Source organism: Lotus japonicus, chromosome 3, assembly GCF_012489685.1.
Source record: "Lotus japonicus ecotype B-129 chromosome 3, LjGifu_v1.2".
NCBI lineage: Eukaryota > Viridiplantae > Streptophyta > Magnoliopsida > Fabales > Fabaceae > Lotus > Lotus japonicus.
Genome location: NC_080043.1, coordinates 9613683 through 9683796, shown reverse-complemented (window position 1 = coordinate 9683796; position 70114 = coordinate 9613683). Strand labels below are relative to the sequence as shown.

Sequence of the window (70114 nt, the reverse complement as noted above, 5' to 3'; positions counted from 1 at the left end):
AAAGCGTTGGGTTGATTGTAATAGTAAAATAAGTCCCACATCGTCAAATATGTTAAATGAAGAATGAGGAAAAAATAATTGGAGAAGTCCACATACCTAACGTTGTGAATTGAAGCAAGAGGGAGACTAATGTTATATATTAGACTCAAGTCATTTATATAGATTTAGATGGGTTCGTAGCACTTTAAACTTATATTTATTTCTTTTGGTTCTTTGGCCACCAGTCTCTACCGGAGAAAGGGATCTTACGTGACTAATCTAGCTCATAATTTGGTAGTGATGTCCATAACCACAAAGGTACTTTAAACTGATATCTAACTTAATTAGTTTAATTACTTATTTTGTGAGAGTGTGGATTTACCGGCAATTGTGAAGAGATTAAAAGAAGTCAATATGTTGTAAATTTTTGACAAGTTTGCAAACCTTCTTGATAAAAGACTTTGAGTAACTACTCTTGTCAAAATTTATTATGACACCATCCATATTCTTCTAGCTTGTTTTGACTTTTTCCTTCACTAACCTCATCTATCCTCCATATTCACATACTTCACATACATGGACGTTTGTCATGAGTTTGGATCAAAAGCTAAAGCTACACTACCCGCTAAATGGGTATGCGGTTGGGCACAGGTAAATATCCATAACAAATAGTGAATATGAGTGTGGGTATGAGTACTATAGTACTAATTCGTCCCAAACTCACACACACATATTACACACATAATTAATAGTATATTAATAAACTAGATGTATTGAATTAACTAAAATCAAATGTAATATAAGCTTCAACTCGTGCGATGCATGAAGAAGCGATTCTACAATTTGTTATTAGAATTTAAGCAATTTATAAATGGATTCTATAAAAGGAATTAAACTATTTATGTATCGTACTCATTTCAATCGTTATCTTTATCTATATATAAGTGTAGAATAATTATTTTGGGTTGAAGCTAACTCGCAGAGTTGCTAAGAACAGTTTAGTCTAATCTAAGATAACGGTACACATGTGTTGTAGTGGACGACGCTAATGTCCTGAATTAGAGTCAGTTGCATGTAGAGACCGACTCTAAACGTTACGTTGTATGTCAGCTATGACTAGCATTAGAAAATAATTGTAAAATATGAAACACCCGCACAACATAATGAAAAACTGATGAATTGAAAAACTTAAAATTATCTAAATGGATGAAAATAGGGAAAAGGCTCTCAAAATAGTCTTATCTTTGAAGGAAACACAAAACTTGGTAAAGCCTGAATAAAAGATTCATGTATGTTTGTGATTGGGTGGCCGACGACTACTAGGTGATGGACAACGACGTAATCAATACTATACCTTTGGAGAAGTTATAGTGGTGTTGTTCGATGAGGGGGATGCATCGATGTGATTGATAGATCTTAGTAGACAGTGTTTAAGGTATACCAGTCGGATGATTGGGATACGAAAAGACGCTGCTGGGAACCAGATCGGCTGCGTGCCCGACCAAGAGATGTTGCGTTGGCACTTACCCCTGAGTGCTACCTTTGTGAAGCAGGTTACTTCGTCTTCAACTTTGGAATTAGTGACAGAGTCTACTAGTGACCGCAGAGTCAGAGATGGTATCAATGCTATTGATTGTGGAACCAATCAATCCACATGTTTAGTCTGGTGAAGTGCACATGTGACCCTGTTCATGGGATTGGCTACATGTTTGCTGATATATCAAACCCTGTTGTAGATCTTTTCGGAGATCAAATTTATTTTCGACTGACAAGGAGAGCTCATCGGAAAAGGAGTAGCGTTTTGGGTAAGGATTGAGCCTTTTCTATATAGATCTTATCCTTAATTGTTGGTTGAAGCATCTAAGATGATCATATATGTATGTATTATCTTGGGTTCAAGGGAATGGTAGGTTTCGATGTTTTGTTCTTATGTGGTCTCCCCTAAGTGGGGATTACATGGAGCTCATCGGATACAAGTGGTCTTTAGATATATCTTTTTGAAGACTCAGTTGGTACGTATATTGATGAATATACAATTACTTATACCTTGAGTATTTATTATGCATTTTTAGAGCATGTTTTGAAAAAGATATTTAAAAAAAACATATACTTGCATTTCTATGGCTTTCCAAATATCATTATCATGTTTAATTAGTGTAAAGGAAATCGGGGCGTTAAACCCTGCTTTGAGTTTCTTAGATGAGAAGATGCTAAAAATTGTAAACAAACCAGAAGAAGACTTCTTCTGCTATCACTTCCATAGTGACTCTTCTCTTTGCTAAGCAATTTTATTTAATTGCATCTAAAATGTCGATACCTTATTTTCACTAACATTCCGTTCTTGTGTTTCTTAAAAAATTCCTTTCGTATAATATACAAGGATAGTAGCTCGTTTTCCGTGCGATGCACGGATGAGCGATTCTACAATTTGACATATTTAACTCTGTAATCTATTAAGATGAATAAATTAATTCACATACTAACAATTTGTAATCTTTTCAAATATATAAAGTGGATAAAATTGATTATTAACTTTAATGTGTATAATAACAAAGTTGCATTTTGCATTTTTTCAGTTTCATTTAATTTATTCATATGCCACCAATTCAATCAAACAATTTTTTTTATAAGAGGAAGACAATTCAATCAAACATTTAGATTAAAAAAAGGTGTTAACAGTCAAATTAGTCCACGAGTTTGTAAGCGAGTTTGATTTTAATCCATCTGAGGAAAAATGACGTTTAGTGGCGGTCATTTTTACGATTCCTTGCAAGTCACTTGCTAAACTAACATCAAAGTATGAAACACAAAGTTATGATGATAAAAAATAGGTGCCAAGAAACACAAAAAATAGAGTAAGTTATCTTACAAAAAGTAGAGTAAGTTATCGTACAAGAAAGATAGACCGCTTACATCTCTATAATATTAGACTTCAGGTTCTTCTTTCATGAGTTATAAGCTCTGTTACCACCATTTTATAGTTCAACGTATTGATAATAATATTTCCATAAATATATTTCTCACGAGTCTTGTTGCTTATTGATTGAGAAGCAAGGAAGTTAACTTTAATAGCGTTGATTTGCTCCTTAAGCTGGATAAAACTTATATCAAGTTTCTTATATCCATTCCATCAAGTTCTCCGATCATATTGTGACATGTGTTTAGTTTTTTTTAAATTAACAATTAAGTCTTGATAAATATCATTTAATTTTAGAAATAAAGTTCATTTGTCATTATTTCAATGGTGAACTTGACAAAATGGAGATAAGTAACTTGATGTAAGTTTTTTCCTTTTCCTATACCTTAATACAGCCCTTTCAGGCAGTTCTTTTTTTCTTCTGCTTTGCATCAGTTGCACTTCTAGCAGCAATTCTTTTCAATTACCACAAAACATAACCCATTTTATATTTTGGAACCTCATTTGATCCACATACCGGATATAAGTGACCAGTTCTAAAAATATTAGTAAAATAAATATGGATAAGCTGCTTACATAAGCATAGATGGAAGAAATTCAACATCATGTAATACTCCATTCCAAGATAGCATAATTGCAGTAAAAAAAACAAACAATATCACTGATTCACTGTGAAGAAAAACGTGAATTTACCAAAGCTGGGAAATACATGGGTACCAGGCTTCAATCCTTAGTAGAGCTTTATGAACTACAAATCGTAAATTACCAGCAGCGACCCCTCATGTTCTTGATATCCTCCTCGAGCTCCCTCTCTAATGGCTTCATAGTTCCCTTGAAGATCATGTGCTAGAAGAAGTGCCCTTCCGGCATTGGAGGTCTCCATGGCAGCACCGAGACCTTAAACAAAGCACCTATGAACCCATTACCGTGCTTCCCGTCCCATCCATATATATTCACTTACTCATTCTACAGATGAGATATAGGCATAAATTACTTTGGAGGAAAACAAAACAAACTCAAAAGGTTTATAGAAGTGGAAACATGATTGAGTTAATATATAGTAATATTCACTTACTCATTCTACACACGAGCTATAGGCATAAATTACTTTGGAGGAAAATATATAAAACAAATTCAAAAGGTTGATAGTAGTGGAACCATAATTGAGTTAATATATAGTATAGATTTGAAGATAAAATTACATGAGAAAATGTCAATATCTTATACCTGAAGCAGCAAGAAACATCCTATAAATTTAAGCACCAAAAATGGGCATATAAAGAAAATTAACTCAACAATATTCTGCAAAGAAACCAAAATAGAAACAAAAACAGGAAAGAACACACAAGCAGATGAAGTGATCCAACAAATACCAATTCACAAACTAAACAAACCCAAATTTAGAATTAACATGAGAAATAATGAACAAAGGCGCTGGAAGATAGCAACAAAAAAAACTCACATGACAGAAGAAGCAGGGTCATGGAAAACTCAATAACAACAGTGGCATATAGCTAGTTCATTAGGGGGAAATTAAATAATAGTCAACAATAAGATACAAATATGACTATTTCCTTATTGACAGAGAAAGCTTCAATTTAGTTGGCTGAACGCCTGAAGCAGGTTTGTCAAAATTCAAACTTGACCACTCATATAGCCAAAATCTAGAATATTATTTTCTCTCATTCATTAAACTACCCATATAGCCAAAATACCTATCATCCGTTAGCTCCAAAATAATCACCCTGAACACTTTAGCACCCTTCACAAGTCGCTTCTCCGTAGAGACTACAGTTACCAAACCGATCAAATCTTAAAAAAATGTATAAACAGAATGAAGGAGATACAACCACATCAATGACACATAACATGTACACCACCACTTGCAATGATGTAACCATTAAAGAGTTACAACAACTCACCGATCAGAAAGTCGCATGCTCCCATTGTCAATTCAAACTCAGCTGAGTTTTTAAGAGACAATTCATTCATTGGAATTAACTCAGATTCATCACGTAACCACCCTTGTCCTCACATTGAAAATAATCTAAAATTCATGAGAAGATGCACAGTATGAACCAATAGTTAGGATAAGAGAGAATTATATAATCTTATACACCTTACCCTCAGCAACTTCACCCCAGAATTAGATGATCATTGTTTTTCAAATACTTGTCTCAATCTTCTGCCCTTGCAAACAATAAAAAAACGGGTTAGAAATAACGGTAATCATAATTTGGAAACAATCAGATATGTTACAAATGCTATCACTATGCTACCTCAGCATCAATAAGATTTAATTGAAGTGCAAATGGGTTGGATGATTCCCCAATTGGACACATGTAACCATATTCATCAATAAAGGCAAAATCAAGCTTCACCAGGTAATCAGAGTAAAATGCATCTTATATTTGCCTATGGGAATGCAAACACAAACCAGAATAACATCATAAAGTTCTACAAAAATTGACAATTGAATTTATAGTATTAGAGAAAACACCAGGAGATCCATTCAGACACCTGTCTGAAAATCAACCTTAAAAAATCTAAGAAAGGTCTGATCAAATTAAGCTGGTTTTCTTGGTATCAGTATATCATAACTTCCCTGTGCGTTTGGAGCAATAATTACATTGGCTTTAAAAGTATCCCTTTTTAAGAAACAAATAACGCTATTAATAGCAAAATGGCTTAATTGCACTTTTACTCCTTTATCTTTCACCGTTGTGCGAAGTCCCTCCCTCATGTTTAAAAGGAGCAGATTTCCTCCCTCATGTTTTAATTTGTGCTACCGTTAACTTTCCATCCAATTATTAACGGGATTGCTATTTTCACCTCCTCCTTTTACTAATCACACCCCTCAATCAGAAATATAAAATAAAGAAAAAAATAAATGAAATAAGTAAAAAACAGAAAAAATATATATTTTTATAAAAGAAAAAAAAAACCTTCATCTCTCTTGCACATAATTTTTTCCATCCAATAATTTTTTTTCCATCCAATAATTTTTTTTTCCAAAAATCATGTAAGTGGTGGAGATAGTAAAAAAGGAGGTGAAAATAGCAACCTCCGTTAGCTTTTAGATGGCTAACTAACAGAAGGGGCGAATCTTCACATTTTAATACATGAGGGAGGGAATCTGCTTCTTTCAAACATAGGGGAGGGACTTCGCACAACGGTGAAAGATGAGGGAGCAAAAGTGCAATTAAGCCTAGCAAAATAATTACACCTTCAGCCCACTACTTTAAATCACAAATAGACCAAACAAATATCATATGCACAAACCTTCCAAATTAATTAACCCAAAAAGAAAACAAACAGTGGTGAACATTATGGACCGCAGACAACAGAATCAAGCCCCATATGGGAAAATTTTCAGTATTATGAGTTTGGTCTCTTCTATGAAATTAAAATAATTGCAAAACAGATCCTATATAGGAATGTAAAGCTCATGAGTCTTAGTCTGCAATGCTAGATATCCCATGCCATACAATCACTTCAAGGCATGACAATGCTGATTAAAACTAATATAAAGCAAGATAAGAAGTAAGATGGCAAAGGGGTAACAGTAAGTGATCTTCAATTCCTGCAGGAAGTTACAGATAGATAACGCAGGTTCTCAAGTAACATCACTGATCCTCAAATCCAACCATCTAAGAATAAAAAGTTCCTCACAAGGTTTCAATTTTTAGAATAAGAACTCAGACCCATCACTTAAAGAGGTTAACAACACCACAACACCAAGAACACCATTACAACAATCCAAACTCGCATACATAAAAACCATACTGTAAAATTGAAAAAACACCCAAAATACCAAGAAAGAGAAGAGAGTGAAGGAGGTCCTGAGTCATGACATCAAAGGTTCATCACATCAGACATGAGAATCGTAAGAAGGGAAGAGATTAACCATGGGTTGGCCCAGAACACTGCATGAACACACACACTCTTCAAAACCAAAGGAGCATTTATAGAAGTGGGAATGAAAGAAGCCCATTACAAAATACTCTATAACTAGTAGGACATCAATTGATTGAAGAATTGGATAAAGGAAACTCATCTGTTGGTACACCATTGGAGCCACGAATCCGCAATGGATGATGAAATCGGGAAAGAGAAGCTTAAGGTACAAAAATGCACTGTATCTTGCGTCATTGGAGCCATGCTTCCTGCTCCATCTTCTACATCATGATGAAAGCCTCCATCATCAGTTAGATCAGAAAACACGTTCTTGTACAATCTAATGGATTGAAAACCAGAGAAAGAAAGAGAGGAAAACCAAATCACTGCATGAACAGTGTTTTGAGATACACGAAAGCTTCTTCCTTCTCCTTCCACCAGCTTCGTCCCTCCTTTTCCTTGCTCTGACCGTGAGAAGACCTGGCCCTGAGATGATGATATCATGAACCGTCTTTGGGCCAAAAAACTGCAAGAAGAAGAAACTATTTGTACTTGAAATAGTAACCTTGGACAAAAAAAACAAAACAAAGGCCCACAATGTCATGTGTCATAGGTGAGGAGTGAAAACCAACCGTTAGATTAGAAAGTGAATTGAATGGCCAAGATTTGAGGTTTCTTAGGAATAGTAACTTGAGGTTTTGCCTTAAGTAATAGTAGATAGATAGGATGGTGTAATTTAGTTTTCAAGAAAATAATATATAGGATGGTGTAATTAACCATCCGTCCAGTTCTGAGCTAAATTGTTGGATCGGACACGTAAAGTTATAACTTATAAATACGAAAATTTGGACAATGCAAATCTCTCATATGAAATTAAGCATTTATACATCAAAGATTATTTAAAAGTTTACATATACTAAGGTTTATATCTTCTTTTAATCACATCATCAGAGTAAAGAGAGAAAGAAACATGGTAGAATAATATTGTTTCCTTCATTGTATTATTTTACAGGATATATTCAATTCGATCACAGCTTAACAGAAGTAGCAAAAGCAAGCCAATCCTAAGCCATTACGTCTATCACAAGCGCCGAAAAGTGCGTGTTCCACGTTGACGCACCAAATTTCACAGTTTCTCGTATCATGACAGAGCCCAGTACTCCTTCTAGTGCTTCGCCTAGAACAACCTATTCCTATTGCTGCTTGTACCTCTGCAAAGAATTTATGAAAATGTCAAAGAAAAGAAAAGATTAATGAAAGTGAATAAGAATGAGGATTTGAAGGATTTAAAAATCAATTTGATTCACCAGCAATTTCAAATTTCTTTGGATAGTTATTGATGGTGCATGCAATGATGCAATAAATGCTCATTAATCGATCTTAAATTTTTAAGTGGTTAAATTCATTATTCATGAGTCATGAGTCATGACATACCCCAAGTTGAGAAAAGGAGGAAGATGAGGACAAGGCAGAGGAACACCAAGTTTGTGTAGAATGTACTAGCAGAGGAAGCCATGTTACTATATGTTAGCTTGCTTAGTGTAAATGAGGTTGGGTACGAAAAACATGGATGGCAACAATATATATATAATTGTATATATTGCAAGTTTTGTCATTAACAATGGGAGAGTGCGGAAATTTTCAAGAATACTTTGGGATATACTTCATGGTTTGTTCCTGTCTTGCTTCCTTTTATTTGGTGGAAAGATTCTAATCGAAACTCCCAATAGTACTAGATATATATGCTGGAATAAGTCACAACAAATGTCCAAGAAAAGGATACATGAAAGTGTATTTATTTATATGTTTAATTTTTAGAGAGCTAAGAAAACATTAGTTTTGATTTTTTTCTTGAAGAAAAAAAAATCAAAAAGCATGGCATAGTTTTTTTTTTCAAAAGCAAAATATTAGTATTGATGAGGAAAATGTAAGAAATATACAACCCATCATATGAGGATAAAAAGTTAAACCAGAAGAAGTAAATGGTCTTTTCTAGAGGTTTTCCTTTTATGTTTTAAGAAAATAAGATAAAAAGAAAGGCTAATTGTATAGATTGATTTTCAAGGATATGGCTCAGGGTTCCACGTACCATGGACTAGCAGATAGCCCGAGTGATGCGTAGTAAAATGTGAGACATGCTAATTAACACGAAAGGCTGATTTGTGATAGTCATGGTGTGCTGAGATAATCTTTGACATGTGATTTCACTGTTAGAGTAGACGGTGGCCCGTGGGTGGTTATGCCCATCTTAGTAGATGGGATAGCTAGTGTCTGTTAGAGTTAACGAATGTCTGTTAGAATGGACAGAGGAGGTTGAGGAGGAGATGATTGATATCTGTGTGTATCGATATGACATGCATCATATGCATAGTACTAGTGGAATAGGGAGTATGATCGCGCGACAACTAGGGTGATGTTCACCTGGTGTGGATGCTCGAGATGCATGAGGTGGAATATCATAGATGAGGTGGCCTGGGATGATTTAGTAGTACGCCTTAACACTAGGGTGATGTACCCAAGATCCCGTAATCGGGCTAGTGGAGTGGGAAGGCCATGAAAGGTTGTGTTGTCCCGATGGAAAGCCAAAATCATAATCATTGTTTGATAAAAGTGGGTCAGTTATAGCACCCATATATGTTCCCAAACAGCGACTTGAAGTTAGTGGCAGGTGAGTATTGCATTTAGCTATAGCACCCATATATGTTCCCAAACAGCTACCTGAAGTTAGTGGAAGGTGAGTATTGCCTTTAGCGCCCTACTTTCATGAGATGTGATTGTGGTGAGGCATTGCTTGCTTCCCTAGTCCCAACAATCCGCTTGCAAAGAACCTACTGGGGAAGATTTGACAGATAGGGGTTGGCTCCGAATAAATGGCATGCATTTGCACGAATACATTATATTGGTATGACATTATGATTGCGAACGCTTATGTGTTTGTTGATAAATTATTGTTTAGTCATTGATGATAATAAAATTAGCCAATGTGTCGGTGGTCCAAATGGGGCTCATGGCACAAGCCTAATTCGCACCCTTGTAGCTTACTCCTTTCCCGTCATTTTTTTTCAGGCACAATTTAAGATGGGATTAGGGACAAGTAAAGTCGTGATATGCCGAAGCTATTAATTCATGGTAGCTGTCGGTGAATAGGAAGTGAGGAGCAGAGAATTTGAGTTTACAGTAGCTATAAGTGAGTCATTTATGTATTGTTATATAAGAAAGAGGATTGAAAGAAAACAAGAGTGAAGAATTAAGATAGATAAGTCGAGAGATGATGTAAAAAGTTAGAGAAATTAAAGAAAGTAGGTGTGGGACTATAAGCAGTATAGTGTGTGATTGTATGCGAGCGTGTGTGAAGTGTTGTGTAAGTGTTGTAAGAAAAGTTTTAAAAATTGTGTGTTTTGGAGAGGTTTCCACAATTTTGGTCACAAAAAGCCCTAATCAAATGGTCACGGCTGCTTAGTGATATAATTTTCTAACAACACAATTCAATTCTCCCTCCAAAAACCCTTATCACCCTTACTCATAGACTGACATTGGTTAATTATTTGAGGTAAAAAATTCTTTTCAATGATTCAGTCGTCCCTCAAGATTACATTTTTTTAAGTGGTCCGTTGGAGATGTAAAGAGAGAAAGAAACAAGGTACATTATTGTTTCCTTCCCATTGTACTATTTTACAGGATATATTCAATTCGCAGGTTAACAGAAGAAGCAAAAGCAAGCCAATACAAAGCCAGAAGGGTCTTGACAAGTGCCGGAAACTGCGTGTTCCACATTGACACACTGTTTTTCACAGCTTCTCGCATCTTGACAGAGCCCAGTAAATGTAGTGCTCCGCCGAGAACAACCTTTTGCTTGTACCTCTGCATAAGAATATAATGAATGTGAAAAGGGTGAGGATTTGAAGGTATTAAAAATCATTTTGTATCCACCAAACGTACATTCACATTCAAGTCACGAGCCTAATTAATGAGAAAAGTGATAAATGTTCATTAATCGAGCTCAAGTTTTTAAAGTGGTTATATAAATTCATCATTCATGACATTGACATACCCCAAGTGGAGAAAAGGAGGAAGATGACGACAAGGCAGAGGAACACCGAGTTTGTGTAGAATGTACAAGCAGAGGAAGCCATGTTACTATATGTTTATGTTGGCTTGCTTAATGTAAATGAGGTTGGGTACGAAAAACATGGCAACAATATATGTAATTGTATATATTGCAAGTTTTATCATTAACAATGGGAGGGTGCGGAAATTTTCAAGAATACTTTGGGATATGCTTCATGGAATTTGTTCCTTCTTGCTTCCTTTTATTTGGTCGAATAGATTCTTATCGATCGATCCTTCAATAGAACTAGATAGGTCGGATTAAGTCACATCAATTGTATATATATGAGAAAAGGATACATGAAAGTCTATTTTATTTTTTATTTTTTGTACTAATTAATATCCCCTGTACCTTGTGAAGAAACTCTTTCTTTGGCTGTCCAAAATAAAAACATCATGCTTCGAGTTATGTACTGAAGTAGCTAGAACAGCCAAAATTTATTGACATTAAAGTACAATGGAACATTGGCAATGTCCCCAACTAAGTTCGAAATTAAATTAATAAAACACACTAGAATGAATAACACAAAAAGCATTAAGTGCAATGCTTTAGTCACACATGGCCCAAAACAACTAGCACCCTTCTTAGTAGGAACCCAATCCAGGTTTCTCTAAACTAATCTCAGGAAGAGACAAGATGGAGTTTGGTCCTGATCCTCCTTCAGACCATCCAAGTTGTTCCATAAGTCTCTTCACAAGGTCACCAGCTAAGTAAGTAAGCAATGCGGCCAACACTCCAGAGGTAACATAGAATGTGATTGTTTTGAAATATGTCATGTAATTATTGGGTCTCTCGGTATAAGCTTTGGCAGTGGCAAGCAATGTGATACAAATTACAGAAGCTCCTGCAACTGCTGCAAGCTTGAGATCTTTATCATTGCTCTCCTGGAATGCGAAGCCATACACGATTGGGGGAACTAGACCAAAAATAAGGAATGATAAGATTGCAAAAAAGGCATGGAGAAAATAGTTCTCCCTCCTCCCCAGTAACTCATGATATTTGTCCTCTGCTGCTTCTGTTTCATTTCCTCCTTCAGTAGGCTTCGAAGCTTTCAGGTCCCTAATCTGCAAGTAGTAGATGCAGGAATTTATTTTAATTAATTAAATAGAAAATATTATCTTTTTCATGTCATCACCTCATTTGAGAATAAGACTAATTTCGTTCAGAAAACTATGAATCTATGATGATCATTTCTAACATTTAACTTTATCTATTCAAACTTCTATTATCATCTTTACATGAAGAACTTGCCTATAGGGACACTTGTTGGTGAAACAAAAGTTAATATAATCTTGACCAAAGCAAAGACATTTTTGTTTATCTTTTTTTAGGGAGAAAAGTTAGATACATTTTATGTGCAATTTCTTATTGCTTGTAGCTACCGGACATGTGAAATGAAAATGAAAAATTGAGGAAATTTTCAATTTAATAAAATTGGTAGCTATGTTTATTATGAAAGTTAAAAGAAGTCTCACATAGATGAAGAGAAAACTATAATTTATAAGTAGGCGTTAGAAGTTCATTAATATTTGACTTAAGAATTTTCACTACCCATACCCATTTTTAGGTTTAAATACTCTAGAGGTCCCTGAAATTGTCTGCCGTACGAAAACAAGTTCCTGAAAATTTTTTTTCCGATTCCGAATCCCTGAAATTATTTTTTTAATCAGAATAAGTCCCTACTCGTGTTTCCAGCCTATGTGGCTCAAGTTTTGCTGAGTCATTTATTCCACGTGGCTTTTCTATTTTTTTAAACACATATATTAAAAAAATAAAATTAAACATTTAAATTTAAAATTAAAATGTTATTAACCTAATTAACCCTAAATCTATGTATCAAAAAAAAATTAACCCTAAATCCCTAAAAAGATTTTAATTTGAAATTTAAATGTTTAAATTTAAAATTAAAATCTTATTAACCTAATTAACCCTAAATCTAATTAACCCTAAATCACTAAATCTAATTAACCCTAAAAAGATTTTAAATTAAAATAAAAATAAAAATAAAATATTTTATTTTATTTTTTTAATCCATGTGTAAATGTCTCCGTGGAATAAATGACTCAGCAAAAATTGTGCCACATAGGCTTGAAACACGAGTAGGGACTTATTCTGATTAAAAAAAAATTCCAGGGATTCAGAATCGAAAAAAAAAATTTCAGGGACTTATTTTCATACGACAGACAATTTCAGGGACCTCTAGAGTATTTAAGCCCCATTTTTATTACCAACACTCTATAGTCTGATGGACCCAATAAGTGGTATTAGAGTCCAAATGTCTCAACAGTCTAAGATCGCACCAAAAATAAACAGAAGAGGCTGAAAAAATAAGAAAGGCACCAAAACAAAGTTTAGGATCAACAAAAGGAAACTATCAAGTCATGGCCTCCACTCAAGTACAGATAGTAAGTAAACAAGCCCTCAAGTAAGTTGAGTGCAAGTTTAATAAGACAAGTCTAGGTGGACTTTTTAGGGAATGATGGAGGTTAAAAAAGGTTTCTTAAAGTCTCACATGGTAAAATGAAAAAGCAAAGCTATACCTTTTTTTTTAAAGTCTCACATGGTAAAGTGTGAGTATTTGGAAGTTCATTTTTTTTTGGTCAATATTACTTATAAAAAAAGAAAAGAAAAAAATTGGAAGTTTTTTTTGTCACTAAAAAAAAGGAAGTTCAATTGATGGTTTAAGCATTTTGGACTGCACCACACCAACTTAGTCCATCACTCTCCTGGACTTATACCATTATTTTGGGCCTTTAAACACACAGTCCAACAGTTTTTGATTTTGGCCAAAAACAAAAGGCACAAATATGATACATTAATAAGTATTTTGAACAAAAACTTACATTATGAGATAAGACGAAAAGTCCACCAATCAGATTCGCAATACCTAGAGAAACAATGTTCACTGCAAATTGCAATTCATGAGAATGATGTTAGTCAAACAACTTGTTATAGCATTTGTCCAAGTCAGGCAAACTGTCAATTATTGAAGCTGGATTCATTCCTGTCCTATATATAATGTAAGATTCCATTGAAAGAAAAATATAAAGATAAGATCCAATATTAATTGAATACTTGTTGAAATGATAATGTAATTAATTAATTAAATGCAATATATAGTTAGAAAACTTGGAGACAAAATTGAATTACATGTTGTAGCATCAGCACTTGCTGCAGATGTGACAACGCTGAGGCTTGCTAATAATTGACCCAGACCACCATAAACAATGCTTTTAAGAATTTCCCATCCCTTGCTGCTTTCTGCTCTTCCGTTACGTGGTTGTGTAACTGGATCTGGTGTATTGGATGGGCCTGGAAGTTCCCAACAAATATTACAAATTTTAATTTCATTAATTGCAGCATATAGTAAAAAAACACAGGTATTAATATAATTATAAAGATCAATATTTAAATCTACTGATATTCATATACTAATCCATAAGATCGATATATATATGGCATATCTTTTTCCCTACTCCATAAGATGATAATACAAAATTAAATATATATTTCTTGTACGATTGGGTTTAATTGTTTAATCAGTTAAATAGCTTTGGGGAAATGTATATATTACCTGGAATAGGAGAAACAAACCCTCTGAAAAAGTCTTTGCCTGTCAAAACCACCAAGGAGGAATTAGAAGTCAATGTCGTATTCAATATTTTATAGCAATGAACTTAAAAAATTGCAAATTCCAAAACATGCACTCTAATTTTAAATGTTTACGCGTTTGTGTTTCAGAATGGGATTTTTAAGGTTTCATATAGTTTGAACAAACAACAATTAGTAATTAAAGTTCCTTCCTTCCTGTTTAATAACGTAATATATAGATCATTTGCAATATATTTTAATTTTGGAATACTTTTTACACACCCTTAAAATGATATATGCACATAATTTTTTTTTTGCTTAAAATCCCTTAAGCGACTTCGAACACTATTTCGATCACTTCTTTTAGAAGATCAAATGCGCGCACTTTCAAAAGGTAAACATGCAAAAGCTAAAATTTTTATGTTCCAAGAGTTTACTTTTCAGAAGTGTTGTTTTGCACTTTTGGAATTTGAACTTCAACAATACAAAATTTTAGCTTCCAAAAGATCATGTTTAGGAGTTCAAAATAAATGCATTTTTAGAGGTCAAGTTTCGAGAGCTAAACTTTGGTGATCTGGAATTTTAAGTTTATGAAGCTCAAAACATTTATATTCCTAGAAGTTCAACTTGCGACGAAAGAAAAGCGATTTAGAAATGTTAGGTTGTGCAGAGAAAACTTAGATTATGCAAAGAGATCGCGGAAATTGACATAAAGAATGAAAAGATGGAGAATAAAATTGATGAACACATAATAAATGACATATTAAGGGTTTAAACATTTTTTTATTTAAATAGTTATAGTGTGCAAGAGGTTGTGTATTTTCATATAAAGGATAACTTTTGAATTAAAAAAATTAAAAACTTAATAGTAATTTTTTATGTGTCACAAAGGTAGTAGTTGTAAAAGCATACAACTATAACATGCTTGAACCAATTTTTAATATGGTTCATCATAAAACTTTTTTACAGAAAAATACACAAAATTCACAATTCATAAAACTGTTCATCGTAAAAACATACTACTACGTATGCAAACAATTCAAAAAATACACAAAATAAACAGGTAGAAACGAGCCCATATTTAGCTTTAGTTTTATGATTCTTTAGAGATTTTAGTTTAATTCAGCAACAACAATCAAATCAAAACATCACATGGCGGTAGCCGGTAGATAAAAAATATAGGGAAACAAGCGGAGTGTAATTTACTCATAAAAATATAAGTACCTTTCTCAATAAGGTAACTGAAGCATTCTGAGCATCTAACTGGTTCATTGAAGGGTGGAAGTTCATCAGGTGTCGTTGGAGGCTCAGGCCTGGAAACAGGTGATGAAGGCTTAATTGGATTCGAATCTGATCCATTATTGAAATTTCCTGTTTCGCAAAACAACACCTTATCCACACAAACCCTACAACTGGGGCAGTAAAATTCATGGTTTTGCGGCATCAGAAACATTTTTTTCAGATATATTTCCTGCACTTTCCCTGATGCTGATATGGTTATGCCTACTGGTCCATTTGGGGTGTACAAAGAAGAGTTTGAGGAATTGAAGTAAAGAGGATCAGAAATTGGCAATGAATTATAGTTAGGACTACTCTTTTCCTTCTGATCAGTCTCAGGTTGGTGGGTAGGCAAAACGAGCCAACGTCCTTGAGTGTGCATCATCGATACCGGATCAATTGGCAAAGCACCAGAAGAACCTGTAAATTAATTCAAATTGAAAATATTTAGATTTTCATCTTTAATTAATAAGAAGATAATATTATACTGGAAAATTAATTTTAACCCGAATTTTCGAGTCTATTGTGGATCAGTTCATTGAAAATTATTTTTTTTTAGAAAAAAGAAATATAATATATATAGCATAAGGTTTACAGGCACCAAACGCCTCATTATAGTCAGGGACGGACCCAGGTACATCTTATATGGGGCGCTCGCCCCCTTCTTCAAAAAAAATTTCTTTTATAGTAGTACTATATATCATGGATTCGCCCCTGTATAAAAACCTATGGCTAGTTATTAATTGAATCTACACAACCTCTTCCATTTTTATATCATTATACTACGTCAAGAGTAAATTTCAGAAAAAGCTGCCCCTAGTGACTGACATGATCAGAAAAACCACAGGTTACTCATGTTTTTTTATTGATATTCATGGATGCTTACTCTTGTAATTTTTTTTACGTACGGGTACTTACTCTTGTTACATTAACTCGAAAAAAACTAAGGTATATTAATATAGTATTTGGGAGAGGCACACTTCTAGTCCTACCAATGTAAAAAAAAAAGCAGGTTTTCTTCTTAGGTTTAATTAACAAGCATTAGGTATTATCTCTATGTCTAAGTTGTTTTAGCATATTCATACTATGTTCTAAAATATATGTTATTTTGTAAATTTAAAGTATTTTTTCTCATTTTCTTCCTTATATTCCCTTATTTAATATTACATTTTTTATCTACCACCTTCATTTTTCACTTATCACAATTCTCACTATGCACTTAACCAATAATCATATTTCTCTCCCCTTAATATAACTACTTTAAATATGGGTATTTCAATCAAAATACCAATCAAATGATGAGTTCTTTAAACTCGTGCATAACCTTAAACAACTTATATTTTGAAACAGAAGGAGTTGAAACTATCATTTATTTATACATCTATCTTATTTTTACTTTATTTTTTATTTATCTCTTTTCTTTTTCAATTATATTATCTGTTGATTCTTTTACTTTCTCTCTTTTCTTTTTATATTTTTTTCTACTGTATTTTCATTTATATAGAAGTGTATGTGTTGAATTTTTGTCCCCCTTACTAAAATTTTCTGGTTTCGTCCCTGATTATAGTTATCACATAAATATTCATTCCTGTAAATCACACATTGTAACTCTATGTTGAAGGGTATGATAAAGTCTCACTTTAATCACTAGAGATATGGCCAAATAACTCCTATAGCAGGTCAACTCTCATTTCTAAGCAAATACTGTTCAATTCTTTTTTTGTGTGTATTTATAATTTAAATTTATTATGGAAATTCATTTGATGTAAAATAAATGGACATAGGTTAATGAAAAAGTAGGCACAGTACAGTACAGACACCTTTGTTCCCATTATCTTGGAGCTTGACTTCACCATTCCCTCCTACTGCAGCAGTCGTTTGGCTCGACAAACCACCATTATAATCTGCAAATTAGATGAATATTAATTGGAAGTTTTAATCATGAATGCTAAATTTTACTCCTTCAGGCTTCAGTACTTATTAACAGTCTAGAAAGAAAATAAATTCATACAGATATTAAAAAGTTCAATTCACTTTTATAAAAAAATTAATTGTTTTCCAAATTTAACCTTCAAATTGTCATGAGTAGTGCTTGCATATTTAGTTTTCAATTGAAAATCTAATTTGGTAAAGTTGAGAACACGTGTTAATTATGAGGCCTTGTGATTATATTGTGAAAGAAATTATGAACAGTTTAGTCGGATTCAACTTAAAATCAAACATATATTGAAATTGGGAAACAAATTGATACCTGATGTCATGTCATCAACCATAACCTCCAAATGAGTTTGCTCATAAACCTCGCTCCTTACACCAGTCCTCATCATCAGCGTTTCAGTTTCCATTAATCTGAATCACTCGATCTCCTTGGTCACCCTCTCACAGCTCAACTCTTAATTAAGAAGCCTCTCTTGCTTTGTGTGTTCAAAAAAGCTTAGTGGCTAGTTAATTTATAGTATTGAGCTATTGACTATTAGTAATGTGAAGGCATTTTGTTTTGTTAGGTATGAATGCTACCCATAATTTCGTTTCTATATGCATAAATAAAATAAACACGTTCATACATGATGTGCAATCATACAAATTATATTGTTTAATTTGACTCGGATATTATCCTGTACAGCTAGAATTGAACTAAAAATATTTAAATCATTCGAAACCTTTGAATAATGTTTTAATTATATGATACATAATCAATAGAATACAAGAGGATATACATTAATTTTCCCAAATACTATCGATTTCTTTACGTCACCTTATTGCTAAGAGACATCGTAATCTTATTTCCCACTTGACATACTACAACGTGTGTTTTTTATTATTTTTCACAGTTGGTTTACACTCTGTGCACGAACTTTCCGCGTACGTACGTAACCATTCTCTAGAGGTATGACGTTGGTGCTAATGACAATTAAAGAAAAGGAACATCCCGCAGCCATACCAGCTTTTTTTTAGAACTAGGTATTATTAGGTAGGGTTGTTCATTGGCTAGTCACGGTTGATTTCGAGCCGTCGGCGTCGGTTCGTTGGGTGAAAATCACTAAAATTCAGGTCTGTCACCGTCCGTTCAAGCACAACAAACAGCTTTTGAATCTTTAAAATCTACCATGACAGATGTACCTAAATTTGCAATAACAGATTTCTTTAAGACTTTTGTAATTGAGACGGATGATTTTATTAAGGGGTTAGGGGCTGTTCTTATGCAAGAAGGCATGTCATTGGCTTTTTGGAGTCAAGGTTTTTTTATTAGTGTTGGACAACTTTAGTGTCCTTGGGGGGCCAATCTAGTCTCGTCTTAGATAGATTTGATCTTAATAAATCTGAGCGTTATTTGGTTACTTCAAGTTTATGGACGAGTTAGGATTCATAAAGTAGCCTGATCAATATTTAGGGACAGTTGAAGAACAACCATAATCCATCCTAACATATCTCACATACACCCTTAGTACGCTAATAATAGCTACGTTGCAATTCGTGCTATTTTATACTTTCTCTATCCTTAATCATTATATTTTTTTTTTTTGTGAATGTGCAAAATCCTTATACACAAAGATCCTTTATTTTTAAATTCAAATATTATTGATAATAGTAAAAGGTCATAGACCCGCCAATCTAAAAATTGCCTATCTAAATAAAAATAGACCCGCGCTCTTTTCCTTCTTTTGGATTAAGTTACTTGGTGCTTTTAGCGCCAATCTACAAAATCGGCAACTTGAAAGCATAAACAAGAGAAAGAAGAAGGCTAAAAGATGAGAGAGATATATCATATCCAATACCCCTTACAAGAGAAACCCAAAGCTGTTCCGAGACTAATTGCGCCCCAAACAGCAAAGACAGAAGAAATTATAAGGCCTTTTCACTAATCCCCTCAAGAAAATAAAATCTGCAATAGATTAAAGCCACTCATTTGGTCGAAGTGTACATAGATTTTCCCCTCAACAACCTCTAGCTAAAGCCACCTAAGCCAAAACCAAGGGATTTGACAGCACCAAGAAACCAAATCAACAACCAAAGGCACGACCAAGAGATAAAAAAAACCCCTCAACCTCCAAACATAACTAAAAAACAACTCCCTGGCCTTGAGCCAATAACTTAGTCTTTCTAGCACGTGTTAAAACCCCATATTGATATGGCGACACATCAACTACATCACGCGGTTTTCGAACTTGTTTATTTTTCTTTGGGTGGTCGCGCCCCATACAATTAATAATTGACGCTTTTAATCCCTTTTGGAAGTCCTTTCCCAAAACAAAACTCCCTGCACCCCAACGAGAGGGATGACTTGGATGGTCCATGAGGCACTCAAACTCAATGGTTTCACCCAAACTCTGCTTCATAGTCAACCATAACCAAAAGAATACCTTGACTTCCCTGGAGAATAAACTGCCTCATCATGCCTCCAACATCTGCCTCTCTCCAAATCCTCAACATTCATCACGTGAATATGTTGCAATATAGCCATATATTCCAAGTTTAATGAGCCTCCATTCATATGCATGACCTAGACACAATCTCTTAGCTTCTACGTCCTTACCATTCAACCAATCAATCTTCATCCGATTCGATCTCCACCATTCTCCTGTAAAATTGTTGTCTAAATAAGAACCAACCATTAACAAACAACTTCAGACCCACTATAAAAGTAAGAGCCTTGTCGAGATATATCATAATCCCTTCTCCAACACAAAGATCCACCTTAAACTCTCCTGAATCGCATGGATCCATAAGGTGGGGATTCAAGAGAGATATAGCGTTCAAATAATACTCCTTACGTCCCCTATTATTAGCCTCATAGTGACATATCCCATGTCCTTTAATATTAAGACGTCCCTCTACTAAATTTCAATTATATTTCAATTATGATGTTTCATATTTACCCATTGTATATATTAATTTTTTAATTTCAAAAACTCAACTATCACCCACTATTCATGGCTAATAAAAAATTTGTTAATTTTGGAGAGAAACTTTGAAAAAATAAGCTTTAAATAAATGATTTGATAAATATAGAAGATTGCATAATATTTTTTTAAATAAAAAAATTAAATTTACTCATTAGATGTTTCATTGATAAGCGTAATTGTCTAAACATGACCTTATATTAAGGGAGGGAGTAATATCATTTTAACAAAAAAATTACCAAAATAATAATAGTAATAATATTTGACATAGTCCACGAATGATGGCTCAAGTGGTAAGAGCTATGGGACATATAAGGTAGGGGGCCCAGGGAGGGTGCAATTTATCAGTCCGATGTAAAACAAAATTACATAAAACAATTTATGTATTAACGCTTATCAAAAAAAAATTTATGTATTAACGAAAGGGTTAAAAACTAGGGTTAAGCATCATATTAGTCTCTGTCTTTGTGTCGCCGTCTGAACTAGGTCCCTTCCCCGGAAAAATTATTGAAAAAGATCCTCTCATTTGTAAATCGTTTGGAGCAGGTCCTCGCCGGAGCCCAGATCTCCGGCGAGTGATGATTTGGATCGCTGACTAGGACAAGTAAGCTGACATGGATTTAAAAAAAATTTAAAATAAATAACACATAAGAAAATTTTAATTTATTAAACAAATATAAATATAATTAACAAAACTAACCCTGATTTAATTAACAAAAATAAATGCTCCAAATTAACCTCAAATCATCTTCATCTTCCATTTACTTCATCTTAATCTCATCAATCAACCCAGAATCAACAACAACAATCCAAAAATCAACCTTTCATCTTCACCTCCAACAAACCCAGCCACCAGAATCAACCTTTCATATTCTTCTTCTTAATTATCATCATCCATAACCCATTACCAGAGTGCAACCGTAAAGGGAACAAAAAGAAAAACCCAGAATGCAAAGAGAACTTAAACAAAAAAATAACATTGTTGAGGGTGGTGGTTGGTAGAACGTGGGTTTCCCTTTCCATTGTTCTTTTGGCTTTGATTTCTGGTTCATGTGTTTGTGTCAACAATGAAGAAGAAGAAGAATGAGTTTCCTGTGTTTCCCTTCTTCGTTTCCAAAACCTTGTTCCTCCGATTTAGGGTTTCTGAGTTTCTCTGATTTGGGCAAAAAATCCCTAATGTTTACAAAATTCCTATGACACTCGCCAACCCCATGCGTCGAATTCGTCTTCAACATTCCTTCTCTGTTGCGTTCCTCCACTAGTTCTACGTCTTCTCATGAACTCCCTCTCCATCATCGCTTGATCTCTCTAATTTGCCCCCAATTTCTTTCAATTTTTCAACCAACTAGATCCACAAAACCGTTCACAATCTTGGGAAAAAAATCACTGGTTGTTCAACCAGAAGCAGGAAAAGAACCCCTCACTAACTAATGGGAATTTCTCAATGTTATACTGATAGAACCCAATCCCTCTCTAAATTTGTGAGGAAATATGTTTAGTCACTTAGCAGCAAAAGCTAAAATTCTAAGATGGATTACAAAATCCCTCACTGGTTGGTTAGCGATGCAGTCTTCTGCAACGAATCCTATTATGTCGCTATTTATTTAGTGAGGAATTTTTAGTTGTTTTTGGTAAATAAGGGATGCAACACAAGGACTTCCCAAAAAAGTTGAACCTGACGTGAATTAATAGTGCATCAGTAATTAGTTAGCAACTTCATATCAAAATATCACATTACAAAATATAATATTTGCATATATTGAAATTGCATATACATTTTAATATATATTCCCGAATATCATTATTGCTTATTGAAATCGCATTCATGATTAAAGAAGTTTTTTTTTTTTTTGCCTTCACTATGTTTTTATCTTAAATAAGTTTTTCATAGTAAGGTTTTAATGAGACACTCTTTCTTTAGTTTATCCTTCAAGGTTGTGGGGCTTATGCATGTGGTTAGAAGTGAATAAGTTTTAGATGATGGGATAGCTCTAGCAGTGGAAGGTTTCTAAGTTTGTAATTTTTTTTTTGTCATTATCTTTATTTCTTGTTATTTATACTTGTATTGGGTTGAAGTATTTCTTATACTTCTTTTTAAATATATATAGTGCATTGCTTATTAAAAAAAAAACACTTCCCCAGAACATTCCCTTCGGAGAAGGAGAAAACCCCTCCCATCTTTCAGCTGGATCTTACTTTAGCTAAGAGAATGGTTCCCTTGTTGGCACTAGAATTTTCCTTCAAAAGTGTTTTATCTTTTTTATTTTGGCCAACAAAAGACACATATTCCAGCATTATTAATTTTATATGAACATGGTTTTTAATTATCAGACACAGGCTGATTGCGCTTAGAAGTATGTTTTTCCTTAGTTTTGAAATCGCGACCTTCATGTGTGTTTGATACGTGCCTACAAAAAAGATGAGATTCATTTGACAGGACGTTATTCAAATTCAAGGGTGAGATAGGGAATAAAAGTCATAATTGAACCTTTACAAATGCCAAGCAATACTGATTCACTGAACTGAAGAATTTTATTAAGAAAAACACACTTAAAGTTAAATATATGACGATCGAAAAGAAAAAGTTGCAAATGAACTAATCAGCCGGAGAATTTGAGAAGAGAGAACAATATTAGCATGTTTCACGGTTTGGATTCAGAGAGGCATATTGAAGGAGCTCCATATCATGCTCAAACTTGGCCATGTCTTTCTCTTCCATATTCACAATAGCTTCAATTCCATCCCCATCTCTTGTATCCATCAAAACTATACAATTCCTCACGGGACAACCACTTGTGGTCACCCACACCGGCTTGCCCCACCCAAAATCAGCGTCATAAATTGAGAACTTGCACCAACTGGAAATGAACAATATTTGGTTCTCCTTATGACCAGGACTGCTTGGCTCTGGCACTGAAGTAGCTTGTTTCAAACACTCGAAGATAAATGACAAGTCCTTAATATCTCCTCCAAATTTTTTTGGATATATGTCACAAAATTCACATAACCCTTCTTTTATTTTTCTTACCAACTCATGTAATTCTCTTTCCCTCTTATCCACTATCGGGTTAAACACAAAAGTATACCCCCAAACCACGTTCCCTATGCACTTGTCAGACAATGGAGGAACCATTCTTCTGCGCAGGTTGACACCAACATGGAACGATGTCGTCTTAGAAGTTAGCTCTAATGCAGAAACTGCACGCTTGTAAATCCAAGCAATGACAACTTGAACACGCGTGGGATTTTTCACCGCGTGGGAAGACACCAAGGCCTTGAGGGACTTGATTTTCGAGGCGTGAAAAACAAATCTTCTACATACCGTTTTGTCTTTCCAAAACACACGTTCTGGGAAAACAGGCAAGTTGCCTTGTGGGAATAGTGAAACTCCTCCGTCAAGTAAAGGCAAGGGCAACAATAACGACTCTCCTTTTTCTCGGTTCATGGTGGCCCAATCATTTACAAAGTTGAAAAGGGTAGCAGCGTCAACAACTTTGTGACACATACATACACTAATTGCCATTCCTCCGCATGCAAAACAATTAATCTGGATGGCTACTATACTTCCACCTGGAGTCATAACTTCCCACTGCAATTCATCAGGGAACAAATTAAGTGTTCAACAGTGTTTCGGTGGGGTTTTGGAGGATCGTTGATAACTTTGTACCTATGATTCTTGTGACTATAAATGACGCACCTTGATCGTTGCACTCAATAGAAAGCTGATCTCTGAACGTACCTGCAAAGGGGTAATATCTGGATAGAACTTGAGATAAGGATTCCTTGAGCTCAGAAATTTTGGATCTTTGTTTACATGCTTGGATATCGTCATATTGTTGTCCCACCTCGTATGAGGTGTAGAAGAAAAGTGATGGGACATAGTTACGGAAAAAAATATGATCTATGAAAGAAAGAGGATAAATTTTGAGGTGTGGAGGAGTGGGTGTAGATGGTTTGATTGTTTCTCTTGAAACTAACTCCATTTCCATAGTTTGCTCTTCATGCTATCACTCGATGTCATTGCCTACACAAGGAAACTGCAAATTAAAGACTTGGTAGAAGTCACAGAGGAATTTCCTATCAATATAAATTTGATTGTAATGCCATGTTCGATCGAATCTTATTTTTGCTGAGAGAGTGATTCCCTTGTTGGCACTATCTTAAAAGATAGAGTTATGATTGATTCACAAAACTCATTTTATTTACATATCCACTATCTATCCTTCTTTTCATTCAATTATATCGCACATTATATTTCTTATTTTCTCCATAATCAATAGTTGTGAGATTAATCTTACGCCCCATTGTTAATGCACTGCGCGGTAGAGGTAGATCAATTTCAATCGCAAGAGTTGAGAAACAAACCTCTAATTATTTGATTACTTGAAGAGTTTTACAAATGTACTAAATATATGACTTGTGGGATGCACGACAAATTTTAGTGTTATATTTTAAATATTTTTGAGTATTTGTTATGTTAAAATAATATGTAATTTGAATTTACATTTTAAAAAATTCATTATAGTCATTTGAAAATATGATTCGATCGTCCCCAAATAATAACTTAATTGGTAAGAGTTGAGTGATATCTATATTTTGGAGATGAAGGTTAAATAATCAATTTCTAACAGATGTAATTTATTTTTTTGATCAAATTTTTTTTTTCAATGGGTAGGTGAAGTGATATTATCAAGATTTTTATTACAAAATAGACTAGTTGATTCTTCTACAATATTAATTGGATAAACATGCATACCTGATCAATTCTCACAAGTTAGACAATTATAATATTATGAATTATATAATTATATGACAACAATCTCATGAATGAAAATTAGACACCATTACAAAGAATTTTTTTTCTTTAAAGGCACCAGAGAGTCAATTGTCTTGTTTTGAGGCAGAGATTGTAGGGGTCGTAGATGCTTGAATTGTCTTTATATAGAGGTAGTTCATTTTTTAGAAGAAGGTATGAGTGTAAAATTTCAAGCATTTACAACCCATACAATCTCTGCCTCAAAGACAAGCAATTAAGATTCTCTGTAATGATGTTTAATTTTCATTCATGAGATGGTGCCATATCAATATGACTCATAATATTATAATTATTATATATTTATGTATATTTTAATTAATATGATATAATCTTATTTGTTAAAATAGGAAATCAAGCATCATTTTGAGAATATACATCTCAAGACAGACTGTGAAATGAATATTTGTGATGCGCAAACACACACACACGTAAGCACGGTGGCCGGAGCTAAGGTGGTCGGAAGGATGGGTTCAATTTATTTTTAATAGTCTGAAGACGGTTTTCAGATAATTTTCTAGCAATTGACGGTTTTCAAAACTCGCTCAAATTATAAGGATTTTTTTAGAAAAACTGTACCCAAGAAAAGCTTCTTAAGAAAATATAGTTATTTACAAATTTTTTTAAGAAAGAACTTCTCCCTCCAAATTCCTTCCTATATTCCCAAATCAATTTCTGAAAATCTGCTTCAACAAACCACTGCATGTTCGCTTTCACCAACGCGCATCAAGAGAATGCGCCATAGTCAGACACCACCGTCGTCATTGCTCGCACTCCACCGTCGCTGCTCGCACACCACCGTCATTGCTCGCATGCTTTTGCTGCCAATTAAGAGGTAAGTATCAAGCTACCAATGGAGTTTCAATCAACATGTGATTGTGATGTGCAAGTGAGAGTGTTATAACTTATGATGCAAATCCCATAAACATACACTGAAATTGCCTGTAGATTTCTTGTGAGTGGCAAAGCCTCATTTGGCTTCAATTTTAACATGAACAAATCCTGGAATTTTAGAATTGCTCATAATTTTTAAGATTGGTGCTTATATGTGTCATATGTAGCTTAGTGATCTGTCCTTAGTTGTGCACATAATTGTGTGATGTGTAAAATCAAGTAGATACATTATATGGTGTTATGTACTTTCAAATTTCAATATCAAGTTGGGTGTCAGCTTCAAATCAATAGGATTTTGCAAATTTGTCAAAGTATGAAGCTGGATAAAATTGTGCATTCATATAAAAACCATATTTAAGTGAGATATTTAAGTGATACCACTGCCTTTTGTTGTGACATAAGGTGGTCTTTTGCAGATTTTGTCAAATACGGTCGACGAAAAGGCAAAATGGATTTTCAACAAGCTAAAAGGTATGAAAGCATTTAACCTACAAAGTTCATATGAGTTTATGCATGCTTCCTATGATTTGCTTCATCAAATAAAGTAAACCAAATCAACTTTAGGGTATGGCTGGAGTGAGGATTCTGTGAACAACTTGGAATATTGATGCTACTTATAACATTGTGCACACATCCATATTCTAATTTTCAGTGTTGTGTAGTTAGCCTTAGCCCCATCACCAACAAATTGAAAGTTGTTGCAGTAGCTATCTATTTTGACACTAGTTTCACTCTCACTTATCTTTAAGTATGCTGCCCAATTTATAAAGCACTGCATTCAACTTATAGCACTTTTTTCTTCTTTTCTTTCAATGCTTTCCCTCTGGCAAGCCACTGAAAAGCCTTCCAGATCCCCCCGCAAGTACAGTTTACCACCAGGGATATTTCCCCAGAATATAATCTGTCATGAGCTTGATGATATTAAGGGTAACTTGATTGTCTACTGTCCATCTGCATGTGAGGTCTGCTTCAGTTCTCCTCTGCACTGAGGTATGCAACCCGAGTCAAAGGGGTTCTTACAAAACAACTCACTCTTCCTTCTCAAGTCATTTTCTGACAAGTTGGTTCACTGGCAGTTTCAATCTTTCCAACCATCTCACACTGGTTTTGGAAAAAGTTGTTGTCATTGTTAGATCTCAGGTATTTTTTATCTCTTGCTTCTTGTGTATTGATACCATTATCCATTTTTTTTCTAATTAAGCTCTTTAATGTAAAATGTTTTATTTTGATATTCTTTTATTTGCTTAAACCTACAGCAATATGGGGTGAAATTAGAGTGATAAGGTGTTTGATTTATGGTGATAAGAACTATGATTCCTTGCTACTTTTGGCATTGATACTTCCTAGCTTCATGTGTTATTTGGTGTTGTTATATGATGAAGTTTAAAATCTGATTTACAGAGCAGGTTTAATATTTATACATCCAAGTTTTTCTTTCTGCTACTCCAATTTTAGTGTTCCACCTGTATTTGTGGTATTGAATTATATTATAGACCAACTTCAAGCAAAGTGAATGTTCATAATGGGAAGAAGCTACTCATTTAAATCTGTGTGGTGGTGAACTGTTTGAGTCTAGGAGTCTAAGTTTAAGGGTTATCTAACCTGTTAACTTAAATATTTTGCAAGTGCTAGATTTAGGTCTTGAACATTTTCTTCTTTCGATGTAATAAGTCAATCAACTAAAATGTTTCTTACTCAACACGCTCACGAACTCCGAAGGAAAAGAATAAGAATCTGGCCTTGATCACAACATATAATCTTTTTCACTTATATACTAAAAATATGGGTTCCTTTTAAATTTAATTTTTTTCCATATTTTTGCTATAGAAATCCTTTACGAATAAAGTGTCTCTTTTAGTATTTTTTTTTTTTCTCTTTAAGTGTGAGATTTCTCCATTTCATCTCTGCCTATAGCTTGATCTATATTGGTATAATTTGAATATTAGCTGAAGAGAAGGCATTTCCTCTTTGCTTACTTTTGAGAAGGCATTTTATTACATTCAGCTATTTATGTTCTTAAGTCAATACACCTTCTAAGTTGATCATTGTATGCAACTCTCTTAGGTAGCAATGCTAAAGCCTATTAATAGTCTTTTTAAGTAAAGGTAAATTTGTCAGTTTCTTTATCTTATGCATGCATATTGCTGCCTCACATTTTTAAGATTGATATTGTGCAATACAAATTGGCAGACTTGAGCAGAAACTTTCTGAGCAAAACATGGGTGCTTCTCCTGGCCAAGAAGAAGCTGTTAGTGTATCTCAGACTCCTCTACAGGGTAAAAGGTATAGGCTTTTGTGTAGCTGTTAGTGAATCTTCAAGTTTTATGGGTCTGCTTCTTAAGAATACTGTCAAACCATTAATAGTTAATTTTTAGATTTGAAGAAAGAAAACTGATTAGCAAGTAAATTTTGATGCAGAATGTGAAGGCATATCTGAGACGTTGAACTGCTAGAGAATCGCTACGATGGTATAAGGGGGCTCTAAAAGGTATGTCTCAATTTTTAAAAAAACTGTCTTGTATCCCATTGAACATCAATTACTTAAGATTTTGATGTTCTAAAGCCTGTCCATTTATGTCTGAGATTTTTCATGTGAAGTTTGTTTTCTTGATTTGAGTGTTGAATCCTGTAGAGCATGAAGAGTAACAATCATTGAAAACAACACTAAGATGTATATATTTTTTCATAATTAAGTCTGTGTAGCTTTTACTTACATTTGGTTCTTTTAGATCTTGTTTTGATCTCTAATGGAGTTGGCATACCTGGTTAACTAATAAGGTGAAAAAGTTTTTGTTCTTTGAGGAATAGCTAAATGGACTGAGTTTATTGTTCTGTCCCCTAATAGAAATTGTTTTACAGCCCTTTATCTGCTGATTCTTCGCTCGTTGTCTTATATCACCTTGATTTTCTTCAATTTAAGAGGGTCTATATGATAGTTTTTAATATCGTACTTTCAGTTATAACAATTTAGGTTTCCAATGATATAATTAATCAGTCTATTTCAACAGCTGCTACGTAGTGTGTAAAGAAAATATATTTCCAAGCCAGAGTCATATGTCAACTTATATTTTAGGTAACCGCTGTTAATCATTCATTAGTAGAAAAATGTTTTTTGAATTTTGGCAGTTGACTTATATTTGTAAGGCAGAGTAGTATGTCAACTTAGTGGCGGTTGAAATCGCCATGAATCATTCATCTATTCTAATGGCAGTTGGAAACAACTGATGTTAGAACACTTTGTGGTGCCAAATTCACCGACAGTATAGGAACCGCCACTAGTCATTTTTAATGGTGGTTATAACCACCGTGAAATCCCCTAATCCTCAGTTCAGTTAACCACCAGAGTAGTCATTTTTAGTTACAAAATTAAATAACATGTCCCTACGTTATTTCTCCGTCATCTTTGCTGACTTCAGCATCAGAGTGCTTTATAGTTTATAGGCACTAACCTCTTTTTCCCACTTGATCGCTGGATACAAGAAGACAAAGACCTTCCACGGAGAAGTTCAACGAAGTAACCCTTACGCATTGCCAAACGTCTTTACTCAGGTTCAGTAGTCCCTTACAGATCATTGACACCATTTGTGGGGAATTGATAAATTGTATTCCTATCCATCTCTACTATGGCAAACACGAGAAGGCAACCCAGGAACTGCATTCCTTCTCGTGGAGGGAGAACCTCTCAGTCTCCATGACGATCAATATGATTCAAGCCACGACTGCAAGGTGTGCAACAAACAGTGAAACCCTCGTCCTTCTAGGCCACCCGACCCACAAGGAAGGATTAGAAGTCTAGACATTCCTAGTGCATGAGATACTAGTCATTGCGGGCGGATTGGTGGGAGAATACTCTCCGGCTATATCCCAGAAGAATTCCCTCAGTGAGATGATACAAATATCTCTTTTCTTGATAATTCAACCCATGACTGAGAGTGACAATCCCCCTGGCGTGCTCCTCACGTATAACAACAACCATTGTAGGCGTAACAAGCATAAAAATGACGACCCCATCGTGATCGAGACAAGAATTGCTAATGCAATAGTTATGTAGATAATTCTTCAAGGTACCTCACCCTCTTGTTCATGGAGGCGTATTCCAGCTACAACCAAATCCCCATGTGCAGGGAAGGCCAATATAAGATTGTCTTCATTGTTGAAGACGTCATCTATTATCACAATGTAATGTCGTTGGACTCAAGAATGTCGTGTCTACTTACCAGAGAATGATGACTGAAGTCTTCAAACAGAAAATAGGCCGCAACATCAAGGTATACATGGACGATATGATTGTCAAAACATAAGACTAGCAAGACCTCCTAGTTGATCTTGGAGAAGTTTTTCAAGCGCCCAGGAAATACTACATGTGCCTCAACCTGAGCAAGTGTGTTTTCAGGATGGAAGTAAGGAAATTTGTGGGCTTCATGCCGACTAACCTGGGCATTATGTAACATTTCTCCAGAATGTCAGCTGGTGTTGCTATTGAATCTTTGATACCAACTAGAACCTAGCATTACTTTTACGGGTCAATTAAAACTTTTCTCAAATAATGCTTCACAATTTTTAGATTCAGGCAGTAAATCATAATCCCATTATATTTTACAAAACCTCATTAAGATATTCCATTATCCCAAATTGCACATTTATTTAAGCTTAATCCTTTGGATGCAAGTATGTGTGATCCTGAGTCTTAATTCCTTACTCGCTGATAGCTACCACACCTTTAGATCCTGGCTAAATGCCCATACCAGTAATAAAAATATTCACATTAACTTTGCTGATCATTTGTGGTTTCTGAAGGGGAATTTGAGTGAGATTTTTTAGAACGTGGTTGTAATTGTTATGATGGTGATGGTGAAGAATATGGAGAAATAAGTTTGGTTTGGAATGAGGAAATGGATGGTGATGAGGAACAAGGGTGTGAAGTAGCTGAGGGATGGTAACATTGCTCATTATACATGGACAAAAAACATAATAACATTGCTCATTATACATGGACAAAAAACATAATAAACCTAATTTTTTATAAATTTATTTATGTAATCAATTTTTTAACCAAAAAAAATTATTATTGTAAAATATTTAAATTTTGTAAATGAAAAGTAATCATTAAATCATCAAAATTTAATAACTTTATTCAAATAATAAAAAAAATGCTTTAAATGAAAAATAATCATTAATTCATCAAAATAAATGAAAGAAATCTAGTTACTGTACAGAAGTGTTTACCATTCGAAAAAAAAATTACCTTACCCAAACAAGAGAATTTAGAAATTCATCAAATTAAATTGATTGAATTAAAATCCTCAAGCATTTTAAATTCTTCAAAATAATTTCAAATTCTTAATTTCTCTATTCGTTTTTAATCCAAAAGAAAACTCACAGTTGTCAACTAGCCAAGACGTGTCAATGTAGAAACCCTAGGCGCGCTTTGGCGCGTGAGGTGCGGTGGCCAACGGTAACAAAATCTAAGTTACTTTCGTTCACAATCTCACAGAAACAAAACAAACATTATTAACTGCGTTTATCCAACGAAACATTCTTAACTGAGTGAGTTCATTCGTGAGACTTGACGTGAGTGACAAGACAAGGTTGTTCACTTGTTCTTGTTCCTTCGATTAGGAATTCTTGCATGCCGAAGCTAGCAATGGCAGGGAATTGCAAATCCAAGAGGGTTTATTCCTCTGCTATGTTGTTCGCGATCAACTCCGCCACCAAGGCGAGAACAACCACCGTGGTGCCCACTCAAGAAACCACCGCCGCCGTCAAGGGACTTGCAAGAACGGTGGAAACGATCGATCCTCTCAAGAAGAAGCGATGCTTTGTTGCTCTACAGAAGCTAATGGAACACCGTGATGGGCGGGCTTTCAAGAATGGAAAGGGTTTTGCTGCAGATTGCCATCTTTCATCTAAGCCGTTGATGGACTTTGAGACCGTGTTGCACAAACTGGACAAGGGTTTCTACGCAAACCCTGATCAGTTCGCTGGTGATGTCAGAATCTTGTTTTGTAATGCTATGTTGTACTATCCTGCCAACCATGAAATTCACCGAATTGCAGAGAAATTGAGTGATCTTTTTGAGTTCAAGTGGAAATCTATGGAGAATCTCTGTGCAGCTGAGACTGAGAGAGAAAAGGCAGAGCAACAAAAACCAAAACGGAAGCCTAAGGAGGAAAGGGGAGCTGCTAGAATGAGGGTACAACAGACGAAGCGAACAGTTTTTCTTGATGAAAATTTGAATTCTTTTAAGGAGCTAGAGAAGTTGTGCGGCTATTCACTCGCGGATAGCAGAATTTCCAATGCACTGATGGAAGATATTGGTCTAGTTCTGAAACCAGAACGAAAGCCTTTGCAAACCGTGGTCGTCGCTAGAGATCGTGGTGGTTCGTTGGCGGGAACGAAAAGGAAATTATCATCAGCGTTGCAATCTGGTAATGAAGAGAACCTGAGGAGTCAAGCTTCCTCTAAAAAGGCTAGAGTTGTTCCCAAATCAAAGCAACATTTTTTGGATACTATCTTGGTCTCACAGAGTAGCTTATTTGGCTTGCAAAGGAAGAAGGAAAGGGAAGTTGCTAGAATGATGGTACAACAGAGTGATGGAAGATATTGGTCTAGTTCTAAAATCCTAGCTACTGTCACATGGTGACAGATTTAGATGAGTCTGTAGGAGTTGCTGAATAGAGAGATTCATTTGTTATCTTAGAAAATTGTAAATTCATTTGTGTGATGGAATTGAATTGTGTACAATCTGAACCTCATTGTAATTTGTCAATTTGAAGTCAATTAATTGCTACATTCCATCTATCATTTCGACAAAGTTTGTCACCTGAGTTTTCTACTATTGCATTACTCTTATAAGTTTTGCTCAATTCTATTAATTGCTACATTCCCTCTGCTAATGGTATCACATATGATCTCTGCCGCCGCCGACAGTATCATTCCGATCTCTGCATCATTGTCCCCATGGTTCGCCACTCAAACCCTTAGAGTCACACTCTAGATTTGATGTAAGCTTAAACACTTTGATTTGGATTTTCCATTGGACGATTACTCATCATGATTCTGATTTCTTTCCCTTACTACTAAGAGTCTCTTAGTTTATCTTTTTTACATTGTGTTTTGATGCTGCAATTGTAATTTTAGTCCTTTGCAATCGTTTCAGCAACAGTTATATCTCGAAGTTCTCTGGTTCGCGTACTTCCTCTTCAAAGCTCTTCACCCACACTCTTTCATCTGAAGGAAATCTCCCAAGGTAATTTTCTTTTTCTCATCTTCTATTATGGCTCAGTTTAGGTTTCATAGATTTGGGAAATTTCATCCTTTTGAGCTTGTGACTACTGATCCCATTATGAGTCTCTACAATAACAGAATTAGCTTATAAAATGAAAAAAGTTGTTAAATAATGTTCATGACTTCATGCAAAAGTTGCCATTGGCTTATTCTCACTGCTCTACTTCGATTCCTTATTTCAGAGAAATATGGAGTGTGGAGTTGCACATTCTAATATCTCAATGGTTTCTGGTAACGATTTCTTGCTTAGAATCAGAATTTATTTCTGGTAACGTTTTCTCTTGTTTGCTACCTCATTCACTTCGTTTTCTCTCCATTCAGTTTTCTTCTTGTGTTATTCTGGATTTTTTTCCCAATTCAGCAAGTCGGTTCCACCGAGAAATTTGCTTTTGCCATTTTGATTTGTCTTTCTATCTGTTTTCCTATTATCCGATTGCTTAAGTGTATGAGTTCTACAATGAATGCCTGAGGAAGTTAGTTTTAAAGAAGACATTTAGAGTTATTATAAAACTGACCTTTGTACAAGTGAATGGTTCAAATATTATTCAATTTTAATCTCTTGCTGTGTGACATTTTTTTAGAGCACAAGATGTTCTTTGTTTGACCAATTTACATTTTTCATTTGAACAGATCTAAACTTGAATATCAATGTGCTCTCTTTTTTAAACGAATCTGTTTTTCTCTGGCTATTCTCTCTTTTGAATCTGTTTTTTTACCGCGTGATTGCGTTTCTTGTTCTGTTTGTGGTGGTTGCTGCGTGTGTTTGTGGTGGTTGCAGGTCAGAGTTCAGAGAGCAGTTCAAGGAGAAACCAATCAACAAGTCTATAGCTTCTATAAGTGATGTGATCTAGTTTCATTGTCATTTTTTTTTCTTCGAATATATGGAAGGTGTTTTGAGTTCTCATCCGTCGTAATTTACTGTGAAATACAATTAGGTTTGTTAATGCTAAGCTTGCAGTGCCAAATTGAAATCAATGTCTTATGCAATGAGTAGCTAGTTTGCTCTTTAGTTTATTTCTCTGAAAAGAATGATTAAACCTAGCTTTAGTTGTTATCATAGCTGATTTGTGGTTCATTGTAAATTCCTTGAATATCTTTCAGGATATGGCTCCTTATATTGCTTAGGCAAAACAGAAGAAAGAGGAGTATGATTTTGGTAACTGAGTTGTTCGTATACACATCATTTTTTTTTGACGGGAGTTCTTATACACATCATGGTTCTGTTTATAGCCCTCCAATTTCATCATTTTGAATTATGGTTAGTTAAGTAAAAGTGTTGAAAAGGTCAATCATTAAGGGCATAGATAAAAAAACCTCTGCCACATCAAATTATATAGTAGTATTATGGTTGTTAGAAACGGTCAGAATAAGTTGGATATAAATAGTAGGAGCTATAATAGTGATACCCAGAGAATTAATCAAAGCGTATTTGAAGATCAATAAATCACACAAATTTACTATAAAATAGGAGCTATTATGGTTTTCACCACGTTATTGATTGAAAGTGTCATAGATGATAGATGGGTAATATGCGGTACAGGACCCGTTCAACCGGAGTTCCCTCAACAACTTCTCTCAATACCTTTAAAATCCCCTTTCTACAACCTGTTTCTGCAAGAATCACCCCACACTGACCCTTCTCTCTTATCAAATGTTTCTGCATTACTATGATAGCATTTTTCTTATTTCCACTAATTGTGGCAGATGATTTTGGTGATTATGCACCTTTCACATGTAACAATATGTCAAAAGACATTGTAGCTGACCCCTTTTGGAACAACAGTCAACCCGATTATTGTAGGAACCCGGCATTCAAGATCAATTGTGAAAATGATATGATCACCATAAACATCATATCTCGCAAATTCCGTGTCCTCAATATTATCCAGGAGTCTCAAATTTTAACAATTGCACCCTTGGATATATTGGATTTGAATGACGCTCGCCACTTTAGATCTGTCTTTCTTCAACTTCACTTCTAAAGATGAAGAATATTTATTATTACGAGTATGTATTCTTTTTTCTCCTGATTTTATATGTTATCAATTTACTAAAAATGCTACCCTTACTATTTGAAAAACTTGCATTCACCTCCCCTCCAATCTTCTTATAGGAGTCTCTACACCCCCCTATTATTTCAAAAGGCTCCAGCCTTCCTTGCATCAATCATCGTTTTGCAATCTGTTAAAATGAAATACAATATCTCTAATGTTCATTTCAAAATTTGTTGTTCCAGGAAATAAATGGAGTCAAAGATCAAGAACCATTTTTTATTATAGGTAATATACCTAATTCCCTTTTATATTACTTTTTTTCACGGTTTCCTCATTTATATTATATAAAATTACATAAATCTGTATAAATGTTTATTGTTTATCTGACATGTCAATTTAGTCTTCAATTTCCCACTACTTACATCATATGTTTCGGTCTTTCATTCATTATAGAGATTTGACTTGAATTTTCATATTGTTTCCTTTATCATTTGATTTTCCTCTATCATTTGATTTTAAGCTCGACATTGCCATAAATGTTTGCATAAGGATCTAACTACAACTACATAAAAGTATAAATGTTAATACCTATGTTATGTTGTTGGTACACTAGTCATGAATTAATATTATAACAATTTTATAACATGATAGTAAGATAACAATCAAATTAGTATGACTTCTTCTTAATGAGAATATCTTTAATTTTGGTTATATAATTCACGAAGAATAGTTTTTTTTACAAAGAAGAAAAAATGTTTATAATTTATTGATAAATTTAAATTAAGTAATGTAGTAATTGATGATAAATTAAAACTAACTAAAACTTTTAGAAGATTGCTAAGAAATCCACTATTGAATAAAAGTATGCAAGTAATATATATTATTGGAGATTGATATGAAAAACTTCTTGTAGTTCATGGAATGTTGCTTCATTACTTTTGGTTAGTGCGTAACTACAGATGTGAGCTAAGAAGTGGATGGCAGAAAGTCTTCAACTGCAAAGGTTATTGCTAAGCATTAGATTTTAGTAAAAATAGACAAATTAGATTTTCTTATTATATTATCATTTATAACTTTAAATTATTCAATCTTTATATTATGTAGGAATGTTGTTTCTTAGCTAATATGTGTGTGTGTGATATGATACTTAAAAATACATCAAATGCTAATTAATTCTATAATCATATTTTCGAACAGGTTTTATAGGTGGAGCAATTCCAGTATTCTTGATATGTCTCATAATTCGCTGCTTTAGAGCCAAGCGAATTACAGGTCCAGGAGATTTTGAGATGCTTAGAAAAAATAAGCAACGAATTGAAGATGTCGTACCAGATCAAAGATTCTACAGAAGAAAGACTATACATTAATTAGTAGACATTGATAATATGATGGCCTTTGTAATGCTAAGCTTGGACAAGGTAGTTTTGGTGAAGTCTCTAAAAGAACGTTGCTCTATGGTAGTGAAGTGGCTATAAAGAAACGGAAAGCTTCCAATGGAGATGATAGCGATTTCAAAAATGAAAACACGAGCATCATTAACACTTATAATTAATTTCTTATATACAAATACAATGGGATGACCATATCAAATTATCAATAAATGCGTTGGTTGTGTTCGGTCACATGAACAATGATAACGTCATATACTTTTTTTATAGGTAAATGTTAGTTGTTAGTAATGTTAGTAAATTAGTCATCATCAGGGTCCGAACCATGAACCCTTCACCCTTCATCTCACCGAACCCTTATGTTAGCTCTTACAATTTGAGTTATCCTTCAGAGGCATAAAAGTTGGGTAGGATGAAGGGTTAAAGACTCAGGATTGGTGGGAGATGATAGCGATTTAAAAAATGAGATCCGGAGCATCATTAACACTTATCATTAATTTCTTATATACAAATATACAATAGATGGGATGAACATATCAAATTATCAATAAATACGTTGGTTGTGTTCGGTCACATGAACAATGACAACGCCATATACTTGAACGCATGGGGCTATTGTTCCAATTCCAGAAGGAAGAGTTGATAAATTAATTGTAGAAAGTTGGATCTCAGTTGTTGAAGATATTAGAAGAAGAGCATATATTATTATTTGAAGGCAATTAGCATCCTGATTCTCCACGTTTAAGGGCGTCCCTGCGTCAGTCTATTTAATGAATATGATATGTTTTTATTGCTTTGAGTTATTGATTCCTTATTTAAATTAATACTAGCTACCTTCCTCCCTAATTATAAAATTCTTTTAAGATAATTACGCTTATTAACAAAATATGTAGTGATGTTAATTAATGTATTAGTTTTACAAAAGTCTATACAATCTTCATATACGTACCATCAAGGCATCAATTAATGTATTGAATAGTGTGGAAAAGGCATTAATTATTAGTCATAATTAAAATTTGAGATTTATAAAGTATAATAATTAAATTAAGGGGTATACTTAAAAAAAGATAATAAATATTTCTTAAATCTAGTAAGAGGTATTATATAAAGGTACATAAGTATGTTTAGGGACGGAAAGAGCATATCATATCTAATAAAAGGTCAATTCAAAAAATATAAAATAATAAAAAGGTCATGTTTTTTATTTAAAAAATTGCCTTATATTAAGAGAAAAGTAGAGAGCCACAGAGGCAATTACATCATTCTAAACAAGAGAAAAATCCGACGGAACCTCTTCAACCCAAACATAATTTAGAAAACAAGAAGAATTCTTGACCATGTGATTTTACACAATGTTAAAAGGTCAATCCACTATCATTGTAACCAAGCTTCTAAAATAAAGGTGGATAGATAAGAGAGAAATTAAAAAGTGGGTTTTTAGTGTACCCAAAGCTTAAATGAGCTTATGCTTTTCATAAAAATTTCTCAAAAATAATTTTTCAAAGGGAGAGCTAAAAATTATGTTTTTATATCTCAAACAAACGCACTACCATGAAACTTTCTTCATGGAATGCCAGCACAACCTAATGAACACTCTGAAAGGGCTGCATAAGAAAAGAGGATGAAGGGAGAAGTTGAAGGGAAAAAAGGTGCAGCATAAAAAGTTAACAAAAAGTGGCAAATTCAAATAGAATTATGAAATTATAACACCTACTTAAACAGACCATGATACAACTTGAACACAATAGAACTTGATCCACAACCCATCAACTCATTGGAAAAGAATTATATAACCAATCTCTCTTTATATAAATACAGTTAATTTGAATCGTAAAAGCATAACAGACACAACAAGAGGCCAGAAAAAGAAAAAGATAACAAGAAAGAAAATTCAGTCTTGCATGCAAAATGTCTTTGCTGAACATTCAAAAGAAAGATTAAAGGCGAAATAACGTAGTTACAACAAATGCACTTCAATGATGTCTTCCCTCATGGATATTTACAAGTGCTACACACGTGATTACCATTCACAACACTATTTTTACCTCATTTTTCAGTTCACAATGCAATTCAAATTTCCAAGAGATCATTTCTTGCTAAACCCAAAGCAGCAACACTGAGAAGCAAGAAGTACAAAGCATCAGTAAAGTGAAAACTCCAAAATACAGATCTATGATCACAATGTTAAACAAACATTCAGCTTGTTTGGATATGGACCAAAGAGCACTTATCAGAACATCTCTACTAAAAATAGATGGACTAGATAGGCTCACACAAGTGCTCTTTGGTCCGCATCCAAACAGGGTCATTGCAGGTATACCTGGACTTTATCATTACTAGGTTGGCTCCTGATGACATGGGGTCTCTCAGGTGTGCCCAGCGCATTTCCAGCCCCGCCTTGTCTCTCCTCCCTCACTTTGTTGAAAATATGAGTGAAGCCATCAGCTGATGCAGGGTTACTCACGTCCCACTCACCAAACTTCGGAACAGCAGCACCTTTCTCAGGCTGCAACATCAGAATGCTAAAATCATAATACGTTTTTGAAAGAAAATCTCATAAAGATTCCATTATCCAATAATCCTTAATAATATTATATGCATAGAAGAAAAAGAAAACTAACTGTTTCATCCCCTCGATTAACTGGTCTTAACCGGGATCTTCCGGGTGTACCATGGTTGCTGTCGTAGGAACTCTTTCCTTCCCATGAGGGGCTGTCCCTGCCAGGGGTTTTAGCTTGGCGATGAAGGGGTGAACGCTCAATGCTGTACTCAGACCCAGTACTTTGTCTCGAAGGTCTTTTACGGTTATCAGCAGAACCTACTCCCTGGCCTCCATAGCGAGGTGCGGAATCATTGGCCTGACGAGCGGGAGAGTCAACGAATTGTTTTGGATCACCATCTTCCATGCTCCTATGAGACTCATATGTTGATCGCGCTGATCCCTTTCCAGATGGATCCTCTGAATCCACTCCGGGTTTGGATTTGGAAGGAGGGAGGTTATTATCAAGAACTAAATCTGAATTTTCCTCAGGGTCATTTGGGTTTATCATCTTTGTTCCAGTTCGATCTTTCCGGGCCTTGTCAAAATATGCTGTATAAGGAACATTATCTTCACCATCCCAATTGCCAAACTTTGGTACATGAGAACGTTGCTGTCAAATTAAGACATGGAAAAGTGTCCGTTATGTTTAGTTCATAGATACCAGAATACAAGTTTCAAACACTAAAGAATATGCTATCAAAACTCACATTCCAGAACCAGAGTTATTAATAACAGAAATAACAAGAAAGTAAAACAGCATTGCTCCTGTTTTCTTGCATTACGGATTATATTTTGCAACTTTATGGAGATTTACTTCCATATTGGAGTTCAAATTTTGGCCCAACATGGCCTCAGGACCCAGATTCGATCATCGATTATCTCAGCCCTACCAGATAATTGCTACACATTTTAGAAGCTGTGAAGATTACAACAAACCTCCAGTATCAAGGGATAAAGGAATATAACTTCCAAGATCCTTCTTCATCCTAAGGGATCAAAGCCTAAAGGACTGCTCTCCAAGTAAGCAATATCGTATATAAATACAGGGATAAAATTGGCATCTCCCTTACACACTAGCATCCCAGTACTGCATTCCGAAATCCGCTGCAGTACAAGGAGCAGAAACACCACTCATCATGCCTAGGATCAGATATACCTCTCCACTTGGTTCTTAGACACAATAACCAGAATACCATATTTGACCCATTACAAGATTAGCTCTAATGAGAACACGCAGATCTTATGGCAATTTTATAATCCAAATCTATATATGCATCTGTGCAGGAGTGCAATTAATATAGCTCTCTAGGTAAAACCAATGCCAACAGGTGCCTGTTTTTCAAATTGCGGGATTGGAAATGGGGCCAGTAGGGAAGGGATTTTACTCAATCAGACCCCACCCCACACCCTTAGTATTTAAAGTACAAACCTGTCCTGCAAGAAAAATATTAAAATCCAAATGCCCCTTCGTCCACATCCCAAAACTTGCACACATTTTCAAATAGTAAGTCAAATTTGTAAATAGCGATGAGGGTTTAAAATCCATCCCGGATGAAATTCGAAGCCTAATTTATTCATCGCAAATGATACAACTCATATATATGAGGTTGTCTCAAACTACATTAAAATGCAAAAGAAACTAGGAGTCAACTAGTGGTGAGAGGCTATGCAATGGGAAATATATGTAGTGTTGTGCTACCACCCTTGATGGAATCCACAAATATTTGGGATTTCAACTTAGGCCATTTTGGTTCAAACATGATTTTGTATTAGTTTCTGGTGAGAAATTTTGTTGCAAACAATTCAAGAGTTTTAGGTTCATAATCTTATCAAAACATGGTACATTGTACATAGCTATGTGCATAAATAATATTTTAGTATGCACGAAATCATTGGCTGAGAAAGGGAGACACTTTCATATCATTCAACATATGTACATGTACATGGCTTATGTTGTTTATCTAGACACTTTTACCCAATGAATGTGCATCAATAACTTTCATGTGCTTGTGTGTGCAAACTTTCTTTCCTCCTTATAATATATCATCAAACATTAAGCATCATATCTATTAACTAGCTATACAAACTTGTGGTGTGGCCTGTTGTATAAAAATATGAACAGGGTGATGCTCTTCCTACTATTATCAAAAATATAAAAAAATTCCTAGTTCTTAAGAAAAATTTCCTCATATCTCAAATGACAACTTATTTACAGCATGTTCTTCACATCTTTGTTGCTGGTATGCTTTTTGAAGAAACCTTTCTTTATAACATCTAGGACATACTTTATGTACATGGGGATTTATTTCACTGCACATGTAAGATGATAGATTGACAGTGGAAGATTTTGTATTCCATCAAAGTCAGTCTAAGTCTATATGAGATTGCAGGTAACAGTTTTACTCAAAAGAATAAAGAAAAAAAAATGAGGAGAACCAAAATGACGCAAAAAGGGATAAATATCCTAGAGTAAACAATATATTTAGTTATACATAAAAATATAGAATTTCTCAAATTAAGCGATGCAAACTGCAACAAATATTGCTACTTATAACTTCTTTCTCATCTACTGAAATGAACTCTCCAGTTCTGTAGATTTCTGAGAAAGAAAATACAGATAACTATCCAGTTTGTTCATGCAACTGAGCATCATAAATATACATCAACATGAGAAGTCAAACCAAAGAAGTTGATAACTTTATACTTCAGGAGGTGAAGTTTTACTCGGTCTCGTCCTTGTAACTTGCAATAACCTAGATGTTCTAGACCTGAATAATAGCCATCTAAACCACTACATATTCGGCTAGGCCCATAACCCGGATCCACATCAGCTCTGGTTATCTCAGCAAGCATACATATCTTAGAAATCTCAGCATCGATATCAGATCCTGTATATCATTCCTCCACAAAAACAATATTCTAACATAATCTGGACATTTCCTATTTCAAGTGACAAGGTAACTGTGTCTCCTAATATTAGGTAACCATCTATATAAGGAGGCTTATTCTCAATCACCAGACACCAGGTACAGACAACTCTAACTCTAAAAGCTATCACTCTCTGATAGGACTATTTGTAAACCACTAGTTAAGAAAGTGTAGCAGCAAAGGAGCAAAGGAGTTAGTAACTGATTGGGGTGGAAGGTATTGTCACATGTGCTTAAGGGTAGTTAGTAGTTAGTGGCTGTTAGAGATCATAACAACCTTCCCTATAAGGGAAGAGCTGTTGATCAGTTAGAGGCATTCGGTTAGAATCGTCCTGTGTAAAGGATAGACCTGACCTCTCGATAGACAGTATCACTTGTAACATTTCATACTTGTTCATAATACAATTCTACCTTTCTCTGTAGTTGGGACTCTGCTCAAACTATCAATACAGTTTTTCCTTCATTCCACCTTGAGGACAAGAAGGCCCTTCTACGGGGGGGGGGGGGGGGGGGGGGGGGCGGGATAGATAGGACTATTTGTATTTTAATCAGAGAAGGAGCAAAGGAGTCTAGCGTCATTAACTGATTCGGTTGGAAGGTATTTTCGCATGTCCTTAAGGGTAGTTAGTAGCTAGTGACTGTTAGAGATCATAACAACCTTCCCTATAAGGGAAGACTGAAGAGCTGTTGATCAGTTAGAGGAATTCTGTTAGAATCATTCTGTGTAAAGGAGAGACCTGGCCTCTAGAGAGCCAGTATCACTTTTAACATTCCATTCTTGTTCATAATACAATTCTAGTATTCTACCTTTCTCTGTTACCTGTTCCTCTAAATCTCTTCTGGTACCTAACACTCTCAGAGTCTGGACTCCCAACCTAAATTAAAAGTTGAATTGCCTTTGCAAGTACTGCAAGACCTCTCTGTCATTGATAGGACTATTTGTAAGCCTCTAGTTGAGAATTTAATCAGAGAAGGAGCAAAGGAGTCTAGAGTCATTAACTGATTCAGTTGGAAGGTATTTTCGCATGTCCTTAAGGGTAGTTAGTAGCTAGTGACTGTTAGAGATCATAACAACCTTCCCTATAAGGGAAGACTGAAGAGCTGTTGATCAGTTAGAGGAGTTCTGTTAGAATCATTCTGTGTAAAGGAGAGACCTGGCCTCTAGAGAGCCAGTATTTCTTTTAACATTCCATTCTTGTTCATAATACAATTCTAGTATTCTGCCTTTCTCTGTTACCTTGTTCCTCTAAATCTCTTCTGGTACCTAACACTCTCAGAGTCTGGACTCCCAACCTAAATTAAAAGTTGAATTGCCTTTGCAAGTACTGCAAGACCTCTCTGTCATTGGCACCACTGCAACAGAATTCTATGCCTAGTAGGGAGAGCTCTAAGTTAGATCTCAAATTTTAGGTCAATTTGCTAAATATATCGAGTAAACTAGATCAATAACTCAAATAAAAGACCGAGGGAGAACTTTAGTTTACCCAGGGTACCAAATTTATATAATTGTCAAGATCTGAAATATGTCCTTATCATTAAACAATAAGGCCTGAGTCTTGTGTCTAAATTGATCTTGATGGAATGCTCCCAGCTTAAGGTTTTCTTGGATGTTATTAATATAAGTGGATGGGAGTAGGAAGGAAAGATATGTAATTAAAAACGGGAATAATTTTGTAACAAATTTACTATATAGTTCTTGAAACTGGAAGTATTCTGAATAATTGATTGATAATATTAACATGATTCAGAACTAAAATATTTATATACAAGGTTTCTTAGTTCTAGTCAAACTAAATAGGGAAATAAACAAGAAAAATATAAGATATCAAGCAATCCTAACAGAGTTATCTCAACAAACTATGTCCAAATAGAATTATTTCAAGAATCAAGAAACTATATCTTAACACATATCTAAAAAGGAGTAACTCGTAGTGGGATCCTTTTGGTTGATTACTTTAACACAGTATGATCCTTATCCAACAAACTATTGGCCTTAGTCTCTTCCAAATTCTACTTATACACTTTGGGACAGAATACCAGCCTAAGCCCCAATATGGCAAGTATCCAACCAACTTATCAGGGTTTAACCCCCTTCCCCTTCTTGAAATACCCTACGGCCTCTTAGCTCACCAGCTTTAACATGCCAATGAGCGATACTCCTAGTAAGGTACAATTACAAAGGCCTCTATAAAGGCAAGGCTAGACCAGAGGTGTGATATTCGAAAATTCACCCTCCACTCCTTCAGCTCTTGCTTGCACAATTTCACGAGTAGAACACCCCTACTCTATTGCTTCCGGCCACAGTTAAGGAGATAATCAGCATTCAGTCATCAAATGAAGATCATCACCATTCGTCCATACCCAATTCTCAGCTCAAATCAAAACTCTTTTTCTTTCATGTTGTTCTTATGATTCCATAAAATGCTTACAATAGAATTGACATATTTAACAAAATAGATATCTTCTCATAAGTTATAAGGGCTTATATGCCAAATTATGTGGCTATATTCTCAAAGATCAATGCAGGCTGTCTGCTTCACTTACATACATTAACCTGTCACTAACCATCATTCTCCATACTCTGTCCTCAATCCCCTCCTCCCACCCTCTCTGGGATATCTTTTAACACTTAATATACACAATTTAAATGCATTTGCTTTCAAATAAGAAAAATTACAACCTTGCAACCATACTCAACAAAATATAATATCCAATTCTTAAAATACATCTCCTCTAAAACTCATAAGATGAAATTGCATTCAGGAATTGGTTTTTGAATCCTCTACAACTTATGTTTGCTCATCCATTCACCCTTTTTTTGCCATAACTATTTACCTATTTCTGACCATCTCATGCTAATCACCAAAATAATTTCATGTTTTTCCAAGGAAAAATGAAGCCCTTGCAGTCATTCAGAATTTCGGATCACTAGACAGCCCCTCCCTATGGTTAAAAGACTGATACAATTGAGCATACCTCCATCATCTGTTAATCAATCACTTCGGATTTATGATGTATGCTTCAACTTATTGCAAACAAGCTTGGCTCCCTACAATTCATGTTAACGGATACATATTTAAACCATCAGTACAGCCTGTATCTTAAAACTTTCACTTATATTTTGTATTCGAATATATGTCAGCTGCCATGTGATACTCTCACCTGTATCAAAGCTATTAGCAATGTACCACATAGAGGAAATAACACCTGTAACTTTAGAAATATCTCCTCAAGTTGTCCCTAGGGAAGAGAATGATTGTTAAACCCTCAAATAAAAACTCTCTCTCCCTTAACTAGACTCAAACAGGGACGTTAAGACTTGGCTCCTTGATAAAAAGTTATAAACCAAAAGTCACGGTAATGACTAGAGATGTGGGTAATGAAGCACTTATAAATGGTAGAGCAATCCTCAACTCTAAGCTAGCTTGTAGGGTAAAGCTAGGCCTAGCCCGAATTCTAATATGGTATGAGAGCCAATCCAAGGTCTATTGTTCGGCCATCTTTTGAAAATTTAAATTAACGAATTGACCTAACCATCGTGTAAATATCCTATGATGCGGATACGGGCATTCCAGTGAATATAAAGTTTTTGACCTCCACGATCCACAAAAATGTGCTTATTCTAATTGCCTGTTTATAGTTGCTTGCCTTTGACAGGAATTAAACCTCATAAGGAGAGAATGTCATTGTAACTAACTAGGCAATAGTTGTTATGGTTAGTTAGTGAAAGGGAGTTATTAAGAGATTAAGTGAGATAAGGCTATAAATACAAAGGAGAAGGATTAGGGAGGGTATCTAGATGGTAATCAGGGAATTCTAGGAGAGTATTGGTTCTCTCGAACAACTAGTAACTGTTGTTCATTGCTATTCTAGAACAATAATTAATTTTTCTACTCATTCACTACTCGTCTGACTTGTTTCCCCATCACTCTACAGAGTAAAAGCAGCACTGTTTACTGTTAGTAATAGAAGTGACCCAACTCTTCATTGTGTGCATATTGATCTTTGAGAAACTCGTCTCTCAAGTTTAAATTTATAAAGCAAAATGCAATTACCGGTTATGATTAATGACTACCAATTAGGATTGATCTTTGACACAGTACTTTGAGCTATCTATGGCACAATCAGTCATCAGACTTGTTTACTCTAGTTCGCACTTTATTGTCCAACATTCACTACCATTGAACATTGCTGGCCTTTTGTTCCTCTCCAATAACACATAAAATCAAATGCAAACATTATAAACAGAACATGCTGTCCAGCAAAATCCAATGTGAACATTACAGCTCATCGAAGCTACTCCTTCAACTCAAACATTGGATTATAATAACAGAACAAACTCATACTTGCAACTTGCAACCCAACTAACTGCTTGTTTTGTCATATTTTGACTCGACGAAAAATTAAATCAACAAGTCACTAACATCCAACAAGAATAATTATTACTTAATTATTAACAAGTTGCTCAATCCACACCTTAGCTAAAATAAATTCAGAAATTTATGATAAATAATCAAACCACTATTCACAAGGTTGAGCTAAATTGTTTCTAATTTAATTATAGCAGGAAAATTTAGCATTCAATGGTCAATTCTGGTACAGAGATGTAACAAGTTGACCAAAAAATTTATGGTCAACTACATCAAAGCTGTAGAAGATGAACAAAAGAGATAACAAGTGAAAAGGGAAAAGAAATCTCCACCAAAAAACATAGCAAAACATACAATATAATGCAAGAGATTGAAAAGGGTTTTACTGTACTTTTCTACACAATTTTCTTAGCAATCATAGACATTAAAATACAAAAAAAAATAGAAAAAGAAAAAAAAAAACTTACTGCCATTTCGTTCTGAGCTTTTGGAAAACACCCAGAAAATGAAAAGAGAATTTTTCCAAAAAAGATTTTAGCTTTTTTGGATCGGACCCAGTTGAGGTAGAAACTCAGAGAACCCAAGAAGCTCCTCCACAGAATTCAAAGACCCAGCAGAGAGAGAGAAAGAGAGAGGAAGAGCTTTAGAAAGAGGTTTATCAACCGTTGACTGGCGCCACCGGTAACGTTTGACAATTATTTTTTCAGTAATTATTTATTGTTTTTTTTCTTTTGGCTTAATTGCACTTTTGGTCCCCAACTTTGGCCTTCCTGCGAATATCGTCCTCAAACTTCAAAATTAGCAAAAAAAGTCCCTGAAGTTTACACCCGGTTGCAAAATTGGTTTTCCGTTAAATTCCGTCTAAAAATTAACAGAATATTCCGTTAAAAATGAATTAAAAAATAATAAAAAATAAAATTGAGAAAAAAATAGTGGAAGCTCTTCAGATCTTCATCTTCCTAGTAACCATAAGTTAAAAATGAATTAAAAATAAAGAAAAAATAAAAAATTCATATCTTCGTCTTCCTCGTTACCGGATCAAAATTGTAAGAGGGAGTGGAAGATTAGGTTTCATCACAGCTTCTCCTCTCTCCATCTCCTCTGCTTATCTTCTTCTTCCTCTCCCCTCTGTTCCTCAATCGCGTTCATCTTCCTCTTCTCTTCTCTTCTCCGTTCTTCTTCTCCTCACACATTCATCTTCTCTTCTCGCGTTCATCTTCCTCCCACATCTTCTTCTTTATCTTCCGAAACCCAGCAACCCCAAATCGCGTAAAGAACAAAACCCATAAAATATATGATGTTCTTCATCTTCTTCAATTGTTTTCCAGAAAAAATAAGAACAAACTCATAAAATCAACAACAAGCCAACAAAACATTAGTCTTTCCCCTCCAACAAACCAGCAAAACACATGAATCGAGATCCTTCTCCTCCAAAACAATAGTCTTTCTCCTCCATCGAACCAGAAAAACGCAAGAATCGAGATCCTTCTCCATCACCAACACCCTCAACCGAAAAACGCAAGAATCGAGATCCTTCTCCATCACCAACACCCTCAACCCCACCTCTTTAGCACTGGTTATATTTGAGTCTGAGACAGAGATTGGGTCTGGGTTTGCATAATAGTGTACTAGATTTTCCTAGGTTCATCCTCTTTTCTACTTTTCCATTTCTCTTCAATTTTACGGGGGGAGAAGGGTGCTTGGTTCATGGGTTTGCTTAGTTTTTGAGGGATGCTAGGAATTGGGGTTGTTCTTCACCCGCCTAGATCTGGAACCTCAAAGGGGTTATCATCGTTTTTAGATTTGTGACTTGAAGTAAGCAAGACTGAAGGTTATAAGGATCATGGATTTGGAATCCTGCGCCCCTTTCTACCAAATTTTGTTCTATCAAGCCTTCTCATTGCATATCCAGCATCAAGTTCCTCTTTCATGATCCTTCATTTCTTTGTTGTGATTTAAATGAGGGTCAATAGATTAAGGAGTTGATTCATAAATTGGGTTTCAATGTTCTGGGTTTTTACGGTGTTTTGGGTGGAGAAGGATTGGATCTAGTTCTTCAAAAAAAAATTGAGATAATTTTTAATTTTGGGATTTTCTGGGTTTTTGATGATGAATTGATGATGAAGATTGTTGAAGATGATGAAAACTCTATGAATTTACCCAGAAAACGTTAGTTTTCTCACAGAAATGTAACGGCAGACCAATTTTGCAACCGGGTGTAAACTTTATGGTCGTTTTTTGCTAATTTTGAAGTTTGGGGACGATTTTCACAGGAAGGCCAAAGTTGGGGGACCAAAAGTGGAATTAAGTCTTTTCTTTTTTTACTATTATGTGACTACTTGCTAACTCGGAGATTAATTCTCCGTCGTCTCACTATTAGCGCATTAAGTAGTAACAAACTGATTAATGAATGTACGGAAAAAAATGATTAATGGGTTTTTTATATTTACAAAAGTTGAGATTCGAACCTCTAATTACTTATGAAACTGACTTACTTATGAAACATAATGTTAACTACCAACCAACTTACCAACTTGGCTATTTATGCTTTTAATTATTTAATTCAAACAAAAATATTTAATATTTAATTTTTTTAATTTTTTTCACATCAGAAAAATAAACTATAATTTTTTAAGGTTGATCCTTGAACTCGCTCTTTTCAACTCATATATCTACCAACTCTAACTAGTTAAACTATCCTTTCGGGAACTATTTTCATTTAGTTATGTAAGAAAATTTACAAGAGCGTGAATTAGAAAAGTATTGCATTACATTTATATTTTCGAGTCCTCAATTTAATTTATGTGTTTCAAGTTTCTTTTTTATTTGATCTGACTAAATATTCATTTCGTTCCATGAAATATATAGGGAACATGCCACTTATCAGGGTAATTTTTATTCTCTAAGATCAATTTAGTCTAATAAAAACGAAAAAGAGATCTCTCACACACATGTGTATGAGTATGCTATCACTTAATAACATTTTGAATTTAATAAATCCAACTGTTCAACTAAACACTTTAATTAAATCAATTAAGTATGTAAAATTTCATAAAAATTCATAAGGAGGTTCCGCGCAACATCTTTTCCCCTTAATCGACAAATCATGCACGCCAAGGGAATCAAAGCACACGTAGCAACCATTGTTGCTTTTTGTTTGTAATGACACTCGACCCCTTGACCGACCGTGATTCATAACACCCAATCAGGAAGTGATTATTTGAATGAAACTGCATCCATTTTCCTGTTTGATATGTTTAATAATCAAAACATTGTTGCTTTGTAGTGAAAGATTTCAAATCATTGAACCTATAAAGTGCGCTTTTTCCCCAAACAGTTTCTCCATACGCCTCTAGGTCTCATTAAGCCCCAAAAAAACTCTTCAACTTTCGAACTCCTATTCCCAGCTCCTTCCGAGAACTTATGATTATGAAAGAGAGCATGCAATTTCTTGGCCTCCTAAAGTCAACCAACGAAATGACCATACATGGCCCTTTCGGATGACAAAGAAGAAAGCATCCAAACTCTTGCCTCCCTCGACTCAGAGCTTCTAAGCGCTTCGAACCACTTGCTATCGTAGACTCCATGATTCACAACTCCTTGTCGCTTGCTGCCTCCACCTATCTCTTCAAGAATGAAGTCTTTCCGACCTTTGAGCGTCAATTGTCCAAGAAGGCTTCCAAGTTTCAGAGTCGCTCCGAGCAGAATTAGGATATGACCTTCCATTTGAACCACCTAGAAGAGGAACACAAGAAGATTGATCATGACATTGAGATTCTTCGGTCTCAAGTTCCCTCCCAAGTTCCCTCCCTTTCCCAGTTGGAGAAACAAAAGGACTCCCTGGCCGAGGAACTTCCCTAGTTGAAGAAACAAAAGGACTTCCCGGCCGAGGAAAATTTCCCTTTTGAGAGATGAGGTGAAACATGCTGCTATCCTTCTCCAAACCGAAAAGGAGAAGAATGCCCATCTTCAGACCCGTCTGGAAAACTTTAGTTTCGGCATTGCATGTTTTGAGAACACGGTCGTTGATGAGTGCACTGATGCTTTTAAAAGTGATGTTGAGTAACTCTTTGTGCTGAACACTAACTCCGCTCAATGTTAGTAAAATCAATGCCCACAGTCGCTAGAATATAAGGAAATACAAACGTGAGAAATATTTGAGGCAGATTTGGCAAAATTTGGAGCAATAGTCTTCCAACTCTCTATGTTTATAGATTTTGATCCACCCGAGGCCATGTTTATCCCTAATTTGATTCCACACTTCTAAAAAATATATCCACTAGTTATGTACCATAAGAAAATATTGCTTTTGATAGTAACTAGAAACTGATCTTCTCTGGGTTCAAACCTTCAACCCTTGCAGCAGCACAAATTCAATGCCACAGAGTCTACACCGTAAAAGAAGCCCTTACAATATTAGTCATGATGGCTTCCCATGGTTTAGTATAGTCAATGCTGCAAGTTCACTTGGGCTGTGCTCAGTACGTGTTCTCGTTGAATGTTGTCGTGGAAAGTTGTGCTTTGTTCTTTCTGAAGGCGATAGAAGTTTCACAAACTTTTGAGCTGCAAGTATTTGTTCTTCTCGACAACCATCATCATTTATTAAATCTCTGTAATAAAAAGCATAGACCTATGTCAAATATTCCCATGAGAAATACTTCCTGCAACTAAAATATTCTAAGCTTTTGAGATATCACAAGTTAGTAATGCACATGAAACAATTTGAAATCCCTCTTACTTGAGCATTAAGGCAAGGTTCGTAGGTGTGCAGTTTTGAAAGAGTGCTTCAGGAATAATGGCTGAATCCAAGAGAATATTGGGGAGTGATATGTATTGTATCTTCGCTTTGTACCGAATAAACCATTCAGTCAAAATATGGGCCCGATACGCCACGAGACAGGGTAAACGTGCAAGCTGCAGCTCCACAGTTACTGTCCCCGATGTGCATAATGCAACTCTACTGGCCTGCAATGCGGTTCATTCAAATTAACAAGACTTAAAATGCAGTCTTCATGCTCTATATGTAAGAATCTAAGCAGGTTGAGTAGATTATTATGAAAGCTCTAGCAAAAATATATATAGATGTATTCAAATTTTTAGTTGAATGCATCTAATGTCAAGACCAGAAAACAAGCTATTTTGACTTTGGTAAGTCATAGGAGACACACTGTTACGGATTCTCGTAAGTTGAACACCAATTACAGATGAGACAAGATAAATTACCAGTTATGATGTCACTGCAAGTTTAGTTTCATTTCATGTGTAATCTTTCTAATTAACTTTCCATCAGAAGTCTAGAACTTGATAAAGTTAGAGTCTAAAATCTAGAATGGATCATATGAACAATAGTCGAAACCAGATGTCTATTTCAGAAGTATCAAACTAGGATTGTAAATGAAAATCTGCCATAGCTACATGTTTTGACACAATGAGTCTGCTGTGTAAATGTAAGTATGGTGGGACAAATGGAGCGTACACTAAAAGCATCATATCTTAGGTGTGTTGCTCCACCTGGAATCAATACAACAGGCACGGGCCACCTACGAACAGAACTAGCAATTAAACCTTCCACATGCTCATTAGGTGCAACATGAATGATTGCCATCAACTGGGGAACATCATCTTTCAGTAGTTCCATCGTGTTTGCAAAGATGGGGAGCATCCGACTGACTTCTTGTGCTCTGCTTCCAGGAAGCAAGCTAATAACAGTGGCTCCTTTTAAAGTTCAAATTGATGAGATGATAAGCAAACTATGACTTCAATGTGAAACAAAATTGTACAAACTATATCTAGAAAACAGTTCATATGTGCCTTTTCTTTCAAACTATGATATACTTCGATCCAAGATCTGGCTTTTGGGAAATTATACTAAAGCACGTATCTATTCAAGAGAGGAACAAAGCAATAGCAGAAATTTATCTCACAAAGAAACTAATTAGAATTATACTGATGAACACGGGCTATCTAACACTTCAGTACCACAAACAATAAAGTAGTATGTCTTAAATATAAGTATGTGAACTTGTGGAGCTCCAGTTGATTAGTAGTACCTGAGGGCACTCCATGTTTAATGCAGAAATCTTTACCATTTCCTTCAGCCCTCCATTCATTGACTGACAAGTTGTTTCTCTGAAAAAAATATCCAGCATTTACTAACAAAACTAAACCATAAAGTTCAATGACAGTACAACACTAGAAAATTCTATGACAAATTTGCGTAGGAAGAAAAAGGACTAAAAGTGTATATATAATAATCCAAAAAAATCACTAACAACAGATATAAACTTCACTATAAAGCTAGTAAGAGCAGAAGCTCATACCAAATTCAAGTCCAGAACATCTTCCAAGACTGGATGCCCAACAAAAGTCGCAGATAATCCATTCAATCTACATATTCTATCCTCATTTGGAAGTATGCACAACAGATGATCCACAAATTCTGCTAGTCCTCTAAGCCTTGCTTCACCGCCTTTCCACGCCCAAAACGATGGTGCTACATAGTGAACATGCGCCGGTGGATGCAACTTTTCCTGATTGTACCTAGCTGCAAAAGGCATTTATTCCCCCATTTTCATATAGCATATCTCAAATAGCAAATATGCAACAGTTTTTCCAACATGGCCGGTTCATTATTAGTTGCAGTACCTCTTAGCTGTTTCAAGAATCGGAAAGAAAAGCCCTTGGAATCAACCGTTACCACAACATGAGGATTAAATAGAGCAGCAGCTTCCAGAGTTTCATTCAGTCTCACCTAAAAAATTAACACACGCAGAATTCACACGTGTAACAACAAGAACTTCACATGCACGGTACGAGCTTCAAATATGATTTCAAAATAAGATTAAAACGGTCAAATCACCAGATACCTCAGCAACAGAAGCAATCAAGTAAAAACTAATCTATCCAAAATTTTAGCTATATTGAAGCAAAATGTAATTGCATCACATATGTTCAAGCATGCAGTCAAAGTATCTATCTAGTGTTAACAATGTACTTGTCAGTCACTAACTCTGATTCTATACAAATGTGGCAATAGCTCCCAAATTCCCATTACTGAGATATCCTCCATAGGAAACAATGATTGCAATCCTTCACTTGCCATCCTAGCCCTGAAATATATTGAACATTAAAACAACAAAAGGAATTAAAATCCTCAGCAGACTCATATTAAAGGTTAAACATATTCTTTTAAATTGCCCTCGCAATTTCGACTCGGGTGTAGTGAAGGCCAAAGGTCTCGCCAAGAGTGTGTCTCATAATAATCGAACTCTCGACCTAGGGGTTCAAACAGTCACTTTTTACCACTGTTACCAGCACCGGTTGGGGTGAAACATATTTTTCAATCCTTGATTAAATTTAATCTATCTTCACTTATTGAAAAAACACAAAAAAAAACAAGTAAAACACATTAATCCTAAGTTTTTTAATGTTTCAATATTATTTTTTAGAATGAAGAAGAAAAGTTGATTTGTTTTTACCCTCCAAGACCAGCAAAGCGAAGAGGTAAAGGGGAAAGAAGCTTGAGCGAAGCCATGAGACGAGAAGCGATGGAATCACCGGAGACCTCGCCGGCGACGAGGAAGACCCTCAGTTCACCGTCGTTTGCAGCCATGTCTATGGGAGCAGTGCGTGATGATGAAAACCGCTGCAACTGCACAGTCACACTGCTCAGCTTCCATTTTCTTCTCAGCAAAAATTTGGCAGCTAACATTGCAGCACGCACGCTCGTTTACCATGTGCTGTAATGTCAATTTGTATGATCTGTTTGGGCCAGACCAGTTTAAAATAAAGTTCATTTGTAAGTGGTGATGTTAAGTGGGCCTTTTTTTTACAAACCAGAAATAAGAATCCTGCATTCCAAACTACATAGTTCAATTTTAGGTATATCTTGTTCCCTTTAAACACTCAGTAAATTATTGGACACAAATAGTTAAAGGTTTTCGGACAATGATTCCAAACTACATAGTTTCTTGATTCTGAAGTGTTATCAGAGTATTAATCTATCTTGTTAGTCATAGTTGAACTGATATATCATTTGTTGTTACTTTATTTGCAAGACAAGATATAGTTGTTTACCTAAATGAAAATATTGGAATAAAATTAAGCAAGTTTTTCATTATCTTAAAGGCACGACGGATATGAGTTTATTTATTTATTTCAATTTACTCAAGCTCGACCTAATTAGTTATGTAGATGCTGAATATTTATCAAATCCACATAATGAGAGATCTCAAATATAGGTTACTTGTTTACTTGTGGTCATTCCGTGGAGATCTATGAAATTGCCTATAATAGCCACCTCAGCTAACCATGTAGAAATATTAGCATTACATGAGACAAGTTGAGAATGCGTTTGACTCAGATCTGTGATTCAATGCATACTTGAACTTGTGGTTTGTCCTTTTGAAAAATGCCGGCAACAAGTATATGAAGATAATATTGCATGTATTGCTCAAACAAAAGAATGATACATCAAGTGAGATAGAATAAAGCACATATCACTGAAGTTCTTCTTTACTCATGATCTACAAAAGAATGGTGACATACACATTCAATAAGTTCTTTCAAGTGATAATTTAGCACACTTGAGTTTCGCTTTTCATTTATTTCCCATTGCTTATATATCATATTATTGCTCAACCCACCTCAACAAAAAGATAAAATTATATTTTGTTCTATTCTTATCTCAGCTTTTGTATCGTGTCGTCTCTTAATTTATTCTGGCCACCAAACATGTCTTTAAAAATCATGTTAAAATTGGTTTAAAATTGAGTCAAGAATGATTCCATCTCCATTTCGGTGGAACACTTTTTATTTTGAAATTTTCATTTGGAAACTAATAACAAAAAATTCACAAGATGACTAACAAGCCCTTAAAACTGACAATTCTTTTTTATTTTATTTTATTGAAAAAGGCAATTGTATTAAAAGAAACTTAAGGGACCACGAGCCATTACATCAAAAGTAATAAGAGGAGAGAGCTCTAGATGGACCTCCTCAATCTAAACAAAGTTAGAAAATAAAGAAACATTTTTATTAAGTAATCAGCAACCTAATTACCTCCTGGCGCACCAACCACAACGAAAAAGAAAAAGAAAAGCAATGACTAACTTTCAAATATTTTGTATGTATATATGCTTAAGCTGATTTAGATTTCGCAAACCAATCTTTAAATGAGTTTTCTATAATATTGTAACGGGTTGTTTAAATAACCCTTGGTAAAATTGGGTTAAATTACCATTGATGAGGTGTCTCCAATAATATTGCCACATATGGTTTTATAAATTCCAACTTATTTCACTATTCTTTTTTTTATATTATTCATTTTATTAAATAATAAATTTACACAATAAACCAATCATTTGGAATAATAACACATAACTCCTTTAAAAAAAAAAACTCTCAGAACCCTTGCGATATTTTGGAAGCTATCCAAGCTCTGCCATTTTTTCTAATCTGCCATAGCCGCAGCACTAAATGATTATAAAATATAGGAATAATTGTCATGGAACAACAATTAAATCAATTATTTTTAAGTTTAAGAAAATAATAGTACTTTAATTGGGTTATGCCTGTGAGTTCTCATCTGACCATGATCACTGTTTTCCAATTGTTCAAGCACTGCATCAGTAATTGAATCTAGTATCATCCTTGGTGTTTACATTTCGAATGCCTTCAGCAAGGAGGCCAAGATGAAGAACGAACCAAACAAATCAGAAATCATGGAAGAATTGAGGATTAGGGTTCTAAATTGTTTCTTTTGGGAAAAGGAGTTATGTGTTATTATCCTCATTAATTGGTTTATTGTGCAAATTGATTGTTTAGTAACATGAATATTATGAAAATATAAAATTAAAAAAAATGAAATGAGTTGAAATTTATAAAATCACATGTTACAATATTATTGCAGACACCTCATCAAAAAGTGATTTAACTCAATTATTATCGAGGTTATTTAGACAATGAACCCTATTGTAACTCTATAAATTAAAAACCAAATTCTTTCCATTGACTGTTTCTCACCGAGTCCTGGAATTACGCCAGAAAAAAAGTGAGGCAAATCAAAGTCCATACATTATGATAACACACTAATAACAAACTTGGCTTCTTTATTGAATATCCAACGTAACAACCACAAATTTATGTACCGACAAACTTATTACTCTTATTCTTCCATTTTGAGCAAGGGATCAAGTCATAGCTAGACGCAAAATTAAATGGCTTTGAAACTTGATTTTGCACAACAAGCTAATTGCTGGACACCTTTATCACCTTAGCTAGACAGTTGTCGATAGGCTTAGATGATGGCAAGCAAGTAACTGGACATTCTGGATTTATTAGCTCCAACCTATAAAACAAACAAATTAGTAAAAAAAAAATCAAATTATACCTTAAAACTCTCCCAAAAAGAATGACAATATATATTCGATGATCTTCAAGAAACTGCTAGTCTAGGAGCAATTAGGTGAAGGAGCAATATTGCAAAGAAATAGATAAAAGAGAAGGTGACATATATAGAGCTTACTTGTAGTTAAGTAGGAAATAATGAAGAAATACGGAAATTTCAAGTTTTGCTAAGTCACTTCCCGGACACAACCTGCTTCCGGCTCCAAGAGGTAGAAAGGTTCCAGCCTTTGCATTGTAATCCTACCATAATATAACAAAAAAATAGTAATGATATATAAACATATATTTTATGTATGACATTCTTAAACATGCTATTTTATGACAATTTTTAACCCTCACGCCACTTTATAGCGGTTAAATAACCGCCTCAAAATGGCATCTTTAAATTATGTGTACAAAAAATGTATTATCTATACTTTTTATAAGAAATAGGTGGATGATACATTAATTTATATACATTAATTTATGAAGTTGTGACATTTGGAGAAAGAAAAAGTTGAGATAAATTAGTAAATTAATAAAATTTATTTATCAAAAATAGTGAATAATTGTATATTTTATTGGATAACACCACGAATTAAAAGTATAGTATATTTGTTGGTAAATTTTATTCTATCTCTATCCAACTTACATCCCATCTCGATGGGTTAAATTCATCTGGATTTGGATAATATTTTGGATCCATATGAATAGCCCTTGCCCAAATTAACACTCTCCATCCTTTTGGTATGATATAACCTGAAAATGTTGATTAGATGATATATTAAATATTTTTATTTTATAATACTAACAAAAGAGAGAGATAGATATAGAGATGTAATGTGGGTATTGAATATGAACTTACCATTGATGTTCATGTCATTAATAGCCTCTCGGAAAGTTGAAAACGCAATATTGGCACACCTCAACGTCTCATCAATTACCTAGAATGCAATCTTTGTCTTTTAGTGCTCCAAATAATCAAGTATTCTTCGGCGCTATACGGATTTTATATATGTATGAACTCATCATTCATGCGTTTTCATATATGCATATATATGCTTACATGAGAAAGATAAACCATTTGCTTGATTTCATTTAGACTTAATCTGTTCTGCGACGGAACTCTTGTCTTCATGATTTCTTCCTGCTCTTCCTACAATACATAAATGAAAATATATATATTACACTCTACAATCTACATATTGGTAACTTAGATAATTTCCGTAAAGATAACAAGACTTTTGTAAAAAGTACAAAATAATGAAGTTATAAGATCCATTCTTTTTTTTTTGATAAAGTATAAGATCCATTCTTTAGTGCACATTCCAACTGATCCAACATGAAGATAATCCGTTTTAATTTGTGGCGCCAATTTTGCCAACAGTTTGGCAACCGACACTATTAAATTCATTAGTGCGGTTGTAACCTCCCACTGATCACCTCTTTTCCCGGCTATTACTCCTCCTTGGTGTTGTACTTGTAGTGATGTAAATGTAACATTGAATTAAAAGAATTACTTTATTTCTTGAACCAAAATCTCAATCATTTATTGTGTTGATCTATATATGGAAAAAATTTGTGGAAGGAGCTGGAGAGATGTACCGGAGCAGATTTGATATATGAGAAATGATGAGTAGAAAAGAAAATATAGATAAAATGAGAAAGCAATTAAATGTGAATACATCACACCTCTTCTACTTGTGCTTAAATGTAATTTTACCTTGGCTTTTTTCAAGATGTCGGGATGTTGCGTAAGATACACAATTGACCACATGAGAGCAGTGGCAGAACTTTCATGACCAGCAAATAAAAATCCTATGAGTATGTCAATAATATCCTCATCCTTCAATTTCTGACCATTCTCCTCATCATTGACTTCCAAAAGAATATCAATGAGATCTTTATTGTTTCCCTCTGCACCATTTCTGGCCATCAACCTCCTTTCATCCACAACAGGTTGAACTATCTTTGCCAGCTTTGCACGAGCCTAATAATATGCTCCCATGCATAAGATGAAAAATAAAAATATGCTATTCTTTTTATGAACCACCATTTTTTGTTTCGTACGTAAACACTTGTAATTTGTGGTGGTTTTGACTGTCATAATTTAAAGTAAGTTTTGCATAAACTACCACAAATTTCAGATGTCTGTAAAATAATTGTGATACACTAGTATTTTTTTTATAGAAATAATGCATATATCAAAATAATAAAAGGAAATTAAGAACCTTGAGTGCTTTGTGGAAAGCGAAACCGGGTACTTCGAAGGGGATAGAGAACATGCCATTATATAAATCAGTAAATGAAGTGCCTATATTTTCAATGACGTGCTGGTTATTAGAAGAGCCCATGAAAATGTGAACAATGGCTTTAAATGACACCTTCTTCATCTCCTTCAACAACTCAACCGGGTGCTTCATGCTAGACAATTCTTCTAACGAATTTGTAACAATGTCCTCAATGCGTTCTAGGTACATTGCTAGCGCCTTGTGACCAATAATGGGAGCGGTTATTAGCCGCCGAAAATGCCTGTGTTCTGCACGAGACACATCGGTCATGGGCCTACATCGTGCCAACTCTTTGATTGATTTTGGATAACCTAGCTTGAAGTTTTCATCATCTGTCAACACTTTCCTACACATCTCAGGCTCACATATGATTATGCTTGGATTCCCAAACAAGTGATTCTTGTAGATACCGGTTCGTCCATATCTGAACAAACATAATAAGAATCAGAAATAATACCATATCTATGATTTTTTCGTTAGGTGGTTGAAATAAAATAACAAAAAATTGATAAAATTTTTAGAAGGTCGAACTAAGTGACCCTGCTGCCTGTCCCTCTTAGATGCGCCCATGATAAGAATGGTACTAACTAAGAAGAGAAAATAATTAGAGAGACTTTACTTGAGATGAAGATTGTTGATGAATGAATCAGGGTGGCCGGATGAGAAATCTTTGATGAAGGAAATTAGATTGCCAATAAGAGGCCATCCCATGTCACCAGGAGGAAGAGGGAGTTGTTTCTTTGTTAGCTTCACATCATAATCATAGTACCACCCATTCAGCCTCCTCAAGAATATGGCTACAAAAACGTAGCATGTAGCCAAAGTGGCAGTAGACACCCAAGCCCAGTGTAGTTCCATTTCTGATGTCTATGATCAATGCTTCAATCCTTCCCTCTATTTATAACAAGTTGATTTTTCATAATTGGTTAAAGGAAATAAAATAGGTTGGGTTGGATTGAGCTTTTTATGTCAAACAACCACTTATCCCAAAAACTTAAGTTGTTGGGTAAGAGCCACACCGATGGTTTTATATTATATTCTAACACACTACCACACGCAAGAGCCATTTGGGCTTGAAGCGTGGATAAATGCACAGACTCTCCTACCATATGCTTAATTAAATTTCACGTACTTTTAATTAGAAAGTGAGGGGAGCAAGGATCGAACTCTAGACCTCTCGGCCATAGAGATTCTGATACCATGTCAAACAACCACTTATCCCAAAAGCTTAAGCTGTTGGGTAAGGGCCACATATATTGATGGTTTTATATTATAATATTCTAACATTTTAAAATATGTGATTGAGAATAGTATGGATTTCCTAAAATTATGGTATAAGTAATACTGGAATAGGTCAGTTAATCTGATGTATGGTAGTATTATTTAAGGTTTAATTGAAAATTTTAAAATGCTAGTCTCACCTGAAAATGTATTTAAATATTTTACGAGTATTAGTTTATATCTTACTTCCTCCTCTAGCCGTTCAGATTGAGTTCTCTACTTGCCACCATGGCATTCTGACTCACTGACATTGTACTCTTGGCATTGCTATTCTATGGTGGCTGTGGCGCTGGCGTAACAACCACGTCTTTGAAGGTCATGAGTGGTCCCTCAACCAGGTCCTGCGTTGTACGCTGCGCGATGAGGAGTTATGGCGACAGTCGCTCCAATCAGATTCGTTGCAGCAGGGAGAGAACATATTGCCTCCTAGTTTACCTAATTCAACCGCAGTTCAGATTTTTGTCGATGGTAGCTGGAACCCGATAAGGGGGATGATGGGTTGTGCGGCGGTTATTCATGATAATGGTGGTCGTTGGCTATCAGGCGTGTCACTGAGTCACATCCATGGCAGTGCTTCTTGCTGAACTCTTGGCTATGGAACTAGGGCTCAACCATGCAATTACTTGGACACACGAACGTGATTTGTTTCACTGATTGCTTGCAAGTGGCTTCCACTACAACATTTTGGGTCTATAGCAACGCCCAGAAACCGTTGCCTAATCCTAAAAAAGCGTTGCTATTGGTTTCCGAAACATTTCTGCAAGTGTGGTCGTCTAAGGCGTTGCCTATTCTTTCTGCTACGCCTTTACTAATTATCGACCACCCAAGCAGACAACCGTTCTCAATGATAAGCTATGAGAACGCATTTCTAATAAATCTATGGAAACGCATTTCCACTCGTTTCCTTTGATGTCAGAGAAAACGTTCTCAAAGATCATACCCCACAATCATAGAGAACGTTTTATTGTAGGTCAAAGAGAACGTTTTATTGAAGGTCAAATAGAACGGGCTTTTAACCGTTGCCATTTCTATACTATATTCGAACTACAGAACCGAAATTCCTCGGAATCTGAGATATTCAAAATATTTTGAGCACAACTAACCAATAATTAAATGCCTATAATGCATCGAATAAGTTCTCGTAAAGTCTTAATTATGTTATAAGTTTAGATGAAAATTTAACAGGGATCCTCATCAAATTGACATAAGGATCCAATAGTCATTACTTTGAATATTTAAAGATATATACCATTTATATCCTTGTACAAACACAAAATTAGAGATAAAGCATATGGTTTTCCAAGTCGCCAAAGTACCACAAATAAACTGTCACATGGCAATAATTCTGCAGTACAAAACTTTTAATTAATAAGCCACAATCACATGAGCCCAATCATTCTAATACCAAGAAACAAAGTCAAAATACTTCTAGTTAAGACCAATCCTCAGCCAAAACATAATCCAAGAAGACAAAAGCACCTGCAAGGTAACAATCGGTAAGGCAAAAATAATCTACTTGAAGTGAAAGGCAAACAAGAGCAAAGCAACAAAGAACTTTTTATGATGTGCACCTCGAAACAGAAAATTTTTTAGTTAAAAAAGAGAGCTGAATGAGTGCAAAACACAAGAAAGAATGAAAAGCTTTAAGATAAGTAAACACATACCTGGCAATGGGCACATGACAACAATGCTAGTTAGCAACATTTGAGACAGTGAACTTAAACATTATTAGTATTGGGTAGAGAAGATGCAAGTTTTAGGGATTTGCAAATACCAGTCGAGGTTCACTTCTTGATCTCTAGTTCTGTTTCTTCCTCCTCAATGTCTCTCTAAAGGTGTAGGAAACTAAAGAAATGACTAGCTATAAACACAGTGAAACAACTACTGGCATGCACTGACAGATAGTATTTAAGCATAGTCCAGTTTGACAAGGAAAATGAAGTATAGAAAACTCATCCTTACATTGGGACTATCTGTGTGCTTGGCTACTACCTTACTATCTTGTGGGAGTTCCATGATTCTGTTTACCTGAAAGTGAAAATAGCATGCATCATTAGTAACCACCAATGTATAGCAGGAAAAAATGAAAGTAAATAATAAAATAAGCACGGCAAGGAGGGTAAGAATTTAACACATTATGCAAAATTATTAACTATTGATCGAAGGAGGAAAAAACTTTAATAGAAAGAAAATGTAGCCAAATGGAAACAGATTCCCTGAGACTGCTCGCAGTTCTTGTTCATGCTAGCATTTTTGAAAGCATCCCATTAGATTCAGGTAGTTCCCACATCCTGCAAGCTCCAAGTTTAAAACATGTTATATATTTATTTCTTTAAGTAGCCCAGTTTTGCAGTACAAGTTTCAAGTAATTTCACAAGTAAAAGGAAAAAGGAAATAAGTGAGAGCATTAAAATAAAAAGCCCTTGAGTTTTGGAATTGGCACCCCAACTTATATATGTCTGCTTCTGCTCCCATTACAAGCCATCTACTATTTTATCTTCTTCAATTCCTGCCCCCTTTCTCAATAATGTCATTCTCAATTAGCAATTCATAGGCCCACACCTACAAACATATGATATAGTTTAAACAATCACTCAGGGCTATAAACAAAGAATAAAGCATGCAGCACACTCGAATAATTCTTGAACCAAGCAAAAATCATGAAAAAACAGAAAGTCATTTTGCTCATGAACAAAATTTGGACAAACTTAAATCTGAAATCGGAATTGAAGCAAAGCATGCGACTGAGAAATTGATTTTTTTTTTCATTGTTTTGTAATGGCATGAATCAAGGGTACCAAGGAGACCGGATTTAGACCAAGAAAAACAACAATCACGTCCAAAATAAGCAATACTTACTAGGCCAATATTTGATGCAGCAGTTCTCCATCCTCACATAACCTAAGAAGGTAAACACGAGCATATAAACTAACACATAGAGAGTGAGAAAAGCACAATGAAAACATAAACCGAAAGTCTATGTAAATCTACGGGGCTATTTAAGATTTGCACAAATCACCCATGTGGGGCTAGCTGCATAAACATTGAAGTTTTAATACAGCAAAAATATGCTAGTTCAAAACTTCAAATAACATAAAGACTATCTTCATCTCTTGCTTATCAAAAAAAAAAAAAAACTATGTTCATCTCTTCTGTAATCCATGTTCAAGCATTGATAAATTAAAACCTAAGATCTAACTCTTTCTTATACGAACTTTTAATTGGAATTTCAATTATAAGAGTCCTAGCATATTTAGCTTCTAATGAGAGAATGAGCATCAATTACATCTATATCTTACCTGATTGTACCAACAACCAAGTCTACAACACCAATAACAGAACAAGCCCCTAAAGCATCATCTTCTTGAGTTTGGAGAATTGTACATGCTAATTGAATACAAAAAATGAAGTAATTTATCATCTTCTTTGAATCCAAGTTGTCAAGCAATAGACATGAAGTCACTAAGGTGTGGCATCACCTTTAAAGCCACATGTTTTTACATTCCTAACTATCTAGCATATTTTCTCTAAATGTAAATTATATGGAGCTATAATATATTGTAGGGTTAAAGGTCATATTAGTCCCTGTGTTTGTAAAAGCGTTTGATTTTGGTCCCTCAGTCAAAAAACCGCCAGTAACTATATTATAAACCGCCAATAACTGTAAAGAAAACCGCCACTAAACGTCATTTTTTGACTAAGAGACCAAATTTAAACACATTTACAAACACAGGGACTAATATGACCTTTAACCCTATATTGTAATACATCAATGTAATATAAGGCTTCACTGTGTTGAGTTGCTCTATTCACTTCGGCATTGGGGTCACAGTCACACAATGCCTACATATTGTAAGTCACAGCACCAAAACCAATCATAGATCAAAAGATTATCATACAATAGGTGGATTCATCGACACCTGAAAATGAATTTCAGTCTAATCTAATCTAATCCAAGTCCAGTTTTGATGAGCATGTAGTTTAATGGTAGTTTTTCAACCAAGATAAATATGAAGGAAAGAAAAACTAACTAAATGCTGCATAAATGCTTGGCATTTCATCAAACAGTTGGTAGAAGCAACTTCAAAGAATAGAAAACCTAGAAAATCGAAATGGAAATATAGGTGTACCTTCTGGAAATCTTGCGGCACTATGCCAGGGAGGTAGAAGCAGAGACCGCCATGGATGAAGAGCAGAGGAAGGAGGATCACAAGGGCGCGAGAGAGATCTCCATACATAACAACCTGAAAATGAACAAAATCAAAATTAAGGAATCAATCACTCTTCTTCCGGAAACCAAAGTTCTTTGAAACTGAATCCTTCTGATTTCACCATCGCAGAGGCAGCGATTATGGAGCTTCGAGAAGAAGAATGGAGCTTCGCGATTTGATGCGTGAGTGCATTGACCAGCATCGATTTTGTGGCCACCGTCTCCAGTCAGAGTTTGGGTTCGTCTTCAACATCGGCGAGGGTTGGTGGTGTCACGGTGGCTCAGAAACGGCGGTGAAGATCGATGATCGATGCGCGACGGGGATGGGCGTCGGCGATGGGAACGACGCAGTTGTGAACACGAGATGGGAACAACCCATTTCTTTGGCTTTTTATTTAGTAAAATATTAGAGAACATAATGATCTTTAGAAACGCTTATTTAGTAATGACTTTTAGAAACAGATTGTATGAATAATCTGGCTATGTGCAACGCTATTAGAAGGGTTTCATAAAACAAATGGGAAAAAAGCGTTTCCAACGCGCAGAACAAATTCTTTTACGCACAAACAGAACATATATATAAACCATATGCAAATCTCATCTATGGCAACGGTTTCCCGTCCGTAGCAAGGTGAGGTGTTGTCGTAGGACTAAAATGTTGTAGTGTTCTGTTCTTCAACCATCATTTGATAAAACTCACTACTGGGATCGTCAAGTCATTAATTGTGTGTGCAGCGTCATGGGAGGTACTCAACGTTGTGGGATTAGGAGTATTGAAAGGGAGAAAAATAACACGGTCGACCAATTGGTAAGGGAAGCAGCTAGTGAAGGCTCGCAACGACGTGTTTGGAGCAACCCTTCATCTAATGTTTATGCTTCACTTTATTTAGATGCATCTAGTTTGTTTTATTTTGTCTTTAATCTTCCTCTTGTAACAAAAAAAAAAGTTAAATATGAGCAATGTGGCGTATTTTCCCCTTATTGATCGAATTTTGTATTTTATTTTATGGAATGTAGAAATTTCTTTTACTTATTTTACACCAATATTTTATGTCAAAGATAATCTTATTTGAATTAATAGCATTCACCTAATGTTAGAACTTGCTCTCTTAACAAAGACTTGTCCATACATATAAGTTCCAAACGGATCGGAAATCTCACAGAGCTAGGAAACATGTACCAATTCAATCAAGTCAATGGAAATGTAGCATTGCTTACATATTCAAAATCACACTAATTTCGAATATGTTCTGTTACTACGTACGTTCACTATTGAACAAAAATGTTTCTATTTAAGCTTCTTGCCTACTACTAATGAACAAAAATGTTACTATTTCAGTCTTTCTTGAGATGCACTGCATCAATAATTCACGCAAGTTCCAGTACGATTGCATTTTCTGTGTCTTTTTGTAATATTTCATGAGGTGACTTTGAATTGTTGAACGGCATGCCATAAATACATATTTACTTTGAGATTTTTTATAAAAAGAAGTATAAATGACAAATATTCGAAACGCTACTATCCCTCCTTATGGGAGGATTTAAATTCAAATTTGTTTGAGACCACTAGCCAACCACCGCTAAAATCCCAAAATTGGCAAAAGCATTCAAAGCAAAACAAGAAAAGGTGACTACACTTTCCTAGTCAACATGTTTTTATATCCCAAAAAGTAGACCACATACGTATATCAATTGCGAACATGTTCGTGCACCTTTTTTTAACATTCGTCGATGTTTTTATGACACGATTTTATGGATCATTAGATTTGACACCCCATTCATTAGAAATGTCACCTCACTTACGGAAACTTAGTTTTCGAAATATTTCGGAAATAAGGTTTTCGAAGCATTTTTTCACTCAAAAGTGGGGTGTTACATGTATTTTGAACTACAAATCACGAATTAATTTCGGAATCTTATCTAAGATTTCGAAATAATTCGGAACTTGAAAATCCGAAAATAAGGGGTGTGAAATCTAATGGTTGGGGTGGCAAATCCAGCTCTCAATTTTATGTACACGAAAATAACACAGCATGAACTTGCTGAAACTTACTTAATTTTCTCTAAGCTCATATTTTCAGGTACTAGCCTCTATTTTTTTTTGAACTTTCAGACTAATATTAATCAAAAGGTAGAAACCTCATTTCCAGTATAAAAGAGGGCTTCTTGTCTAAGCAAGTTTGTTGTACCAGGAGGATCAAGTTCTACCCAAACATGATCCTGGTAATCAAAAGCTAGGTGGGCAATGTGATCAGCAACTGCATTAGCAGTTTTGCGACAATTAAGCAAAACACAACTCCTAAAAGCTAGGGAAAGAGACTTGCAGTCTTGTACAATGGAGTCTAGATAGTTGCTGAATGGATCATTTCGTTTCCAGGCTTGGAAGAGATTGAGACAATCAATTTCAAACTCAACCTCTTGGAATCCCAGGTCTCTCGCCATAGATATGCACCAACGGAAGGCCATTGCTTCTGCGATTGTAGGTTCAAAAGAGGAGGGAATGAAGTGCGCGCCTGCTGCCATGGAATTCCCAAAATGGTTCTTGAAAATGACTCCTAGACCTGTTCCCACAAACTCACGAATTGAGGTATCAAAGTTTGCTTTGATCCTGTCCCTGAAAGGGGGAGTTACAGAGGGAGCTTGTGTTTGGTGTTGCTTGTCTGCATCTTCCGAAATCAGCATCATCGAAGCTTGGGTGACAACCTGTGAGGGGGACAATCGCTTTTCCTCAAAGAGCCAAATGTTTCTTCTATTCCCAATTGCCCAAATTAAACCAAATAACCATTGGATTCCCTCTTCGGGCAGAGATTGGAGAAGACTCTCTACCCATCCTTTGAAGCTTGGTACTAGCCTCTTGAAAACAAAGAAAGAGAAAAAAAAATTGAAAATATACTAAGGAAGTCTCATTTTGCTAAGTTGGAGACAAGATCAATAGAATATAAGTTCGAGGATTGCAATCTCAATTGCCTTAAGGTTTTTGGGTAAAGCTTCTACTCCAACGTCACAGGTCCACCCTCCCTGATCCAGACCCAACAGTTGTGTCAGAGCCCACTTGAAAAACGGCCACGATCTAAAAAAAATGCCTCAAAAATATATCACCTAAAAAAAGGTAAAAAGTCATGGGCCTCTGAGACTCAGGTTCACAGAAGGAGCACAAGCCCCAAAAAAAATGACGGCCTCTAAGGTTCCAGCTTGAGTACGAGCCCAGATAGAGCAAGTCCTACAAGAAGAATCCAGTTGGAATTGAGGGAAAGTGTTGAAAATATACAAAGGAAGTCCCACATTACTTAGTTGGAGACAAAATCAATAGAATATAAGCTGGAGAGTTGCAATCTCAATTGCCTTAAGGTTTTTGTATAAAACGTTTACTTCAGCGTTACAAGTCTACTATCACTGATCCAACCCGCACACATCTAGACTCAACATAAATGATAGTTTGAATATAAGCAAGATCTAATGTCATGCATACCCAATGACTCATAACAAAACAAGTTGTCATCAATCAATATTGAATGAAATAGGAGGGATGCATTATTAATATTCAACACACCCGATATACCTCCTATCAAGCAAACAACAAAATGTCTCCTGGCAAGAAAGATGAAGAGAAGTAGTACAACAACTCTAACATTTGGTGTACAAACACATGGTAATCATTGCATAACAATTTAAAAATTTCATACTTTCAGCATCATTTGTAGATTTGAATTGAGTTTTTGAGCACAAGACATAAACACATCCATCATAATACAAGGCCAGTATAATTTATATATAAAATAACAGTGACCATGTGTATAATATAGTAAAAAATTAAGAGCAAATATCATTTTCTAGACCCCAAATTCTCTTCATACCAAGTTGAAATCATCCTAACTTCCTATGTACAGTTGACATTTGATGATATATAATGCATCAATAAACCATAATCAAGCCAGAAGCATATGCATATCAATGAAGACAATGCGACATACAAAATAGGACAAATGTAACAAAGCAACAACCAAAATCTAAATAACAGAGTGTGAATTGCACGTGAACAAAGTGACAACAATGAAAGATATAAAACAGATTTTTCACAGATAAAGTATATTTGTTTTGTTGAATTTGTAAAGAAGTTAGATAACTCTTGGAGACGTTTCCTCCTTCCTTTGAACAAACAAAAGCCATTAGTCTTGCAATTGAGACTCAAGATATACCACTTTTTTCTCTAAATTTGTGGATGAGGAACCATCACCGGAGGAATTGAAGTTCATACCACAAAGTCGTGTGGTGGTATGCTTAAATGCAAGGGTAAGAACTTCTCCTAAGCCTAGTTCTCGAACAAGATCGGAATGTTCTGGTCCAACAAACTTTCCAACATGATCATTTGGAAAAATCTCAACATAAGCTTCTACATTTTGACTCAAATGGTTATCAATTTTTTCTTACACATAAGACCAACAAAGATTCATTATTAAACATCCTAAAAATAGAAGAAAAGAATGAATATTATTAGTTTACCCTTATTTCGTTTGCTTTGTCATTCACGTATCTCTCATCTTTTCTTTTGTGAATCAAATTTCACATTGGGTCTGACAACCACTTTTACCGGTCTCCCATTGCTAAAAATTACAAAATGCAATATATTTAAGAATCAAGTAAGGTTATAATTTGTGTAAAATATTGACACACTTAAGAAGAATACTACACTTCCAATTCATGTCTTCTCCTTGCCAAACTCTTGGCACCACAAGTATGTGGAATCATTTGCTTTTGCTTATCCTTTTACATGGTTCCTCCTACAAGTGAAATTATGGTAAGTCTCAATGGCTTTATAACAAGTTACTCATAAAAAATTGAAGTACATATACCTTTGTATCAGGTTTGAAGCGATATTCAACAAATAATGCCCAATGGTCCAAACTAGCACCTTATGGAACATTGTTGATAATTTCACTTTTGCTCATAATGGGGTCATCAAATTCATCCCACAGCATAATATTATATCCTCATGGAATTTGAAATAGAATCGATGCAGCAAATAAAAAAAAATTTAATTGATTATTCTTTTTTAAAAAACA

The 70114-nt window shown here is 35.0% G+C and overlaps 7 protein-coding genes, 2 long non-coding RNA genes and 1 other non-coding gene across 16 annotated transcripts; 1 reads left to right on the top strand and 9 right to left on the bottom strand.

Annotated features, from left to right (window-relative positions):
• Positions 1 to 3460: 3460 nt before the first annotated feature.
• On the bottom strand, positions 3461 to 7830 carry LOC130749822 (uncharacterized). 2 transcript variants are annotated; one of them, XR_009023108.1, is made up of 4 exons: positions 7173 to 7830; positions 5021 to 7074; positions 4819 to 4943; positions 3461 to 3862 (listed from the first exon to the last, which is right to left on the bottom strand). It is a non-coding gene; the product is annotated as an uncharacterized LOC130749822 (long non-coding RNA). The 2 variants fall into 2 exon arrangements; XR_009023107.1 differs by having other exon boundaries at positions 5021 to 7551.
• LOC130709689 (small nucleolar RNA snoR27) lies at positions 6451 to 6535 on the bottom strand. Its single transcript, XR_009010166.1, has one exon. It is a non-coding gene; the product is annotated as a small nucleolar RNA snoR27 (small nucleolar RNA).
• Positions 7831 to 11306: 3476 nt separating the features above from the next.
• Positions 11307 to 18207, bottom strand: LOC130748301 (membrane protein of ER body 2-like). Its single transcript, XM_057601483.1, has 7 exons — positions 18022 to 18207; positions 17591 to 17674; positions 15717 to 16190; positions 14476 to 14514; positions 14052 to 14213; positions 13745 to 13806; positions 11307 to 11965 (listed from the first exon to the last, which is right to left on the bottom strand). The coding sequence occupies exons 1-7, from the start codon at positions 18113 to 18115 to the stop codon at positions 11486 to 11488; spliced, it is 1395 nt and encodes a 464-aa protein (XP_057457466.1). The 5' UTR covers positions 18116 to 18207; the 3' UTR covers positions 11307 to 11485.
• Positions 18208 to 23181: 4974 nt separating this feature from the next.
• Positions 23182 to 24503, bottom strand: LOC130743567 (stemmadenine O-acetyltransferase-like). Its single transcript, XM_057595813.1, has 2 exons — positions 24369 to 24503; positions 23182 to 24260 (listed from the first exon to the last, which is right to left on the bottom strand). The coding sequence occupies exons 1-2, from the start codon at positions 24501 to 24503 to the stop codon at positions 23304 to 23306; spliced, it is 1092 nt and encodes a 363-aa protein (XP_057451796.1). The 3' UTR covers positions 23182 to 23303.
• A 1634-nt stretch (positions 24504 to 26137) lies between these two features.
• Positions 26138 to 35284, top strand: LOC130742469 (uncharacterized). 2 transcript variants are annotated; one of them, XR_009021159.1, is made up of 9 exons: positions 26138 to 26319; positions 26795 to 26849; positions 27210 to 27368; positions 27455 to 27518; positions 28569 to 28661; positions 28797 to 28866; positions 33309 to 33382; positions 33538 to 33627; positions 33848 to 35284. XR_009021159.1 is itself a non-coding variant. In XM_057594577.1 (3 exons), the coding sequence occupies exon 1, from the start codon at positions 32008 to 32010 to the stop codon at positions 33019 to 33021; it is 1014 nt and encodes a 337-aa protein (XP_057450560.1). In that variant the 5' UTR covers positions 31709 to 32007; the 3' UTR covers positions 33022 to 33382; positions 33538 to 33627; positions 33848 to 35283. The 2 variants fall into 2 exon arrangements, 1 of the variants encoding a protein (XP_057450560.1); XM_057594577.1 differs by lacking the exons at positions 26138 to 26319; positions 26795 to 26849; positions 27210 to 27368; ... (1 more) ...; positions 28569 to 28661; positions 28797 to 28866 and having other exon boundaries at positions 31709 to 33382; positions 33848 to 35283.
• A 3498-nt stretch (positions 35285 to 38782) lies between these two features.
• Positions 38783 to 47531, bottom strand: LOC130748107 (RPM1-interacting protein 4). Its single transcript, XM_057601252.1, has 4 exons — positions 47354 to 47531; positions 39669 to 40199; positions 39368 to 39553; positions 38783 to 39163 (listed from the first exon to the last, which is right to left on the bottom strand). The coding sequence occupies exons 1-4, from the start codon at positions 47357 to 47359 to the stop codon at positions 39134 to 39136; spliced, it is 753 nt and encodes a 250-aa protein (XP_057457235.1). The 5' UTR covers positions 47360 to 47531; the 3' UTR covers positions 38783 to 39133.
• Positions 47532 to 51053: 3522 nt separating this feature from the next.
• Positions 51054 to 54638, bottom strand: LOC130748690 (probable lipid-A-disaccharide synthase, mitochondrial). 2 transcript variants are annotated; one of them, XM_057601930.1, is made up of 8 exons: positions 54365 to 54634; positions 53896 to 53995; positions 53532 to 53637; positions 53207 to 53430; positions 52937 to 53015; positions 52363 to 52601; positions 51625 to 51851; positions 51054 to 51496 (listed from the first exon to the last, which is right to left on the bottom strand). In XM_057601930.1, exons 1-8 carry the CDS (start codon positions 54595 to 54597, stop codon positions 51307 to 51309), a joined length of 1398 nt encoding a protein of 465 aa, XP_057457913.1. In that variant the 5' UTR covers positions 54598 to 54634; the 3' UTR covers positions 51054 to 51306. The 2 variants fall into 2 exon arrangements, with proteins under 2 accessions (XP_057457913.1, XP_057457915.1); XM_057601932.1 differs by lacking the exon at positions 51054 to 51496 and having other exon boundaries at positions 51708 to 51851; positions 52398 to 52601; positions 54365 to 54638.
• A 2235-nt stretch (positions 54639 to 56873) lies between these two features.
• LOC130742357 (beta-amyrin 11-oxidase-like) lies at positions 56874 to 60657 on the bottom strand. Its single transcript, XM_057594462.1, has 8 exons — positions 60183 to 60657; positions 59504 to 59987; positions 58996 to 59262; positions 58339 to 58428; positions 58138 to 58216; positions 57925 to 58031; positions 57412 to 57533; positions 56874 to 57234 (listed from the first exon to the last, which is right to left on the bottom strand). Exons 1-8 carry the CDS (start codon positions 60419 to 60421, stop codon positions 57135 to 57137), a joined length of 1488 nt encoding a protein of 495 aa, XP_057450445.1. The 5' UTR covers positions 60422 to 60657; the 3' UTR covers positions 56874 to 57134.
• Positions 60658 to 62120: 1463 nt separating this feature from the next.
• LOC130748588 (uncharacterized) lies at positions 62121 to 65596 on the bottom strand. 3 transcript variants are annotated; one of them, XR_009022740.1, is made up of 5 exons: positions 65177 to 65596; positions 64975 to 65088; positions 64144 to 64231; positions 63704 to 63745; positions 62121 to 63406 (listed from the first exon to the last, which is right to left on the bottom strand). It is a non-coding gene; the product is annotated as an uncharacterized LOC130748588 (long non-coding RNA). The 3 variants fall into 3 exon arrangements; XR_009022739.1 differs by lacking the exon at positions 64144 to 64231 and having other exon boundaries at positions 62121 to 63135; positions 63288 to 63406; positions 65177 to 65589; XR_009022738.1 differs by lacking the exon at positions 64144 to 64231 and having other exon boundaries at positions 65177 to 65587.
• Positions 65597 to 67045: 1449 nt separating this feature from the next.
• On the bottom strand, positions 67046 to 69447 carry LOC130748596 (uncharacterized). Of its 2 annotated transcripts, XR_009022742.1 has the most exons (3): positions 69251 to 69447; positions 68154 to 68274; positions 67046 to 68072 (listed from the first exon to the last, which is right to left on the bottom strand). XR_009022742.1 is itself a non-coding variant. In XM_057601826.1 (2 exons), the coding sequence occupies exon 2, from the start codon at positions 67737 to 67739 to the stop codon at positions 67179 to 67181; it is 561 nt and encodes a 186-aa protein (XP_057457809.1). In that variant the 5' UTR covers positions 67740 to 68274; positions 69251 to 69447; the 3' UTR covers positions 67046 to 67178. The 2 variants fall into 2 exon arrangements, 1 of the variants encoding a protein (XP_057457809.1); XM_057601826.1 differs by having other exon boundaries at positions 67046 to 68274.
• Between the last annotated feature and the right edge of the window lie 667 nt (positions 69448 to 70114).

Bases quoted from the DNA above. Each gene is read 5' to 3' on its own strand.
- LOC130748596 (XM_057601826.1), bottom strand. From the start codon at position 67,739: ATGATGCTGATTTCGGAAGATGCAGACAAGCAACACCAAACACAAGCT.
- LOC130748690 (XM_057601930.1), bottom strand. From the start codon at position 54,597: ATGTTAGCTGCCAAATTTTTGCTGAGAAGAAAATGGAAGCTGAGCAGT. The intron at 53,638-53,895 runs GTTAGTGACTGA...TTAATTTTTTAG, and splicing joins CACATTTGTATAGAATCAGA to GTGAGACTGAATGAAACTCT. The intron at 53,016-53,206 runs GTATGAGCTTCT...TATTTTTTTCAG, and splicing joins ATGTTCTGGACTTGAATTTG to AGAAACAACTTGTCAGTCAA.
- LOC130743567 (XM_057595813.1), bottom strand. From the start codon at position 24,503: ATGACGATATCCAAGCATGTAAACAAAGATCCAAAATTTCTGAGCTCA. The intron at 24,261-24,368 runs GTGCGTCATTTA...GATGAATTGCAG, and splicing joins TATTGAGTGCAACGATCAAG to TGGGAAGTTATGACTCCAGG.
- LOC130742469 (XM_057594577.1), top strand. From the start codon at position 32,008: ATGCCGAAGCTAGCAATGGCAGGGAATTGCAAATCCAAGAGGGTTTAT.
- LOC130742357 (XM_057594462.1), bottom strand. From the start codon at position 60,421: ATGGAACTACACTGGGCTTGGGTGTCTACTGCCACTTTGGCTACATGC. The intron at 59,263-59,503 runs GTTCTTAATTTC...GCATATTATTAG, and splicing joins CTTTCCACAAAGCACTCAAG to GCTCGTGCAAAGCTGGCAAA. The intron at 58,217-58,338 runs GTAAGCATATAT...ATTGCATTCTAG, and splicing joins AAATGGTTTATCTTTCTCAT to GTAATTGATGAGACGTTGAG.
- LOC130748107 (XM_057601252.1), bottom strand. The intron at 39,554-39,668 runs GTTAGTTTTCTT...CTGATGTTGCAG, and splicing joins TTAATCGAGGGGATGAAACA to CCTGAGAAAGGTGCTGCTGT. The intron at 39,164-39,367 runs GTATACCTGCAA...CTTGCTTCTCAG, and splicing joins CTAGTAATGATAAAGTCCAG to TGTTGCTGCTTTGGGTTTAG.
- LOC130748301 (XM_057601483.1), bottom strand. From the start codon at position 18,115: ATGGAAACTGAAACGCTGATGATGAGGACTGGTGTAAGGAGCGAGGTT. The intron at 14,515-15,716 runs GTACTTATATTT...TGGTTTTGACAG, and splicing joins CAGTTACCTTATTGAGAAAG to GCAAAGACTTTTTCAGAGGG. The intron at 14,214-14,475 runs GTAATATATACA...GGGAACTTCCAG, and splicing joins GTTTGTTTCTCCTATTCCAG to GCCCATCCAATACACCAGAT.